The following is a 70,838-nucleotide window of genomic DNA, read 5'->3' as shown; positions in this document are numbered from 1 at the left end:
TCATTACAAGTCAGCCTTGCCTCCAGGCCGGTGGGCAGAGCTACCGAACCCGTTCGTAGTGCTGCAGGATTCAGCTCCTCACCTGCGAGCCACGTTCATTCTCCAGCATCTGTTGCTCTTGTTATACCCTTTCCAGGGACCAGGCTTACTCAGCTGGAAAGCCATGTCTCTACTGGCTTTGCACAAGCTTCTCCGTTTGGGTTGTAGAGCAGGTAGCAAGTGTAATCTTATATGCTGGCAACTGAACGGTATGCCGGGTTAACAGGTAGCCTGAATCAAAGAACATGAGCATACCACGGTGCTGTGGTTACATATTGCACTATTTTACTGTCAGCTCAACTGGTTAAGTACTTCATCCAGACCCTCTTAAGCTCCTGGTGTTCGGTTCTAGCTATAGATCTGTTAACACGATATATCCATATACTTCCCAGCTTACACCGTGTCCTAGCACACAGTGCTGCTTCTTGAGCAGACCGTTGCTAGTCCTTTGTGCTGTGCAGACCTCCTGTGTATGCCATCTGTCAGTCGTACTCCAGCTCTCCTGCTGCTGGAGAGGCATAGCTGCAATATCAGGCTGCAGAGACTTCCCAGGCTGGCATTTTGGCATTGCCTTGTTTTAGCTCATGACAGCACTCTGGCCGAGTAGCAATAGAGCAGGAGGATGCTGTGTGTGTGTGTGCGCGTACGGCAGTATTGCCTTGTCTGCCTTCCCACACCCCATAGATGGGCTATGAGCAGGCACAAGGGTGTTGCTAAAGGTTCTCTGCATCCGTTTAGGCACTCCTGGGAGAAAGTGGGAGTCAGAGTTGGAGCTCTGGACCTGACAAATACAGCCGTCTGGACCGGGACCTGCAATTAGCAAATTCACACTTCATCGAGGAGCAGCAAGCTCAGCAACAGGTAAGGCAGCTGGCACCATGCGGACTAAATAGCTTAGCTTGCCAAATGTGTGCCAGGGGGATGAGGCTGCAAAAGACTCCAAAAAATCCAGTCCTTGGCTGATCTGGGTCCAGCAGCCTGACAGCCCTCCTCTTTGCTTGCAGCATATACCTGTGCATGTGTTTCATGGACAGCACGGCTTCAGATGCATCTTGGCCCAGAGCTCTTAACCCTTGAGGCTTGGGTCTTCTGCTCTGTACAGAAGGCAAACAACATGATCTGGAAGATGTAGCATGCTAAGCTTTAATACTACAAGGATTGCTGAAATCCTTGGAAGAGTAGAAACGTTGCAAAACAGAAAAGAGCCTGTTTCTCTTATGCAACTTCCCCTGGTTAAAAAAGGAGCTGCTCTTTGCTGTTGTTTGTGTGCATCTTCATCAGAACAGGCTAGGAGCAGGAGCACATGCCTGTTTCCTTTTCCTGCCTTTGTCAACATGAGAGTCGTGAGAAAGCCTGCGCGAGGGCTTTGCAAGAACCCCTGGCGAGGTGCTTCCCCGCTGCTGGGGAGTTCGTCTGGAGTGCCCGGGCAGCGCGCAGACCCTCGTGCAGCAGCCCACCCAAACACCGGCCTTTAAACAGGCAGCAAACTCTGCTAAAGCTCCTGACCCACACCGCTGCCCTGGCTTTCAGACAGGTTTTACCTAGTGACTCCAGGAAGATAAATAGATTCAGAAGTAGGTAACTAGGGTAAACCTAATCCTTAGTGTGACTGTGCCCTGAAAATGACTTAAAACATCAGCAGACCTATTCCTTTGGCACATTCAGAGCCAGGCTTGCTATTTTTAGCTATAGAAGCTGCAACAGCCTTTTACTCACATTAACCCCTTGCTAGCTGCAGCGTGTTCCAGGCACAGCGTCAGGGTGGCTCTCTGGTGCCCACTGCCCTACCTGCTGTGGGCAGGGGGGCTTGCGGAGGTTTTGATGACCAGCCCCTGTGCCTTTCAAGAGTCGTTTTAGCAGTGGATGCAGCAGGGAAAGGAGGGGGCATGGCTGAGCTGAATTTGCAGGGATGTCGGGACACTGCTGTGCCGTGGGGATGCCATGCCAGGGAGGCTTTCCTGTGGCTGTCATTTCTCCAGCATTTCTTAGGAATGTGGTCTTCATCTTGGTGGCTTAGGACTGTGCCCAGGCCCCGCAGCTGATGTTGGCTGAGCAGCGTGTGTCTGTCCGTGGGATTGGCTGGCTCAAACCCAGCTGGAGGAGGCGGCAGACCTGTAATTGCCCGTTTCCCTTCTCTTTGGCCCCAGTTGATTGTGGAGCAGCAAGATGAGCAGTTGGAGCTGGTCTCTGGCAGCATCGGGGTGCTGAAGAACATGTCCCAGCGCATTGGCGGGGAGCTGGAGGAGCAAGCAGTGTAAGTGTGAGACGTGGCGCCGAAAACCCAGTATGGGGCTGGCTGCAACACAGCTGGAGGTCCTCACACAGATATCTCTGCCCCTGTCAGACGGGCCTTGAATTTACTAGTCCCTCAGGCAGCCTCTCCTAGTCAGCCTTTGATTTTAGGCAGTTGGAAAGCATTTCTTACTGCAGCCTACTGCAGTCTCGTTCATTTGAAAGCCTGCACCTAGGGCAGGCTTAGCTGCCAGTTTACCTTCTCTGTCCTTTTTACACACTCACCCTAAGGCACACAGCTAGCTCCTTGGCTTCAGGCAGCCAGCAGTGCCACACAGATGAGGTGCTTTCCCATTCCACAGGGTTTTGTGCTGCTTCTGGATAACTGCTTGACCCAGGAGTTCTCAGCTCAGCCTTGCTGCTCTGAAACACACAGCACAGAGCTGCTATTCATAGTTAAAGCTAAAAATAACGCTCACCCACGCAAAGGGTTAAAGGTTAGCTCACAAAGTAATTTGCATCCATCATTTACATATAAATTAGATTTCTCTCCCAGTTTTTGCCCTTTGCAAACAAGTGTATAAAGTTTCCAGTTATGCAGGCTCACAGCCACCACTTCCAGAGACGCTTGAAGGGTTCGTGCCTAAAAACCCTCCTTGTTTGGCCAACGGGAGTCTGGAGGGCTATGTCCCCTGTGAAGTGATGTCATCTTTGATGGAGAGGAGGAACTTTAAACTCACCTCCTGTATAAAGTCTTGCAGCATGAGAGTCTTCTGCTCCCAAGAAGCAGATTAGCATGGTGTGTCTGTTTCCAGACCATCACGTAAGCCATCAGTGCTTGCTAGACAGTAGCAGATAACTACTGCAGTGAGTTTTTTACAGCTCCTTCCCCATTGAATGAAGGTTTTACAAGTGCCCTAGAACTCCAAATGAAGGCAGCTGTCCTTTTAAACGTATTAAACTTTAAATTCCTGCTGGCTGGAGGCGATTGGATTGGTACCTTGATTCTGGATGTGCTCATTTCTCTTCAAATGGGTTCTTGGCACTGACAAAGCACAGCTTCAGGAAAGCTTTTAGATTCATTACAGTCACTGTGTGGAGGAAGTAGAGGGGTAACTTCCATGCAGAGCTTAAAAAGCACCTTAAAAGCAATTGCAAATCTCATTCCTGCTTGATACATGACTGGAACAAGATTTTAGCTTCAAGTGCAAGCTTTGAACAAGAAAAGAGATTTAAAGTCCAAGCTGGCACCTAGATCTATCTAACCAGTCTCTGCTAATCACAGGTTATAAATAGACTTTCCTCTTAAAAGAAGGAACACCCCCACTCCTCAGCTTGCAAGGGGTGCGTAGAGCTCAGCTGCGAACACGCAGAGGAGGCCAGTCTGGCTGGAGTCCCAAAGGACTTCCCACTTTCCACCAAAGCAGAGCTGCTGCTTCAGCAGGTTGTTCTTTTTTCCCCCTTGGGTGCTTTCAGGAGACCGGGCCGTGTTCGTTTTCTCTGCCAAGGTGTGATACACCGATCACGTCAGTGTTTTGATCAGTGTATGAGAGCGCGCTGAGAAATCCCGAAGGGACGTGCCACTTGCTGATGAGTGCCGTGCTTCTCTGTCCCCAGGATGCTGGACGACTTCTCCCATGAGTTAGACAGCACTCAGTCACGGCTCGATAATGTCATGAAGAAGCTCGCCAAAGTGTCTCACATGACAAGTGGTAAGTCCTGGGAAGTGGGATCCAGTCCTGGAAAGGGAGAGAGAAGCCCTCAGATCTTTGGGCTGGGATGCAACATGCTCCCACCCATCAACAGCCATCCCAGACCTGAGCAGAGGGGAGGGAGCAGCTCTCGGTGGTTGAAGGAGGGGGAAGACTTCCAAGCCCTGCAGCAGCTCCTGCCCAGACACTGCTCTGCAGCCCGTCCTTTGCCTTTGTTTTATTTACAGATGCCTTTCTATTTATGCTGCTATTGCTGTGGTGGGAAAATCCCCTTCTAGATGGTAGGAGGAGAAGCTCTGCAGCCTCTTGCTCTGCTGCAGTTTCCTGGGCTGCCTGCAGAACAAAAGCTTTCAAGGTGCCATAAAACACTTGCTACCGTGTGTGGCTTCCCCTGCACCAAACGCTTGCCCGTGGCAAGGCTGTTCCCAAATCCCACCTGCCCTCGGGTAGCTGGCGCCTGCCGGCCTGTTGTCAGTCTGATATATCTCTCAGCTGATGGAGGAAAGAGGTGATTTCTGTGCTGGGGGAGAGGCTGAACCCAGGAGAAAAGTCCTTATAAGGCTGTGCCTGAAGCTGGTGGGCTGGCGAGGCGCCGCGGGCACAGCAAACAGGAAGCCCGGCGTGCCTGCCGGGAAGTCCCCCGCCGCCGGCTCGCCTCTCCGAGCGCTGGCGGTGCGGCCAGCGGTCGCCTCCTCCGTTACCCCTCTCCTGTGGGTGCTCGGGTAGCTTGTGGAAGCACCAGCAAGTCGGGAGGAGAAGCGTCCCCGCTCTGCAGGATTAGGCTGGCCGGGGGATTTATGAGGTTGTGGAAGTACGGCCCTAGAGAGACCATCTGGAGTGCTGACAGTGCACTGTGGGTCACCAGTAGCCCAGTGGCAGCACGACCGCTGGCAAACCTTGCGTGTCTCTCCTTTCCTCTGGGAAAAATGCCTTGATCCTTGCAGAGTGCTGCTCAGAGTTGTGAAGGAGCATTTTCTGTTATCCCTGGCATCGCAGGCACCGGGGGGTAGACTGGGAGGTCTCTTCCCAGGGTAGCTGCGGTGCCCAGAATTTGGGGGGTGCCAGAGGCCCTGTCCCTGCTGCTGCACCATCACCTCACAGGGATTTTCTCTGTGCCATCGCAGCGGACAGCAAGCAGCTCTCTGAGGTGATGCAGCACTGAGCTTCTGCAGAGCGTGCACGGGGCCAGTGATGTGTAAAGATGTCCCAGTCTTCTACAGGGAGCTGCCACAAGCTCTTCCTCACAGAGCTCTTTCAGGCAGCTTTCACCAGACCCCTTCTTGTTCCTCTTGCAAACAGGTTACTCCACAAATGAGCAGCAACACACAGCAGCTCTCTGCTGCTTCCTCCCAGTTGCTTTTGAACTGGCTTATCAAATCTGTTTGAACTTGGTTGGGGAGAAGCCTCGAAATTCCCACAGCTGTCCCCAAAACCAGCTATATCCTGGAGGAGAAACACTGTCACCCCATGGGCTGCAGTGGGGCATGCTGCCAAAGGAACTGCTGCTTTGGCTTTTTATGGCTTCTTTAAGCTTAAATTTGGCTCCTAGCAGTACGGTGATGAAAAGCTCTCCCCTGATTTTCCTTCCTTGTTAAAGCAGGAAGACTGACGCTTCCTTTTCCTTTCAGATCGACGGCAGTGGTGTGCAATTATTGTCCTCTTTGTCATCTTGCTGGTGGTGCTCATCCTGTTTTTTGTCCTGTGACGGACTGAACTTCCTCGGAGACCCCCTCCCCACCCCCTCGCCCCCGTAGCACGGGGAAATGAAACTCTCACCATTTCCGTCCGCCCACAAAGATCCCCGGCAAGAAAACCCGCACCCAGCTCTCACCATGCTCCTGTGAGGACCGCGGCTCGGCTCTGCCAGCATCTCATCTGGCCCCGGGGAGAGGGGCTGGAGGAGTAGGAGCTGCCTCCTCCCCCGGTGCGGTGCAATCTGGACCTGGGCAGCTGGAGGGGGACTTGACCCCCGTGTTTCCACCCTCTGCAGGTAGGATTTGTTGCAGCGGTCCTGAGCCACCTGCGGTCGGATGCGGACACAGAGCGGCGAGCCCTGGGGAGGATGGGATGGGGTGGGGAGGAATGAATTAATTCACTGAGCATTACAAACCGCATCGCCAGCCCGTGGGTGCTTGCCAGCCAAAACCAATTACCGGGAGGAGCGGTGGCGTGAAACCCCACGCGGCCACGGCGAGGGAGGGGAGCCCCGGCCGAGCTCCCCCCGCCCCACGCTGCCTTCCTCCCACGGGCCCGCTCCTTGCCACCGACTTACCGCCGAGGTACCAGGGTGAGTCTGCGGCAGAGCATTCACATCCACCACCCCTTGGCAGAAGCTTACACGCGGGTGAGCTGTAGGGTGTACCGTCCTGCCAGCAGCCGTCCGGGTGCGATTAGAAGCCCCAGAGCTTTACGCTTGGGTTGATGCACGCTGAAAGCTGGCAGACAACCGTTAGCTGGAGAGTGAGTTTCTTAAAGCTTTTAAAATTGCCTCCTTCGTTATACAAGCCTCTAAAGCTCATTGACTGATGCTTTCTTTGCCCTTGTATAACTTGAGTAACTGCTTCTGTTTAACAGCTGCTTCCCTTTGGCAAGTGATTTGTCAGGTCTAAAATAACTTATTTTTTTTAAGGAAAAAAAAAAACACTTTAAAGATTTTTTTGATGACCGTTCAAGCCACGTTCTCTCTGTGGGTGCACAACATGCATTATCAGAGGAATAGGGCTCAAATACGTATTTTAAGTGCATATGAACTTGTAAATAGGATGTCTTAATTTTTCCCAGCCGATATTTTTTTGGACACCTCTGTTGTAAGCAACCAAAAGGCAGGAGATTCAAAGTTAGGTCATGTTTCTGTATTACTTCCCCGTCCTTTTGTTACCTTTGGGTTGTTTGTCACTCGAGTTGTCTCAGCAGCGTGGGATAGCCTAGTTGTCTCCCTCGTACAGTGAATTAGGAGTTAGCCAGGTGGTCCACACCAAAATGTGGTGAAGAAAGCTCACCCTGGCACTGTCACTGGGGAGAAACACAGACAGGGTGGTTTGTACTGCAAACACCGATTGCAGGATATGGGGTGACTCTTCACGAAAGCAAAACTGATTTCTTACTAAAGTCTGCTCCCATGTTTAAGTTGCAAACACCAAAAGACTTGGGACAGGCTGGCTTAATGCCTCCCATCTGGGTCTCAGATGGGGTTGGGGGCGGAAGTTAATTGGTGCTGACGCTAAGGCTTCTGCTGAAATTGCAAATCGCCCCTGAAAATCATCCTCCCCGAGCGGGAAGCTCGCCACCAGACGACTTTACCTCCGGGATGCTTACGCCAGACTGAACGTTCCTCCCCACCAGGGCTGTGGCTCCCTTCAAAAGGCTGTGTGACCCCTCTGTCCCCGCCGCAGGCGCCACGCGCTGACAGCTGGCAGCGCCGTGCCTTCCGCAGCCGGGCGCCGGATGGCCGGGGCGAGACTGAGCTGCCCTGCCATGCCTGGGCGGGAGCTCTCGTCATGAACGCACACGGGCCCTCAGCACCAGCCCGCACCCATTATTTCAGCAGTTGCTCTTTATCCTTACAGAGCACCTCGTTTCTTTTGGTTACGCCGCAAGAAATATGTGGCGTCTCCTATCCAAGGCTGGCTGTCGCAGTGTCTGCGCACCTCCTTGGGTTTAATACCTCTCCAGGAGCAGGTTCCTGGGGAGCGGGGCTCGCCGTTGGCCGGTATTTGCGCACCTCTGATCCCTGCGTTATTTTCGGTGTGGTTGTGCATCCTCCGGGAACGACTCCTGGCGCTCCGTTGCGGGACTCCTCCTTCGTTAGTCCGGCATGCTGCCGGAGGGTGGCCCAGCTGCTGGCATCACCGCAAGCCACCAAACTCTCTTTGGTCCCTTTTCCTGTGTACATTTGCTTTTTCTGTTGTTGGTGGTTCCCCTCCCTTCAACACTAAATAAACGCATTGCTGCTGCTGCCCAGCGCGGCGCAGCGGAGATCACGGGTCGTTCTCGCAGTGACCCTTGCTGGGGGACAAGCTGGGGGTCTTCTGGCACTGGGTAGCAGGAAGAGCTCCTGCCAGCATCTGCCGGGCATCTCCCTCCTGGCTTTTAAGGTATAAAGTGGCATCTGTGGTTTCTGGGGTCCCCTCTGCGCCACGGGCGGCTGCTGCCCAGATGTGGGGGACGCTGCAGGCAGCTGCTGCCCAGATGTGGGGGACGCTGCAGGCAGCTGCTGCCCAGATTGCGGGCGCCGCCACGCAGACGGCAGCCATTGCTGCCGTGCCTCCGCCGCGTGCCAGCCTCGGCGCCTGCCGGGGAGGCTTGTCCTGGTGCCGCGGCACAAGTTTCCCTTTCCGTGGCTGGAAGAAAGAAAACCCCCAAACCAGCAGGAGCACAGACCCTTCCAATTAGCGACGGATACTTGCAGGCGCAGCCCCCCCGCTGTCCCGGCAGCACTCGCAGGAGGAGAGCAGCCCCATCACCCCACGCTCCCCCCAGCCCACCACGCCGCTCACCAGAGCGGGGAAGGGGGATTCTGCTCTTGGAGGGCGACTGCCCGCTGTGGTTACATTGGCCTCAGGGGGCCTCAGCCCCATGTGAAGGCACCCCACACGCTCCTCAGCACCCAAACCCTGCTCCCACACCCACAGCAGCCCTACAACCCTGGGACTAGGGCACGTCCTCTGCCCTTGGCCAGCCCATGGCAGCAAGCATCACCCCAGCCCCTCCGTGCCACCTGCAAGCCACGGGCACTGTGTTTCCTTTTTCTTTCTTTTTTTTTTTTTTTTCCCAGTTTGAAATAATTTAAGAAGAAACCCACCAGCCCACGGGTGCAGGTTTCCAGTGCTGTCGGGGAGGCCCCCGTCTCGTGCGGTCACGGAGACAGGGCGGCCCCACACTGGCCACCCCACTGCCAAGCAGAACACACCCACCCTGGGTCAATGGCAGGGCTGGGCTCTCCCCTGTCCCCACACTTGGGGCAGCTCCTGGAGATGCCAGACACAGTCTGGGGGGGGTCCTTGGTCCCACTCTGCCTCCCGGGAGGCCGGGAACCCGCCTGCCCCCACCACAGCGTGAAGCCGAGCATCGCACCGGAGCAGGGCAGGTCCCGGCACTGTGGGGCAGCTTGGTCCACGCTGCGCCGTCCTGCAGCATCCCGGGACGGCGGTGGGACATCGTTCTCCTCCCGCCGGGCTTCCCGGGAGCCATGCCAGGGTTACCGGGGTGCCGGGCGGTGCCTGAGCACACGGAGGGACAGGGTGTCTGCCCGGAGCAGCAGCTCACGGATGCGGGCCAGCCCCAGCCCCGAGACGGCCGCCCCGTTGACCTGCAGGATCTCGTCCCCCACGCCCAGGAGCCCCGCGTACAGCTTGGCCGTGCCGGCGTCCGCCATCTCCTGCACGTAGACACCTGCGGAGAGGGATGGGGGTGGGTGAGCCCCCCACCCTGCACCCCGTGGCGGGGGCTGGGCCCCCCAGGGGTGCCCGGGGGCTGCACGTGGAGCCCATGCACAGCAACAAACTGACTATCAATGGCCTTTGGGCTGGGCTGCGTGTCCCAAGCCAAAGGGCTGATGGACACACTGGACAGTCCGTGGCCAGAGCCACGCGTGGCGGCATCCCCCCACCCACTGTCACCCCTTCGGGGCTCTGCAGCGACGGAGCAGCCCACTCCCACCCCTCCCCAAGCTCACGCCTGGGGAAGGGCGAGAGGCACCACGGAGGGGCTGGGCCGTCCTGTGCCTCCCCGGAGGTTCGTGTGACGCTTTGGGACGACCCCACCGTACCTGTGTCGGGCCGGCCGTGCCCAGAGGTGACAGAAAACCCAAAGCTGCCGTGGGGGGGTCGCTGCAGCTCCAGCTGGCTGGTGCCGTCGGGGAAGACCTCCACCACGCGCCCCACCGCGCGCAGCCGGCCGGGCACCCCGATGTCCTCCACGCTCAGCGAGTGCCGCGGCCCCGGGCCCCCCTTCCTGCGGGGAAAGGGGCTGAGCAGGGACCCTGGGAAGGGGATGGGGCCCCCGGCTGCACTGAGCGCCCCAAAACAGCCTTCTCGGGCACGGTGGGGACGTGCCGGGCCCCGTCCTACCTGTCGGCCGCGGTCTGGGGCAGGAGGTAGGCGCTGGCACGGGGTGCCTTGCCCAGGAGGGGGTGCAGGCTCTGGATGGAGGCGGCTTTTCGGGGCTGGCAGAACGATGACACCTGGGGAAAGGCACCCGGCTGAGATGGGGACTACTGTGAACACCACGCGGCACCGCAGCCCTTCACATACCAACGTGCCCAGGGAGCGGGGGCCAGCCCCCAGCCGCTGTCCCCCCGCCAGAGCCCTCCCCAAACCCCCCCACTCCGGGCCCAGACACCCACCCAAGGAGCTGGGTTTCTTGGGGAGGCACCTCGCTGCTCAGCTGGCTGGGACACACAAGCCATGACCCCAAGCCAAATTACCCCATCTCCCCTCCCCATATCTGCTCTTCCACCCCTCTCCCCCTTGCTCCCTCCTTCCACTCCCCATTTGGCTCTGGGCTTTTCGAACCCAGCAGGTTTGGGAGGGCACGTGTCCCCACACCCCCCCGGGGCCACGACGCGATGCTCAGGAACGCTTCCCCCCAGCACCCCTCCTCCTGTGGGACCCCCGCCCCGGCTCCCCACGGACACTCCCCGCGTGGGGTGACGTTTCAAAGCTCACCAGCCGCAGGGACTGCAAGGAGGGAGACTTCTTCATGCCGGGGCTGCCCGGGGGGGTGCCACCGGCGGCCGGGAGCTGCTCCATGCTGTAGCAGCGGAAGCGGCCCAGGCGCTGCTTGGTGCTCTGGCTCAGGCTGCACAGGAGCTTCTTCAGCCCCGACGCCGAAGCGCTGCTGGCCTTGCGGCTCGCCGGCCGCCCCGGCTCCCTGGGTGGAGAAGGATGATGGTCACCCACCGAGTGCCTCGGGGGGGTCTATCCTGCACCCACCTTCGCAGCCTTGGGAGCTGCAGCAGGGTGAGATCGGGGTGCAGCCGCCTCCCCGCAGCAGTAGCCCAGCATGTGCAAGGGACGGCTTCAAGAGCCAAAGGGACCTGAAGGGCTCCCTACCCATTTTCCCTATAATTCCAGGGGTTTTTGAACACCTTTCGGACTCCCCCTGCTCTTTGCCTGAAGGGATCGCATCCTGCCAAGCGGTTTGAAACACCCGGCGCCGCCTCCGAACCCCCCTGCCAGGCTGAGACACGCTGCGCCCGGGCGCAGGCCCAGCGGGTTTGCGTTCCGTGAGCCCCAAGGCAGCGCCGGGGCTGGCAGCATTTAGCAGCTGGTTTTCCCCAAAAGGGAGCTAAACCCCTCTGAGGTCACCCACCGTTTGCGGCAACATCCCCCACGGAACCAGATGCGGGGCGAGACGCAGCTCCCCAAAACCCACTTGAACGCACGTGCAAAATTGTCACCCCCATATTGTGGCTTCTGGGAGCTTTTTTTGGTGCCGAAAGCCGGAGTCCCACCAGGAAGCCTCATGGGGCTTGGCCCGGCAGCATCCTGCCGCGCCACAGAGGGATGCTCAGGGGTGCTCAGGGATGCAGCACCTGCGGTGCAGGGTGCCGGCGGCCCCTCGCTCTCACTCACCCCTGTGCCGTGCTCCCGGCCGGGTGCCGCTGCTGCTGCGCTCCGGGCGCCCCGGCAGCCTCCCGGGGCACGGGGGTGACGGGGCCGGCGGCGGGCTGCAACGGTGCCCCTGTAAGCGCAGTGAGACAGTCACACACCCGCCTCCGTGGGGACCCCCCGGGCACCCCTGCACACAGGTGTCTTACCTCTGCCCGTCCCCGGGGGGTCCTGCCCGTCGGTGGCGTTTGTGGACAAGGCACGGAGGGGGCTCCCTGGGAGCCACCTGGGGCTGCAGGGACTCCGCTGCTCCCTCGGCCCCGCCGTGTCCCCAGGCTGGGGGGGCCCAGCGCTCCCGGCGTCAGGCTCCGGGCCCCGGGCTCCTTGGCTCGACGCCCGGCGGCTGCCAGCGGAGAAGAGGGCTTTCCTGCAAGGCACCTGGGAGCAGGCCTTCTTGGTGGGGGGGGGAGCGGGGAGGTGGGTGCCCGGCGTTGGGGTGCCAGTCCCCACCTGCGAGGAGGGGTCCCAGGGCTCATTGGGCTGCTGTGGGGGACAAGGGGTGTTTCCCACCACCTCCTTGCTGCTCCCCAGATGCTGGCGGGGGTCCTCCTCCTGGCTGCCAGCTCTCCCCAGCGGCGGGGGGCTAACAGCCGCCGGCCGGCTTGCCGTGCCACCTGAGCCCCCGTCCCCTGCGTGGGGGCCACCGCCGGCCGCACAGGTCTCCTTCCCAGCCCTCGCCTCCAGCTGCGGCACGGCACGGGGGGCCCTGTGCCCACGAGCCCGGGGGTCCCGGTGCCCCCGCGGGTGGGGGCTGCGGGGTCCTGCCTCCTCGCTGTCGGTCCGGCAGCCGTCGGAGGTGTCGGTGCTCTCCAGGGCCGAGTCCACCTCATCGATGTAGGTGACGTCCCCGATGTACGTCTCCTTGATCTTCTCAGTGTGGATGCGCTGCCGGGAGGGGAGGATCCACAGCGGGGACCCCCGAGGACCCAGAGCCCTGGTTTTGGGCTCCAGCTGGGCAGCGCTTGTCCCCCCGCTCTCCCCTGGGATGCTTCCTCTTGCCGCAGGGCTGCTTTCGGCCGTGTTGGTGGCTGTTGGCGTATCCACACCCCGGACAGCGGCGGCACCGAGGAAGGAGCCACAGGTGCTGCACTTGCCCCCGGCCATCAGGTCGACGCTCCGGTCTTTGGGCTGGCCGGCACCGTGCCCCGGCTGCCCACCGCTGGCCGGCTCCGGTGAGGAGAGCACCGAGCCCAGCGCCCGCCGGTGCCGCAGCTGCAGCCGCTCCAGGTACCGCACCTCGGCGTCGCGGGCCGACTCGTCCTCGAAGCGGACGCGGGACGGGGAAGGTCCCCGGGGCCGCCGCGGCCGCCCGCAGCTCGACTCCCCGCTCGACGAGTCGCTCAGGCTCTCGCCATGCCGGGGGGCGACGCTCGGCCTCCCGCCGGGCTCCCTGGCGTGGGGACAGACGGGCGGACGGACGAGCTGCAAGGGCTGCCCGGTTCCCTTAGCCGGGAGGGGGAACACCCGGCGCAAGGAGAGGCGGGACGGGCAGTAGGGAAGCCCACCCCACGCTCCACGCAGCCCCCCGCTCCCCTCCAGCTCTGCCCGGGCTGCCCGAAGCCGGAACGGTGAGAAGCTGCGGCAAAGCCACCGCCCCACCTCCCATCCTCCCGGCCGGCCGCGGCCGCGCCGCCATCGAGCGCAATTAAACACCCCCCCCAAATTTTTCCGCTGCACAGACCCGACGCCCGCCCGGGCAGGGGCCGCTCCTGCGAGCGCAGAGCTGCTCAGCGAGGGTGCGAGGCCGCGCGGCGCGGCGGGCCCCGGCTCCGCACCCGCACGCTCTACGCACGTGCGCGCTCGCCAAACCCGCACGCACCCCCCAGAGAGCGCCGGGGGCGGCGCGGGGGGAGGCCCGCGGGGCCGGCACTGACCTGGGGCGCGGGGCGGCGGGGAGGAGGAGGATGTCGTGGCTGGCGCGCAGCGGGTTCGTCCGCGCCTTCATGCGGGCGCGCTGCAGCAGCTGCTTGGCCTGCTCGTGCCGCGGGCTCAGCGCGAGCGGCTGCCCGGGGACAAAGGCCCTGCGGCCCCGCAGCGGGACGGGGATTAGGAAAAAATAACAGGGATTAGACGCGCTTTAGCAGTGACGACGAGGCCGCGCTGCCCAGGGAAAGCGGGGCCCGGCCTCCGTTCGCGGGCGGGCTGGCTGCCGCGCTGGGGGAGAGCCGGGCGCGAACCCCCGTGGCCCCCGGTGCCAGGCGGGAGGGAGGGGGTCGCGCCCCGCACCGGTGATGCTTTGGGGGAGGCTCAGCGCCCGCACGGCTCAGGGACCGGCTCAGCCGAGGCAGCGCTTTGCACCACGGGCCCCCCGGAGGTGGATGAGGAAACTGAGGCAGGCGCTGCCCCCGATCCCCGCCGGCGCAAATCCCGCAGCGATGCCAGCGCGGGGAGGTTTGGGATGATCCCCCCAAGCCGGCTGCCCGGCTGCCTTCCCTCCCTTGCAGGGGTTTTCCCCACCCCGGCCCCGCCGGCTGCGGGGTAGGGGATCCGTCGGCTACGGGAGAGCACAGCCCTGCTCCGGCGCTGCCTTCACCGCCGGCCGTGGCCCTAATCCCCCTGATTAAAATAATCAGCTCAGGCAGTCACTTCGGGGAGCCCGGCCTTAACCTCTTCACGGCAGGAGGGTGGGCGCCCGCCGGCCCCCTGCGCAGCGCCATGGAGGGTCCAGGCTTCCCCCCAGGTTTTGGCTGCTCACGGGGAGCACAGCACCCCCGGCTCAGCCTTGCACCCGGCCGTCACCGATCAGCCCCGGCCGCCGGAGGGGAACCGGTAACCGCAATACAGGTGGGTCTCCCCCACTCACCTGCTTCCCCCGCGCCGCGCTGCTTCCCCTTCACCCCCCCAGCCCATCCGCCCCTCCCGCCTCCCTATTTTTAGTCCGTACCTCTAAGGTTTATCGTTAGGCCAACGAGATTACACGCACCTGCCGCCTCCATCCTCTTAAGCACCTGGAGGAAATTTCTGTCCCGTCCTCTTCCCCAGCTCCCTTTCCACCCGGGGTCCCAGCGGGGACCCCTCATGCCCAGGCACCACCCAGACACCCACCTCGGCCTGACCCTCCTGCCCCGCTCGCACCGAAGCGTCCGCCGGAGCCTGTCCACGCGCCCCCCGCCGGCTGCCACGCTTGAGGGGGCTGGACCCACAGCCCCCCCCAGAGCCCGGCCGACCCCCAGCAGGGCTTCACGGGTGCATTCCTAACACAACACCGGGCAGGGGAAAGAGGGAAATGTTCCCCGCCCCCCTCACCACGCCGGGACAGACCTACCTGCAGCCCTCGGCGTCCTGCAGCGAGACCCCCGAGTCCCAGTCCCCGTCACTCGCTGGCACCTCTGAAACGCAGGACAGGGGAAAGCATCAGCCTGGCTGGGCTGCGGCCCCCACCCCGGCCCCCTCACTAGCACCCCCATACCCCAGCCCCGTGGCTCAGCTCCTCCTAACAAACACCTCTTTGGGGGCTAATGCCTTACAGGGCATCCCAGAGAGACCCCAGAGGAGCGGGACGTGGGGTAACACCCCCTGGCGTGGGGTGCGCCCGCGGGGATGGGGACCGTGGGGTCATTAGAGCAGATGCTTCCAAAGGAGAAATTAATTCCCTTTTCTGGTGGCAGCTTGCAAAGGGAAGATGATGCCCGGGGACCTCGAGTGACCCCGAAAGTGTATTTCCTGCTCTTGCTTTTAGCAGCAAAATTCCCTACCAGGACGCTGGAAGGGACCGGCGGCACCCGGAGCACCCCGGTGAAGCAGCACCCCATTTTGTTTGTGGGCAGCTCCTACAGCTGCCGGTGAAGGGGGTGCAACCCCCGCGGGGACGGGGCAGCCCCGGGGTGTGAACCAGCGCGGAGCTGCGCCCGCAGCCTGGGAGGATGGAGGACGGGACCCAGGAACCCCCTTCACCCCAAAGCTTTTCCTTCCCGCAACCCTGGCTCCACCAAAACAGCCGCCCCCCACCCAAAATACACACCGGGCGGGGCGAGGCCCAGCACCTCCTGCAGCAGCCGCCGGTTCCTCTCCACCCGCTCAGCCAGCGAGAGCCTCTCCCAGCCCTCCGCCATGGTGGGGGACACGGGGGGACCCCCCATGTCCCGCAGCGGGGTTCGCGCCTCCTCTTCCAGGGGGAGTGTCTCATGGGGGGAGGCAGAGCCCCAGGACCCGCCGCCCTCGTCCCGGGGGAGCTCGGTGCCTGCCGGCACCCGCCAGAGCCCTGGGGTGCCGGCGCGGGGTGCCGGGGTGCCGCCGGCCGCAGGCTCCCCGCTGTCCAGCAGCCCGTCCGTCAGGTAGGTGCGGAGCTGAGCCCGCGGCTCCGCCGCCGCCGCATCCACGTCCACCCCTGGCCTCCCCCGCCGGGGCCGGGGCTTCTTGGGCGAGGGCGCTCGGGGGCAGCTGTGGGGGTCCCCGGCCGGCCGGCCCCCCGCTTCTCCTTCAGCGCCTTCACCTTGCTCTCCAGGATGGCGTAAGGGCCGCGGGCGGCCTCGGGGCGCTCCGGCGGGGCAGGGGCTCGGCCGTGCTGCTTTGGGGCCCGCGGCGCCCGCCGTGTCTCAGCGGGAGAGCCCCCCTCCATGCGCCCTGTGGGGAGAAAACCTAAGGGAGAGTGGGCAAGCCCCCACGCAGCCACCCTCCTGCTCCCCAGCACCCACCTTGGCACCTCCTGCAAGCAGCATCCCCCACCCCACGCCTGCCCCCGGCTCTGCAGACAGCAGCAGCGGGGATGCCCGGGGCGGGGGGCAAGGGGATGCGGTGCCACTGCGGCGCACGGCCTGGCGGGGAAGGGGACAGGGACGTGGCACAGCACGGGGCCACCCACCCACAGCACCGACACAGTGCCAGCATCGCTCTGGGGCGGGCGGGACGGGGCAGCGGTGGTTCCCCAAAGTGGGTGGCCAGGGGCTGAGCAGGAGCACGGGTGCCTGCCCCTGCCATTTTCGGTGCCCTGGGGCACCCAGCAAGATGCTCCAGGGGGAACCGGCGCTCTCTGAGCCAAATCAGGGCCCCCAAACTTCCCAGAAACGCCAGAGATGCCACCAGACAGACACCACCCCCCCTGCTCCACCCCGGCCCCCAGGGTCACACGTGTCACCCGTCCTGCACCGGCCTCGTGGTCCCGGTGGCACCCGGCTGCTGCCGCCCCCCTGCACCCCGCCGGGAGCATCCTGTACCCCCGGTACCCTCGGAGCAGCCTCCCCCGTGGCATCCACCCTGGGCCCCGTGTCCCTCCCGGGTGACCACAGCCCCTCGCTGCCCTGGGGCAGAGCGGCGGCAGGATGGGACCGCGGCGCGGGAGGCGAGGGCTGTCCTTACCCCCGGAGCAGCATTGGGAGAGGGCTGGGAAGAGGGAGAAGAAGGCGGAAGAAGGGAAGGAAGCAGGGGAGGGGAAAAAAAAAAAAAAAAAAATTAAAAAAAAAGAGGACAAACCAGCAAAACCCAGCCCCTTCAGCCGAGGCTGAGCTCAGCCGCTTGGCTGGGCTGCGTGGCCACGGCCAGCCCTGCCTCCCGCCCGGGCCTCCTCCTCCTCCTCCTCCTCCTCCTCCTCCGCGCGCCCCCGAAGCGCGCACCCCACGCCGGGACACGCGGCCAAATCCTGCCCTAGCCCCCAAGCCAAACCGCTTGCCCCGGCGCTGGCTGGTGGGTGGCCCCAAAGGGCGACGCCACGGCAGCCACACGAGGGGACCCCGCGGGAGGGGGAACCCAGCACCCTGCGCCGGGACGGAGGGAAGCCCGGCTGCCTTGGCCGGCTCTCAGGAATGTCCTTTGTCTGGGCTGCGGGTTTGGGAGGCGAGCGGGGAGCGAAGCCAGCCCACCTCCCCAGGCCTGCCGGGGGGAGCACCGCACCCCGGGGTGCTGGGCGCCGGAGGGTCTGCCCCACACCAGTGGCTGGGGCTCCAGGAGGGCAAAAAGGATGGAGAGGGTGGTCCTGCCGGTGTGGGGGTGTTTCCTCCAACAGCCTTCAGAAGGGGAGCGAAGCCTGCCGGCTCCAGGCACCCTCCCGCGAGCATCACACGTTGGCAGACGTGCTAAATTTTCCTGCTTTCCCAGAGGCCAGATCCTGCCTGGACCCCACGGCAAGCCGAAGCCAACGGCTCCAGACCAAGCATCCTCAGGCGGGAGGCTGGTGGGAGCTGAGCTTGGTGCGTCCATGTATCATCATCCCTAAAAGCAGCGTGCAACATGCACCCCGCAGAGCCACCCACACGGAAACCACCTCCCCTGCCCTCCTCCCCCGAGACCCCACAAAACTCATCACACGCAGGAGGAGGGTCCCGGGTGGGCAACCGCTCACCTGGAGGCGCAGGGGCCGCCGTCCCCGGGGGGCAGGAGGGGTGCTGCGGGGGCCATGGGCATCCCGACTCCGCTCCGGCTGCCGCTTTAAGCCGTGGCTTTTGATATTTGTGATTGGTTTCATAATCCCGATCAAAAGGAAATCACCAGGATTATGAAATTGTTTTAATCCTCCCGGCTCCGGCCGCGCTGGGCCCCGCCAGCAGGAGCAGCAAGGCATCCCTTTTTTCTTCTTAAAGCATCCACCACCAACCCCGGCGGCCCCGGGACCCCCATCACAGCCAAAACGTGCCTTCGGGAGACGCCGTCCCCGTCAAGCTGGGGACAAACCGCCCGGCGAGGGGCCAAGGCACGGGCAGCCAGGCAGGGAGCGGCGGGCAGGGAGCCACGGCCGGCAGCACCCGGGCTGCGGGGATTAAACCTCCGGGAAGCGGCTGGCGTGAGCAGCAACGGGCTTAGAGTAATTTCAAGGCGCCGGGCTCTCTTCTGGAGGAAGACCGATTGCGAGAGACGATGAAGGGATTTAAGAGAGCAAAATGAAAGCCCAGACCCCAGACAACCCAGGGCTGGGCTGCTCAGCCTCCGGTCACCCGCTGTGCAGGCAAGACGACTCCTCGGACCAGAGACAGGCTGGAGAGAGGCAACCAAAGGCTCCCAGAAGGGCCACGAGCCTTTGGCCGGTACGGCAGGGCCCGTGCAGAAGCCTCCTCCAGCATCACCTCCTGCGCGTTGGGTTTGCCCCTCCTGCCCGCCTCCAACCCCTTCTCCAACAGCTCCCTCCTCTCCAAGCACCTCCGTCGCCTCCGGGGACACGGATGTCCCCCGCCGGCGGCCACGGCTGCCGGCCCGCGGCTCCCGAGGCTGCCAGAGCAGCGTCTTTTGACGGACCGGAGGAAGCAAACGCTTCGTGGGTGGATGTGGCAGCAGGGCTGGGACGTGGGAAGAAAGACACGCAGACCGGGGACAAAAGAGCCATCAGATCATTGGAAAACAAAGAGCTTGTAATAATGAAAAAAGGACAGATTTCGTAACCAATCACTTTTTCCTTTGAAAAACACAATCACAAGTAACTTTGCTTTATACAACCACCTAGAAACTAGGAAACAGTATCACATTGTGCATTTTTTTTTTTTTTTTTTTTAAAACCTACTTATCGAGAAGGGTATTCCACACTTCAAAAATTATATCCATTCGGGGAGGGAAGAGGAGACAGCTAACAGCGCAGTCACAGATACATCATGAGTCCAAGCAAGCGGCAAATTCTTTGTCCTCACCTTTTCCACTTAGCCAAACAAGAAGAGTGGAGAAGGGGATAGCGAAAGAGAAAGGAGGAGGAAAGAAAGAAAGAAAGCACCCACAGAGGACTAATCACACTCCATAATTACTTTTGACATCTACAGGGCTTCATAGAAAGATCATTTAGACCAACACAGCGGGGAGGGGAGAGGAAGGCGGCAGCGGGACCCGGGAGGAAACTTTGGCATTTCCAGCCCGAGCCCCCCCCACACGCCGATCCTTGGCCGGGAGGGCGGCACGAGTTCTCCAGGCTGCCCGATTTCTCCTCTGGAGCAAAGAGTTTGCAATTTGGTTTCTAGAGCTTGAGGGACCGTCAGGCCATGGAGCGTCTTCCCAGGCAGGGTCCGGCGCCGGTCGCCCACCGCGGCACGGCTGCGCCGGGGCCGGAGCAGCCTCCGGCTCCCACCGGGACGCCCGGCGTTACCACCCCTTTCCTCTCCTCCCCTGCAAAACCCGCGTCTCTCTTGCGGCCGGGGCCTGGCAGCAGGGAGCGCAGCCCCCGAGACGTGCCGACGCAGCAGGTTAAAGCCACGGTGGCGGCGGGGCGACAGCTCGGCCCCCGGTGCGGTATTTGGGACGGCATCCCGGCAGGGAGGCAAGGTTTGAGGAGGTGACAGCCACCGAGCCCAACCCTGGCTGCGCCAGTTACCGTAGGGAGTTTCCACTCTTCCCCCGGGAGCCCCAGCCCCTCTTTTCCAAGGAGACAAAACGACCCAATTGCCTTCTGGAATAAAAATGTAAATTAAACCCGATAAAATTAAAAAAAGAGAAAGGGGAAGGCAGAAGGTCGTCTTGCCCCTGCGAGTGCAAAGCAGAACGGCGGAGGAGCGGAGGGAGGACGCGGGGATGCAGCGCGTGAGCAAAGGGGCTTTTGTGTTCCCAACGGGAGCCGCGTCCGAGTCCCAGGGCACTTCCCACCGCGACGGCCCGATACGGGGGCCACGTACCCCCCCCCCAAAACCCGGGGCGCGCGTCAGGGTCACGGCAAGCAGCGCGCAGCAGGACCCTTGCAGGATGAGGCCAGATTCACTCGGCTGTTCAAAACGCAGGCAAAGCTCAAAGGCTTCACACCGTCCCCCTCGCCCCTTGGAAAATCCGCACGAAAACCCCCGGCACCGCTACCTCCCGAGGCGGGACCGCGCTCTCCCTCCCCGCCGCGCGCCGCCGAGGAAGCGGGACGAGAGAAGTTTTTCGGGAAGGAAGAGCAGCGGGATCCAGCTCTGCTCCGCAGGAGACCTCCCTCCCCAGCCTCTCCCCAAGGTTTTCACGCCGAAGGCTGCTGCCGGCCGCCCCCGAAGTCACGGAGCGAAGGAGAAGGGCCGGGAGCGGGGCAGGGCCGGGCAAAGGACAAGCAACAGCTGACTTTGGGAACGCGCCTGGATTTGGGAGGTAGGAGCTTATTCGATACGTATAGGCCACGGCCACGAGAGCCGCAAAAGTATTTCTCTTAAAACGTGGTGGGACAGCATCGGTTCCCCGCGACGGGGCAGCTCCCGCTCGCCGAGCCGGCGAAGCCAAACCCGCCCCACCGCTCCCGGGGAGCGCGCACCCACGGCGCTGCCCTCCCCAGGCGCGGGCACCCGGCCTTCCTGGTGACACCGTCCCAAAGCCGCGCAGGGAAGAAACTCTGCGTGCCGCAAATCCTAACCCTTTGCAACCCGAAAAGTCCCTGGGAGAGCAGGAAGGATGGAAAGCAGCAGGGAATCGGCACGGAGAAGCGAGTTCAAAGAGAAGCTCCAAAATTCATCGGCCACACTGTGGCACCTCCTCCCCTTAGACGGGACCATCTGCAAGGGTTTCGGCCGGGCAAACGCGGCTTCCACGCCGTCCTCGGCGCCGCGCACAACCGCAGCCCGGGACAACCTGCACCGAGTCGCATGGAGAGGGAGAGCTCAACACCCGAAAGCTCGCGGTGCTTCACGGTAGCCAGAGCACAGACCTGCCTCGGCTTCCACTTTCTGTCCAGATACAGCCCAACCACTGAAGCTCTGGATAAAAACCAAACCAACCCAGAAAACAGCTCCTTTTAACTCTGCTCTCCGTACTCCTGGATTGCCACCCTGCTAATTCTCCCTCCAGGCGTATTTCCAAGCAGCCATCAGGCAAAGCCCGCTCACGAAACGCAGCCACCCCGGGACTGTCGCCGTTGCCCTCGCTCCCGCTGCGCAGGCTGCTCACGAGGAGCGACGGGGTTATTTTCTCTCACCATCTGCTCCGCTTCGTTAGGTCTCCCTTTATTGGCCAGATGTTCTCGTAGATGTGGAGCCATCCCGGGTTTAGCGCTTGCTCTCAGGAGGAATCTGCACGCCTGATTTCTCAGAAATCCCTGGGAGGGAGGGAACAGGCAGAAGCAGCGCCAGGGAGCCGGGAGCCTTAAAAAGCCATGCCTCCAGGAATTCGGGCTCCTTTCCCCAGAGAGAGTATCTTCACTGCCAAAAGGGACGATGTTTTATTTTAGGAGATAGTTCGTTAGCTCTAGCACGCCACCTCCTCTTTTTTTTCTTATTTCTCCTGCCAGCAAAGACAGAGAAAAAGGGAAGGGAAAGAGCAGAGCAGGGAGCAGAGCAGGCAGACAAGACCGAATTCTTGCTTCCCGCAAGGATTTGGTAAACTACAGAATAAGAACTTAATTACTCGCAACCTGACCGTCCCCGTCAGGTGTGGGATGGTTAGACGGTGCAGCCGCAGGCAGGACCAGGCAACGCGGCCATGCCCCGCTCTCCCCAGCCCAGCGGAGGCAGGCCGAGTGCTCCCAGGGGACTGGCATCCCTTCAAAACGTCTCTCTGTATTTTTCCTTCCCTCGGAAAGGAAGGATCACCAGCAAACGCTGTTTTTTTGTAAAGAACCACTTGCCTAAGCTAACGCCACCGGTTTATTTTGGATTGCCCCCAACCCTGGCGCAGCTGCCCTCCGCTAAACCAGCCCGAGGTAGGTACGGCTTCCCACCGCGCTCCTGGAAACACCAGCGCCAGGTTTGGACACGGCAACGACCGCTGCAACGCCGAAGAGGAAACGGAAATGTTGTAAGGGGCTTTGCATCTCAGACTCCACTTCCATGCGAACAGGAACCCTCCGTTTAAGTACGAACAACAGACCCAAGGGAGTTAAATACGGGAAAACAGGCTCCTGGGCACCAAAGGGGTGACCACCGCGACGCCTGCTGCCCTCCCGCCGCAGCCGACCGACGCGGTAGGAGATGCGGAGCACCGCGCCGGCTCTTCCACCACGCACACCGACCCAGCAGATCGCTGGCAGAGCAGGGGCATCTCCCGGCAGATCCACCCGCGTTCCTGTGTAAGCCGAGGGCACAGCGCAGGAGCGTAGGTAGTTACGGGTATGCGGCGTCGCCCTTGGCCTGGCGCGGGTTCGCCGCCGCTGAATTTTAATCTATTTCAAATTAAATGAAGAGAACTAAGTTTCCTTCTTCAGTTCCTCTGGGCAAGAGGCACGGCAGGCAAACTGAGAGAATGCAACACACCGGTCGTGTGAGAAACCATGCTATGAGCTAATTAAAACAACCCCACAAACCAATAATCACCGAACAGCAGCTGAGCAGGGGTTCCTGCAATTCCATCGCCCAAAGCAGCGGCAAGTCACCGAACAGCCATCAGCGCGAGGATTCAAGAGCTTCGCCCTGCCCTTGCAGTCCTGGCCGTGCGCCACGGCCGCCCCGCAGCCGGGCGGCGGGGGAGGCGGCAGTCCCGGGGACCCCGGCCATGCCACCCGACCCAGCGGCGGCCGTCCCGCCTGCGAGGTTCCGCTCCAGCCCCCCTCGCCCAGCGGCACCGCTGCGGGGAGCACACGGCGCACCGGGGGAAGCACAGCGGGACTCCGCGGGCCCCCGCCTTTCCCACGGGAGGAGAGACCAACGAGGCCACCGAGGTAACATCGCTCGTCCGACTTAATTTGCTCTTGGCTGCCCTTTACCCGAGTCTGCTTAACAGTACCGCGCTTCCCGAACGGGGTTCGTGAGACGAGGCGAGCGGCACGAGTAACAGCCGAGCCGCAGGGCCGCGTGCCGGGATAGCGCCCGACAGAGGCTTTTTGCCAAAACCGAAGCCACGAGGAGGCTTGTGGGCACAAAACAGGCCGTTCCGCGCTCCCCGACAGCTCTCCAACGCACAACCGCTCCCGAACGCTCTCCGCCCAGGGGAGCCAGCACCAAGCCTTGTCCCGCTTCACTTCTGCTGTGCTGGGCTGCAGGAGAACACCAGGAAAGCTCCCTGCTCGGTACGGGATGCCCTCACGCCATCTAAGGATTATTAAGGCTTTGAAAAATACTTTTTGCTCTGGAGAAGGAAGTTCTGAAGCCTTTGTTCGCCTAGCTTTTTGCATTGTTGGTAGGACCCAACTGTCCTTTCAAAAGGGCCTTAGGATCATCACCTGCACTACTTTCATAGAGCTGCATGGAAAGTTGGCGTTGAACCAGCACAAGAGACATGCCCAGAAGCAGTAGCAGCAACTAAAAAAATCAGAAAGAGAAACTTTGGTTTAAAATAAAATAAAATTGAAAAGAAAGAAAGAGAGAAAAGGTAAACACAGGTGCAAGTTGTCTCACGAGAGGGGTATTTGCAGGGCATAACCCCACAACCCTGGAGATCTTAGATCTACATTCCCGGCTTTGTTTTACCGTTACAACCTTCATTGCACAGGACTCAAAATCACTCTCATATGGTTAAGTTTCATAAATAATGTGAAAACTATATGCAACAGATACATCATATTTCCAAAAAATTATAAGAAAAGTTACATCAAATTAAAAAGTAGCTTCGTGAATGAAGATACTGCTCTAAGTGCACTTTCCCTGCAAGTGCAGCCAGTGCCTCAGCGCTGGATATGAAGACAAAAAAAAAAAAAAAACCCAAAAAAATCAGATTTAAAAACTTAAGTCCGGTTTCAACCAGTCAAAACCGGGCCAAGCAGAAACTGAGTGTGCTCTCGGCACCATCCCATGAGGGAGTCCCTATGATGCTTCGTTATCCAGATAGGTTTGTATGTCCTTGTTGAGACTGTAAACAATCCTTCTTTCCTGAACTGTCCTCTTTATTGGCAAAACAAAGTAAAATATTTTATTATTTTTTTTTTTTTTTAAAATAGAACATTAAAATTAACCCAGAAGAAAAGAAACGAAACACAGTGAGCTTGTTGGAGTCCATAGGATCTGGTCTGGAAGAGCTCAGAAAACATGTTCAGTGTTTTCTCCTGTTTTCAGCTGGAACTGTACCAGAGATCGGGTTACTTGGGGAAGAGGGGAACAGAACGAGAAAACAAAGGATGCGGAATAAGAGACCGTGGCCATCTCATGTGTTCACTTCATTCGCTAGGTCCTCTATCAATACCTTAGTGTCACAAGCCTTGGACCTGGAAAAAAAAAAAAAACACAAACAGAAAACACTCACTGGGGAGAAGAAATTCCCATTACTACATGCAGACAGTAAAACCACAGCACATTTGGAAAAAAAAAAAAAAAAAAAAAAATCTTTCTTACACGGAGAGGGAATAAGGAGGCTACGGGGATCATTTCACACTCTCTCACTCTCAGTGGGAATCGCAGAACCTGATAAATATGCCCCAGCTGTCCCTCAGCATCCTCCTTCCACAGCTCTGCCCATGCCACACCGCGCCAGCCACCTCCTGCGTATGGCCAATGTCCTCTGCCGCGCTGCGCCGACCAACGGCCGGGGACCGCTGCGGCACTGCTGGGCGCGGCGCATCCAGCCACCCTCCGCACAAAAATCCATCAAACCTTTGCAGCGGGCGCTGCACATCCGAAGGAGTGTTCCTGCTCAACCTGTCACCGGGCTGCACAAAGGGACAGCAGCTTGTTTTGGAACATGCTCGACACGTCTCAGTTCGCTGCACGTCCAAGGGGTAAGCGGACGTGGTTGTAGGGAATTCGACCAGGCTTTGACCCACATCCCCCCTGTGTAAAGTTCTTCAGTCTCTAGCAGCCACACGAAGACTGTTGGTCTCGGTCTCAGCCGCGTACTCTGAGCCAACACAGATATGAGGGGCCGCGGCACAGGCCAGAGCACACCCGTTGCGTGACAGCCACGGCCTCCTTTTCCTCCCATCCACCCTCTCCCACGCCACGACGCAACGGGGGGATGTGCTGCAGGGGTTGCACAACAGTCCTGACGTGCGTCAGCGTCCCCAGGGAGCCCGAGCTCGCCTCCTGGCCAAAGGGCCGGGCTCCGCAGCTGCGCTGCTGGGGCGGGAGCGACGCCCGGACACCGGAGCGGCCCGTGATGCTCAGAGCACGGGCACCGCAGCGGGGGTAAGCAGTCAACAGATTCAGGGCTGGGGTGCAAGGTGGGGAAACGTCTAGACAGTAAGGAAGAGGGGTGGAAAGAAAAAAATGCATGGGTTTATATTTGGGAGAGGAAGGGGTCTGAGACCCCACATAGGAAATCTTAAGCAAATGATAACTGAGATCTTGGAGTGGTCTGAAGCCTGGGAACGGCTGGTTGATGGGAATCCCTCTGCCAGGTTCAGATTTACAACCTCTGGCAACTGCTACGGGCTATTTTTTGCAGGAGGGGAGTTTTGTAAAGGGAATTCCCTTTTCCAGTGGTTTACCAGAACTCCAAGATGATGAAAGGGATGGATCAATCCTCCAGCAGAGAAATATTCATTTACTAACTGGACCTGTCCCCCGTTTGAATGACTATTTGGCCGATATCTTCACACAATTACCCAGTCCATAAATGGCCACCAAGCATTAACAACATCTCTAACACACAATTCTGTTTCTTTCACTAGAAGAGAGGCAGAACATACTGTGAAGCAAGACGAGGTCTGCGCAAGGACACGCTCTGGCTGCGCTTCCACTGTTTGTTCTTGCGGCGGTTTCGTACACCATCTTCCTGGTCCATCATCTGATCCAAAAGCGTCAGGTCATCGGCGTTGAGCGGTGCCACAGAGATGTCCCTCACGGCACGGAACTCACCACAGTTGTTCAGGTGCTCGTTCTCCAGACGGAAGAAGTTCCACACAAACCGCCTGGGTGGAGAAAAGTGAAAATTTGTTTTTTGTGAACCAATTTGGTTGCGCTTTTACAGGCGTTGCCCATGTGTGGCAAAGCATTGGCACGTGTACCTAGATACCACTGAGCAAAGTGCCTCTGGGAACACGGTGGGAGTATGAAGAAACAGCAAATGACTGTAACAGCAGCGCCTACTACAACATCTTCCCAACCCACTGGAGAAGAACAGATTTGTCAGGCTCCATTCATCGTCCTAATGACAGCCCTAGTCTGGACAGCGTGGAGGCAAGCAGGCGTTACGAGTGAAACGCAACCTCCGTCATCTACATGAGTGAGGTTCAGCTTCAAGGGTTTTTACTCATCTTGAGAAGTTGTGGGGGTAGGTCTCCAGCTAGAGTACAAGCGTGTTGAGAGCCCTGAAACCTTGCAGGATCCAAATTAGTGTTTGGAAAAGCAGCAGAGATTTGAGAATAGTTGTAAACCTGAAAATGAAGTGAAATTTCACCTGGCAATTTCAGCAAGGTAATTTTAAGGAGAAATTTAGTAATAACAAAGCTCTCAAGATTAGGTATAGGTTCAGAAGAAACTGCAAATGCAGCATGAAGGACCCAGCCTCGCATTGCTGCAGAGCCCTCTACAGCTTTCTTCACTCAGCACCATTTTTCGGATTAAATGTTCCTGTTAGACCTAGTCTTCCATTTCAAGGACTGGTACCTTCCATGTCTGAGGAGCAAGGCACTTCCCACCGCGCTGACGTTATAGAAGTAATAAAAATGTAAAAGAGAAATTAACTGTTCAGTCAAGCAGCCTTACCGGAATACCTCAAGTGGGGCAAATACAGTAGAAATGATGTCCCCAGCGTACGGAAAGATTTGCATGGAAGTGAGGGAGATCTGGATGGTCCATGCAAAACGCAGGATCACATCTTCTACGATGGCACAATAGTAGTATGCCTGAAGAACAAGACAGACAAACAGGACAGCTCATCATACATGTTCTGCACAGAAGACAGACCTCTTCAGGCCTTCAGGAAGATACAGAATTTGCTACTCAACCACGAGAAAAGGGAACAGTACGAAATGATCTCTTAGAAACAAATGAACTCTACAACCAGAAAATCCCAGCACAAAGCATTCCAGTGCCCAACTATAGCATGCTCTAAAATCAACAAATTTTGTTAAAATATTAAAAACCTTCACTAATATAAGAGCACGTTGTATACACACTTTCTGTGGGTAGACGATTCCTTCTCGAAGAAAGGTATTTTCACCAGCGTTTTTGTCAAAGAGACCCCAGTCCATCTTCAGGTCCCAAATAAGAGTATAGCAAGAGCTGATGAAATAGAAGATAATCCACAGGTAGAAGAACACTTGGGTGTCACTGTGGTTTTTAGCTGCAAAAGAGAAGAACAGCATACTTCTGTATAACTTAAAGCTGATTGCTTCTTAAAACAGCTACAAATTGGCTGCCTTGACCAATGGAAATAACACCCCTTCTATTCAAGTGCTTCGGAAAATCAGGCTAGCTAGTCTGAACTAAACCAAAAGCCTTATCAGGACCAGCTTTATATTATCATTTAAATTCAATTTTCATCTCGTTCAACGTTTCGCACTTGGGATTGAAATTTGCACCAATGTTTTTATTTTTTGCAACTTGTGGTAGACCTGCCATTCTAACTCTGAACAGCAGATGGAAGCTGAGGGCCATAGTTCACAAAAGACACCGGCTGGTACAAAGGAAAAAGCAATGAGGCAGTGCTCAGTTAACAGGGTTTCGTAAGAGAATATTTTAGTTTGAAACAACTGTGAATTAGTGCACTAAAGGCCCAAAAGAGGATGGGCGGTACAGGAATTTCCACTAGCCATTTCAGAGGTTGTGGTGGCAGGGCAAAACAAGTGAAAAGAAGGCAATACATTAACAAGTGTGTACAAATGCTGAAGAAGGCTCAGTACAGAGCTTTAAATGCCCTTACAGAGCTCCTCTTTGTGAAACACAGGACTGTGGGACCAAAGTCTGCTCGCTTGCGGATATGTTTTTGCAACTAAGTTGTTTCCCATTCTCCCCCGAAGAGGTTACGCTGCTCTCTGAAATCAGCTAAATTCCCCCACATCAGTCAGCCGCGTAAAAACAAACGGATCTGATAATTCTGTTTGCTTTCAATTAGCAAATCTGGGTCATAAAGTTCATAAAAATAACACAGATCATAATGCTTTGCAAGGCTGAGACACTTCGCATCTCCCTGCTGTCAGGAGTCTTTCCTCCCTCTGGGCAGCCACTGTAATTGCTCATTCACTGATTCTTTCTAACAAAGCCAATAACACTTTAGTACAAAAAAGCCATAATGTTTCCAGTCCAAACCTGATGCCACGCTAAGTGACAGCACTGTTTTCCATATATGTGGCTTTAAAACAACAGAATCCCCGAAGCTGATCACAGAGGGAGCAACAAGGCAATTTGTTCTCTCCTTCCCTTTTTGTTTATAACGTTTACGATATAAATGCAATGCAGCAATCCAATAAAATTAATGGAGGTGAAAATGAGAGGCATCGTGTAAGGGTACATCCCTCCCATTACGCCTTTCAGGCTTCCTGGACATGATGTGCAGGATATAGGTCAAACACACACACTCATTCTCCTTTCAAAACACCCCCCCCCCGGCAAACCTATTAAAGGCACTTATGCAGCAAAGCTATCTGCAGCGAAGCTTCACGTCGGCGGAGGGAAAGGACACGAGATCTGCGGCAGCTCTCAGGTTTGCCTAGCTTCCCCGCTCTTGGGCAAGGTTAGAAGCCGTTGAGCAGTAACGCGCATCCTCCTGAGGCTTGGTCCTACGCGGGGACAGGTCTAGCATCGCATCACCCGCCGCCGCAGAGAGCCATGACGTCACCCGGCAGCAGGCACAGAAGTCCTGCAGAATACAGGCTCTGCTGCCCAGGTGCCTTAATCCTGCTGCTTTCAAACCACCTCTCCCATCCATTTTTCAAGTGCAGCTGCCCACAAAACAGGACACAGGTGAGGTTTTTGGAGCTTAGCAATTAGGGCTCTACTGCAAGATTTCACTCTCCCCCACCAGCTCCCCTGAAGCCTCCACTACATTATTTCAGGAAGAAAAGGCAGATGCTGACACTCAGTGACTCAGAGACACTAAGCCTGTTCTTTCCAACATTATTTTTAGCTCATTAGATCTCCATATTTAGTTCCCACTACCAGATCCTAAACAATAATTCAGAGGTAGTTAATGGCTTAAGTGCTTTCAAAGCACCTAAAATGCTCCGAACTACCCTGTGAGGCTGCACGCTTCCTATCGGTAGCTTAGGCTTGAAGGTTAGGTCATGCTGCTTTTTTTTTTTTCTCCCCCTTAAGGGTAGAATTCTAAATAAACTGAGTCTTACTTCACATCTTCATGGAGCAGACACGGAGAAGGCGGCACGGACAGTACCATCCATTCTTATGCCTTCGGCCACGTCCCTGGTATGAGCCATGCCCTGCAGGTACAGGGCTGAAGAGCAGCAAAGTGACATTGCTGCCCGCTCCTTTGGAGTTCTCCGGTCACGGAGGGGACAGTCTGGCCTCAGACTATCATCTCAAACTATGTAAGGGGCTAACAAAACTGTATCCTAAGTTGGCAATTACATAGGAAGGTGATTTCACAGGTTCACGCTGCTTAAACCTCAATCGCCTTAAAGGTTATTGTGTGCAATTACGGAAAGGCGTACCGAGAAGAAAAAGGCCCAAGTAAGAGATCTTGTGGCAATTAACCTCATCAACCTCAAAAAGATGTGCTTGCTTCTAGCTAGGTTATTGTGGCCTCAGCTCCCTTTCCCTGCCCCTATCTTTGCAGCCGTCTTCAGTGGCACCTGGGGTCACGCTGCTTGCCCCTTGCTCCTGCTCGCTTTCTCACCGACCGGCTCTGTAATGCATCCAGCTCCTGAAAAAATTCATTTAAAAAAACAGCAAGTCACTTCCTGCTAAAATGCTCTAATCAGAACTAGCCTATTGTCTTCAGCCTCAGCCTTTGAGTCCCTTCCTTTCATCACTTCTCCTCCTTTTCCTCCTGCCTGCAATTCTGTTCGATACCTTCCTTCCTTCTGCCCTCATTGGTATTCAGCTGGCGTACAGAAATATGGTACTGCTCTAGGCAAGCAATTATATCTCAATCTCCACTGGCTGGTCCTAGTGGCCCTCTTCCCCGCTGCTCAGGGGGCTAGAAAACCGAGGCATTCATATTCCGCCCAGAGGCTCCATCTACTCCTCACCTGCCAGTTTTTCAGTAGCAATGCATAGCTGTGCATATGCATGATGATGTCAGCGCCTATTGAAGCAGGAACTGTTTCATCCTGGGTTATTTCTTTGTTTAACGATGTGCTAGAAACCACCAAAAACCATTAGAAAGAGATAGTCTCAGGAGGAGAGAAACTCTCCCGACACTTGGTAGATCTCAACCTCTCCAAGACCAAGTCTTCAACATCCCACGGAGTGCAGCAACCCTTTGGAGCACAACTGCCAGTCCACCCAGCAAGAGGTGGATGAAGGACCTTTCTACTCGATGCTCCAAACGGCTCCACCACGTAGCAACTTCCTAAGCTACAGTTATTCAAAGCAGCACGTGCAGGACAAAACACCGTCAGCCCAAAACTCGACATGTAAAGTTGCAGGTGCAGCTTTACTCTCCCGGCCGATGGGCAGATTTCAATACGCGTTCACATTAGCACGCTTGCAACGTGGAGGTGTTCAGCTACGTCAGAGGCTATTCAAGTTTGCAGTGCTCTGCCACCTCCACTTTCTGCAACGCCGATGGGAAGCAGGCGTACCACAAGGGCTATGTGCAACCTTCACCACAGAATTTCCATTAGCATCCTCAGTTTACCCTATAAAAGGCAACTCCAGTAGATACTCTGCACAAAGGCATCTACAAATTGCCCCAGAAGGTCAGCTAGATAAATCATGGAAGGTTTCCACCTTTGAGCTGAAGCTGTGAATGGCCACAGTCCCAGAAACCAGCCAAAGGCACTTGCACGAGCAGAATTTACTGCCTGCAAAAATTGCTGATAGACAATATCTTGGGTCCCAAACCCAGCCCTGGGGGACACAGTATCTGGCTAGCATGCTGCGAGAGTAATACTCTGCAGAAATTATAGCCCCTCCTAAACACAGGCAAGAGAAAGGTTGCTTTCCATCAAAGACAGACAGCAAATACTATCCTGAACGCTGATAATATTGACTTTACTTCCAAAGAATACTATCTGTTTACCCTGCTGAATTATTCTGGGGAATGTAAACACTATATAGTATTCAACACAGCAAAAATCAATGCCATGTATTATTGAAGATCTGGATAAGAGCACAATGGCCCTCGATAAGCACTCCTGGCGTGTCAGCCACTGCAGCTGGCTGTGGTTTCTGCTGATGGTGAAAGCTGTGATAAAAGCTGTAAGAAGCATGAGGTTATCAGGAAACACAGTCAGGTAAGCCCTGCTACGAGACAAAACCGACCCAGCCAGAGCAGTTCTGCCTCCAGCATCAATTAAAAACCTCTTGGTCAGGGCGTGCCAAATTCAGTCGTCTTTGATGACCAGCCTTTCAATCACAGATTTAAGCAGAACCAAACCAAAAATATATGCATTTACAGCGTCCTAGTTAAGCAGAGACACTACAGAGTACCAAGCATGCGCCTTCTGCCAGCCCAGGTTAGCCTGGGGATGACACGTGCCCATTAACTCCATCCCAGCACACAATGGGAGGGGGGTGACAGCCAGAAGTGACTTATCTACACAAGAACTGCCATCACGAATGACATCCCAAAGCATCTGTCTAACACCTTACCGCCTGAAGTGCAGGATCGCCGCTCCCTCAGTAATGATGCATCTTGCTGAGGGAATAGCAGCAGCATTGCCTTTCCGCCCAGCCAGCACGTACCACTATTTAATACCGATCAATGGCAGAGCCATGACATGACAGTGGACTTAACGCAGTAAGAAGGCAAATAACCCGGAGGAGCACATGGAGGACTCGCCATCGTGCACTGATGGGCTTTGTCAAATACCAACCATTTCATATGAACAACCTTCCTGTTCGATTCCGCAAACCTCTGCTATAGCCTCCGGGCACAATTTAAAGCAAAGCAACAAGATATAGCTCAGTGAAGAACTGTCAGCAGGCAACATCTCCTTTCTTCTTCTAGTTAGATTCTACATTTGTACAGCAGGGAAATCCCCAAATCGTGTTTTGACTAAAAATACTTCGCGGGTTTGTATTGAGTTTGTAGGACGATATGGCTGTGTTTAATTTCAAGACATTGCAGCAATCTCATTGCTTGTATCTCACAAACAGAAGAATGGGATTTAATTGCAAACAGGAGGAAGCACATCAGTCACAACTGAAATTGGATCTGATTCTTCTGGTGAAGAACCTTCTCTAGCATTTGAGAAGTGTTCTTGGGGGATGTTTAACTGCTACCTTGAGAAGGACAGGATTTTCAATCTAAGTGTTTGCCAGCAGTCTCACTAATAAGAACATCTGGATGCACAATCAGAAATAAATGGCATGGTAGTCAGGGCCTTCGTTGGAGATTTAGGGATTGGGACACAATGTCATCTGCTACCTCTATAGTGCTTTGAGATTCCAAAGCAGATTCCTTCAAAATATAATAGCAACCAAGAAAATCAAAATAAATTAAAAAAAATTGTTGGATGATTGCACCTCCTCGATTTCTGCAGGAGCAGAAAGCTCCAGAGCTGCGTACATTTGAAAGGAAAATCACTTGTGATGTAGTCAGTTGCTTTTCTTAAAATGTTCCATTAAAAAAAGGTCTGGCTTACCCCTCTTAAGTGCCGATGAAATGAGGTATCAGTAGGCCACCGTTTTTACTTACACCTTATTCATGAGTGTTCCAGCCTCACCCGTCACCTTTAACACAAAAGCGTATGAAGTGATACGAACGGTACCATTAGTCCACTTTGCAAATCCCAGCTATTAAAATCCATCTCTCAGCTGCAATCTTGAGAAGCGAACGCATTAATCGCTCAGCGGCAGGGTGCCGAGGCTGCCTCTCCCCCACGGCGTAGCTGCCAGCACCGGGAATGTCCCGCTTGACATTTGTAGACCTACAAAGCATGGGAAGACTTCCCCGTGGGATTTTATGCCTCGTCTGTGCTGACGTTCAGGGTGTGCTGGCAGTTCCCGAAACCGCTCTGCTGAACGTCCCCACCTCGCAGGCTCCCCGCCGAGCACCGGCTGCCGCCTCGTCTCGCCTTCCCCGCTCACCTACCGCAGGCTGCCGGCAAGCGAGCTCCTGCCGGCACCTCCACCCGGCCAGGGTGGTCCTGCCGCAGCCCTGCTGGGGTGCTCCTCACCCTTCCCGGCTCCACCCCAAAGCCTCTTCACCAGGACGGGTGTCTAAGCAATCAGAGGAGCTAACAAGCCGGCGTGGAGAAGCCGGGCTCGCTCAGGGTGCCGCAGAGACCCACGCCAAAGCTGGGAAGAGGTCAGAGGCCGGGATGGAAATGTTTGCCTACGGCAATGCCGCCAATTCTTCACTAATGACACTGCTGTTGCTCTGATGGAAAGGATCAGAAAGACTGGCTAATGAACACAACTCGTTACTGAAGGCCTTCTGGGCACAGAATGACAGGGTTTCAGAAAAAAATTCATCCTAGCTTACAGCAACGTGACAGACATTGCATGTTTTGGCTCCAAATAATCATCCTGATAGAGTTGCCAGTACGCTTGCTAAGGCAAGCCGAGTGAAAACTGCAGGTATTAAGAAGGAAGCCAGTTAATCCCATTACAAAGTTTGTTTTACTTCAAGAGGTCAATCCAAGTACTCTATAAGGCGCTTGTGACACCTAAATCAAACGCTCCGGCTTGCCGCAGCGCTGACAGCTCTTCTAGCACTGAGCAAGAAGGGGAGAGCTGGGAGATCTGTACCTAGACATAAGGGATAAACCAGGGAACGGGATCTCATGAATGCTACTTGCTTCATCCTTTAATTTTTTTTTTTAAAGTTTTGTACTTTAAAAAAAAAGAAAAAAAGATTTGTACTTGAATTCTGTATGTCCACTTGTTTTGCCTTGCCCCACGCCCCACTCCCTAGAAATTAAATGACATTTCTCAGTTGAGGTATCGTAAGCTGCTGCACCACCGTCTGATTTCTGCGCAAGTCATTCTAGTCCCAGTTCTCACGTCACCTTGTCCTTGCCTCCAGCTGTAACCATTTCGGACCACAGTTCATTTTGTTCCACCTACCAGCAAATCCACTCCAGAGGGGCTGCACCCTGCCATTTCGAACAAGGCGGCAACCAGGGCTACGTGACACAACCCGCTGCCCAGCGCTTCAGTCGGCAGAGAAGAGCAGAGCCGAGATTTCCTCCTGCAGCTCCCGGTGCAACAGCCTGAGGTTACCACCACCCTCTCCTCCTTCCTGCCGCGCGTCGTTATCCTCCGCCTGGAAGCTGTACCGCTCCGCAGCAGAGCTGCGGTGGGACAGACCGTGGGAAAACCAGCGATCCGTTCCGGCGCGAAGTTGGCTACGCCAGCCGCTATCGCCGCCGGTAACAGCTTAGGCCATCGTGATTAATGAGGAGTGGGCAGCAGTTATGAGACCTGGGAATCTTCCACTATTTTTTTCAAAAAGCAGCACATTTCCCATTCATCTTCATCTGGTCAGACCTGGTCAAACCTCTCGAAGGGGTGGTCCAACACCTTCCTGCAAAAGCCCATTAACCAAAGAACGACTCCTGCCTTGACACTACACGTCTCTATTCCTTGGCAAGGCAAGGAGTTTCACAGTTTTCTCAGGTTTAAAAAAAAAACAAAACCAAAAACAAATTACGCATCACTTCATGAGGAGAAGCCTGTTTCGGAAGCGAGGGTGAAAACACGGGCAGAGGCACTACTCTTCAGAGACAGCCCTATTTAGTTAACTTCTCTATTTTTAATTACTGCCAATTTCCTGGGCTGGTTAATGAGAAAGTACGTGGCAGTTACATTATCTTAGACCGACCTAGGGCTCTCCTCGGCACTTCCACGCTGATGACAGCTAGTGTTCAGCAGTCTATTGGGAGTACCTGGAAAGGGCGTGGGAGCTCTATGGAAGAAGAGGCGCCTACTCAAGTTCCCAGGCCACGTGGATTAACTTTGGAATAATTCAGAGGTTAATAAATAGCTGGATACTACCCAGACCACAATGATTTCCTTGAATAAGGTGCATAAATCAGACAATGAAAACTTGCATAAAGTTTGCATCTTTCCTTTCAGTTAAAGGATAAAATCCCACATAGCCAATTTTAACGCAGTACTTTGTGCTTAAGCTCAGTAACGCATTCCTGAAAAAAAACAAGATAAACACACAAATGCTCAGGCTGAAACAGCAAGTCCCATAAAGCAAGCAAATGACGGAAGAGTACAAAGCATTCGAGAAGTCCTGTTCTTCAAGTACAGAAGTCAAATCTATGTTCTGTGCGAGCCAGGTATTTCTGACGACACCATAGGAGCAAAAGGCGTCAAGGTAAGAGAAAATTGAGCGACGGTAGCAAAACCAAGACGCATCTTATCTTACAAAGGTTAAAGTTGGAGCATAAATCATGCATAAAGCTTAAGAAGCAACTGGCATGCTTGGAGTAGTACAACACAACTCCACTTGCACTGTTTCTCATAAAAGCCGAGCGCCTAAATATAACAATCCTATCTTACAAAGGCTGAAGCGGGTCTGAGTGAGGACGAAACCAAGGCTGGCTATTCTAGGTATGTCAGCGTACCCTTTTAAATGCAAGTACACTTTATACAAGGAGAGATCCCCGTGGAATGCTACGGTAAGCTGGACTGAAGTGGAAGCAGCTATACTGGTGCATTTGTCAAGGAAAGCCCATCTTCTTTTGGCAGTGAAAACACTGCAAAAAGTAGTTGTGGGTCAAAATAACTGCAGCTGGGGTAAATAGTCTACTGCAGACTGAGGCTTAATCATTTGTTCCTCCACCACCACACAGGTTTCCGTAGGGATTAAGTAAGGCAATATAATATTCCGTTGGCTAGCTCGGGGGGAAGGCTGCTCAGCACTGCCAGGGAAATGAAAGGAAGGGCAGGGAAGAGCCGGGGGCAGCGGCTTCTGCTCAGCCGCACTGCGAGCGGGCAGGGACCGGCGGCACGCGCTCCAGTTGCTAGGTAGCTTAGAGTTACAGATATGCCTCATTTGCCTGTGCAAACATACCCCGCAGGACTATATTTACAGAACACGGCCTTTGCTTCCCATTCCTGTGAGCGATATAAAAATACTGAGAATTCTTCCTCTGGAAGCTCAGCAACAGTTGCCCTTGGGTTGCTGCTGTCGTCCCTGAAACACGGCCGTGGTGAAGCAGGCAGCTTGAGTCGGCACTCGTCCACGCAACCACTGCCTGCTGCGGTCTTATGTTAAGGGGTGGCATCTCCCACGTCAGCTTCACGAATTCAGGAGATGATAGTTTGGTCTTAATTCTGTAAAACTGGGCTAGTCCCAGGACAACAGGACTGCCGGTTCGGCAGAGAAAATCTAACAGATCTTACCAGTCCAACATCCCAACTGCAATTAGCAGAGAAAATTGTATTCTGTGTCGAAATCAAAAGGAAGAAAAATAAACAAACAGCTTCTCTAAGGGAAGAAAGAATCAGAATTATGCACTGCCCAAGCAATACATATTACTAAACAGTGGTATCTGAGGGAAATTGAGATACTAGTCAAGAGCCCACAGTAGACTCTGTTACTGGGGGGGATCCTTTGCTTTGGAGAAGGGAGTACCACGTATGACTAGAAGCAGCATACATCACTCAAACTTAGTAAGGCAGCACTTGAACGAGTTGTTTTCCAACAAGCGTAGGAAAGCACAGCACAACGATGCCGTAAGCGCACTCTGTGTGACTTTCGCCACCAGAGCAGACCCTCCTTCACGCAGCTGGCAGGCACAAGGTAAAAGCCTACAGAGCAGCTACAAATTATTCCATGTTCAAACCAGGGGAGGAAGATAAGTCTTTCCAGAGGGCTGTGACATCCCCAGGACTCCCAAGTGGAGAACGGGCACTGGTGTACGTTACCTGACCTCCCAAGAAAAGGCCACCAACTACCCTCTCGTCCTGGCAGCCAAAAGCTGTCGTTCCAGAGGTGTAAGTCATAGGCTTGCAAACACAGGCATGAAAGACTGTATAAATAAAACTCTTGTTACCACAGCAATTAACGGGTCCGTTACTTACTGCAGTTTAGGGTTTAAGTCGCAAGGATCTTTACCAATTTGACACTTGTTTTGGGCAGCGCTCGCTTTCTTAATAGCGAGCAGCTAGCCCCCGACAGAGGTTTCGTAGGTAAGGGGTCGGCATTTGTCTCTGCCATCCTTCGGCAGACACAGAGAAGGTGTGGGTGAGCAGTGCATCTATTTTCAACAGCAACATCATAACAACTTGCTGATAGACCATCTGATTCCAAGTTCAAAAAGAACTGGGAATCTATGCAAAGCACACAGATAAAATTGCAGTTTTAATGGGTACAGCATATTACAAAGTGCGTTTAAGTCAGGATGGGAATAGGCCTTCAAGGCTGAGAAGACATGGCAAGGTCTTTACGCAGTCCTCAAAAATCTCTACAAGCCCAGGCACCGTGACATTTACAAAATCTGTTTTAACGTGTAATTTCCAAACGCCATGAAGCTTCCAATTTTTATTTTTTTGTATGATACCAACAACTACGTGCTATTGACTCCCACTAACAAAACCGGACAGACAAAAGCTGGGAGTCACGAACATCTCTCAGCATTTGGAACAAGCCCCACGCCTGGCTCGTAAACACCTCATTACAGCCCACTCCCTGCCAGGCTTGACGAGCAGACAACAGTTATGCACGGCAGCGAGGAGAACAAGGGTCAGCGGTACTGGCGCGGGTGTAGACTTCAAGGGGAGTAGGAAGAGATCAAATTCTTTAACAGGACACTTCGACGGATGCTGATTTTCCTCTTGGTTCCAAGCCTACCCCAACCTTCCTGCAGAAGGCTCTGCCAGAGTGTCACCCCCCGGGGAAGGGGAAGCATTAGTCAGCCTCCCCAGAGCAGGCACCGTATATAAAAGCATATAAGCAGTGACTATAGCCAGGCAATCTGTATTTGTCTCATCTCGGGGTTTGGCAGCGGTGACTAACTGGACTGCAGGGCTGGAACTGAATTGCTGCAGAATGTCACTGAGCAAACGAGTTAAAACGGGAACAAGCTCCGGGGCCACGGCAGCGGGGAGGAGATGCACGGGGGGCCCAGGCGCTGCACCCGCTGCCGATGCTCCCACGCCAGGTTTGCGTGTACGCTGGGACACGGAGCGCCCGGTTCCAACCTTCGGCCAGCTTGCGCCAGCGCACTTCTCTGCTGTTAAACTGCGAGGCTTGACAAACGTCATCGGTGTGACTTCAGGCCCAGCTACGTCAAAACAGCCATTTCTGGGCCACTGGGAGGTTTCTAACAACCCTGCCATTCCTCCAAAAAACCAGCATGTTAACTAGAAGTATGCCTTGAACACTGCTCCCTGCCCCACCACAGTCATATTTCAGGATAAGTAATTGCTCATGAGCAAGGGCGGCTGCTAATTCCTGGAGATACAGAAGACATATATTTTCAAATAAAAGAATACAGCTTTTAGGACTTCAGAACAATGAAAGGCAGGGCGACTGCCTAAAGTGCAGAAATGAAAAGCTTTTTCCTTCAGAACAAGAGCAGAATCGAGTAATTGTCGTTTCCAGGGAGATGGGGAACTTGAGGGATCAGAGCTCAATCTGCAGTTAAATGGATTGGAAACAACTCCCTACCAGCCGCAGAAAAAACATGGATACAAACACAGAGGAAAATCCAGAGAGGGCATTTTCCCAGCACTGTGCACACCTCCCCATGTTCAGGAACGATGGACCGACTTCATTCAGATGGTCCAGGTTAGCTACTCACGAATGCCAAGGGAGAAGTATTTCCTATGTTATCCCTTTCCTTATACATCTCACATTCAACCTCCCTTCACAGCAAAAACTGCCAGGTATTTCAGTTTTCTCCTTTCGAGAGAGAAACCTGAGAATTCTCTCTCATGCTCCTGAAGTGCAGTTCTAAGCAGACCAGGTATACAAAAAACATCTGAAAGATCTCAAAACAAAGCTAGGCAGGCCTTTGCCTTTCCACTGTTTCACATGGGCCAAAAGACAGGAGTTCATGCTTCAATGGGATGCCAAATTCTGAGCTTCTCCCATGTAAAAGGCAAATCCCATGACTTGCATTCCTTCTAGAGGGTGTCCTGAAATCGCATCTGGGCAGCAGAGACCAACAGGCAAAGGATTTTCCAAAATAACCAATACCTTTGTGAGTGCTGTAGAGGGCTGCAAATGTCACCACGAAGAAGGTGGTGGAATATTTTCCAGCGTTAACCAGATGAAAGGCCCGTTTGTTATCACGGTAACGGCGCAGGCACTGGATGAATCGCAACCAAGCTGGGATGCACTGGACAACTGCTCTCACTCCGTAGGAGTAGCTGTAACAAATCTGATTATCTGCAAGAAAAAAAGTTTCAGGGACACAGAGTCAGCAAGTTTAAGAACTCCTATCGTCTTCCTTTCTGTAAGAGTAATATCACTTGACATGAGAGCAATTTCCCAACACTGTCTCCGTACTTAGGCACACCTCCCCGCAGACCAGTGAGAAGCTCATCACCCCAGTTGAGCTTCATCCCTGAAGAAAAGAGAGAAAAGAGTTTCACCCCTGAAGCCCTTTACTCCACCTCGGGAGGTATTCAGGTGACACGACATCAGTAACACATCCAGACAGATCATCATCTAACTCTTTCACTGCGCCAGCATAATTAACATGCGGAAGAAGATTAGAAATAATCTTTTTAAATGTATTTTGTGCTGTTGGCAGTACTGTGAATAATCAAATTAGGGATGGAATTACAAAAGGCCTTCGACATTGAAATTTTGTGCTTACATGGGAGAGCATTTTCAAACTCTGCAGGACAGCTGAAAAAGGCTACTTTGCCTAAGATGTCCTTGACCCATTTTTCTTGTATATTGTAATAGGAAAAAACATGTTTCAGTATGTATTTGGGTTTTTTTTTGTTGGTGGTGGTTTGGTTTTGTTTGTTTCTTTGATTTTTTTAAAGCAACTGGGGTGAGAGGCAACTACACCAGCACGACACTGTGTCACACCCCTGATGTTCGAAAGCCGACTTTTTATTGAGGAAATGACCAGGAAAACCCCAGCTTTGCCTGGAACCCCCAAGCATGCCATATTCTTATGCTGTCTTGCTCAGCATAACTAAACCAAACACCCCACTGACTAACAAACATTTGCTTCTTATTCAGACTAACGGAGACAAGTTATTAGCTGATAGTTATCCCAAAGCACTGTGCTATCTTTTCACTGTTTGGACTGGAAAAGGACAAGTTGTTATCCAATCAGTTACTTTATTTTTATTTTTGATAAATAAATATTTAGTTACTTGCAACACTGCCTTAAAGGGAAGAGAGAGATCAGACAGATTGGAAGAACAAAGTGAACCCTGATGCTTATTGAAGCATACTGCAAATTCTTTCAGCAAGTGTCAAAACCATCAGACAACACGATTTGCCAGCAGTCACTGCTTAAAATGGGAAGACAACAGCCCAATCCGGGAGGAGACAGGTATGATTTTGCCACTGGGAAGGTCAAAGTCAAAATTCATATGCCAACGTTGTGGCTCTTCTGGCTAGGAAGGAGAGCAGAGGCAGAGCACACACAACCCTGGCGTCACAGCATCAACTCGAATTGAATACAGGGTGGCACTAACTAAGCTCTGAGGAAGCCTCTCCATCCTCATGCTTTAGGGTACTGCGATAGAGGCTGTAAGAAGCAGGCTACAGCACAGAAAACTGTGGTTAACAAGCTCATGCAACTCGTTTTCACGCTGAGCAACAAAGGGCTAAAAGCAAATACATGGATAAACCACTATGAAATAAGAAAACAATCGCCAGGAAAACGGATTTCTTTCCCATCAAGACGTGCTGTTTCTAAATTCTTTAATGAATATACACATCAGGCCAAAAAGCTGGATTAGGAAATGAACATGGATGTGAAATTCCATTTCTCCGGATGGAAGTAAGGAAGGGCAGGATCCCTCTAATCCTGTGTTTACAAGAAACACCAGTTATTTAATTTCCAACGTCATTGGTAGCCCTCTTCAAAACAGATAGGTGATTATGAAGTTGCCTTGCTCGGTGTTTTTTCAGGGCATTTTGACCCCATTTGCATGGGTTGCCAGCATTACTTTACCTGTATTTGCCAGAAGTCCAGCATTGTCCTCCCACTGAACCTCAAAGCTGTAGAAGCAGATCATGTATTCCAGATCCATGAGTATCACGACCAGACTGTTGAGCTGATCAGCCAGCCAGAAATCTGCGAAGCCTACTTTGTGGAAGGGAGCAGTGAACACTCGAAACTGTCGGGGAGAGGGGGGGGGGAAAAAAAAAAAAAGGAGTAATTCATGACACAGAGTCAAAGACATGTAAATGCAGCGGCAGGACATCACAGCATTGAACAAATATGGAAATAACAGAAACGCTTGAAGATTTATTGCTGACCTTTTGCTCCTGCTGACAAAAAAAGATAACTGTCTCCTCACTTTTAGTACAAATAACATTCCTGCTTTCCTCCTCCTGTATGCAACTATTCCTGTCCACGCTCACCTTTTTGGGGGGGGGGTTTTTGTGGGTTTTTTTGTGGTGTTTTTTTTTTTTTTTACTGGCAGAAGAGCCCAGTCTCCTCCGACCAAGCTCCTTCCCAGAAACTCCCAGTCTCCGTGTAAGAGCACTACACAGCTCCGTTCCTCCTGCTGCTCCTCATTTTGATCAGTGCTTTCTTTCAGGCGTTTATTTCATGTCTACTGACATCTCCCACACTTACCTTCTCCCTCACCCAATGTCAGTCAGGTTACAGGCCCCCAGCATAGCCATTAGTCTGATCCCGGCTCCGTTTACTTAACACGTTAGTTGCTCTTTAGTGTTAGAAGTTGTAAGGGTGACGATTGTTACTGCTGGATGTCCCAAAGCCTCGAGCAGGGAAAGACTTAAAGAAAGGGCAGAGGAAACCCTGCTGACTGTCAGTCAGACTCCCTCTCAATCCCAGTCCACTTTCCCTCTAAGTCTTAACAGCAGTTTTGCTACTTCCAAACCAGACAGTTTTCATGGTCCATTACCTTTGATTACAACCCTCTCTACCCGGTTATAGTTACTAACGATCAGTTTCTCAAAGAGACAGCACCATCCGGTAGCTCAGAGATTTATGAACCTTTAAATTAATGAAAGCACAGGCTAACACTGATCTTTTATATCTCCTCATTAACCTAAAGGGTACACAGTCACAGAAACCCGGGAAAGGACTGACACATTCCCATCAGCTTGTAAGGCCAATTTAAGGCTCTGGTCCTAAATTTCAAAGCCAAATAGGGGATTGAGACTTAGTGGCATAAAGCAGATCCGGATGTTGACCCAGACAGCGCTGTGCTCATGTAGGATGGCACCTCCTCAAAGGCTCAAACAGGGCCAGACGTTAGGGTGGTCTCTACTCCAAGCAGTCTGGTTGCAGAACAGCTTCTGCAGAGCTCAGCGAAGCCACGCCAGCCCTCCTTTTCAAAAGGTCCTTCCTCCGTTATACCAACACTCCCTTTACTCCTTCTTTACCTCTTTCATCACAGACCTTTTTTTCTTCCCCAGGAAACAAAGACCAGCTAAAGCAAATGAAACATGAACACAGCTTTACAGATAGATCTCCCTGAAAAAAGAAGAAATTAATAAAAATCCATATTGTTATTTAACTTAGTGTCCTGGTTTCAGCCAGGATAGAGCTGGTTTTCTCCACAGAAGCTAACGTGAGGATATGTTTTGGATTTGGGATGAGAAAACGTTGATAAGGTGCTGATGTTTTGAGTTGTTACTAAGCAGTCAAGGACAGTCCAGCTTCTCGTGCTGGCCTGCTATGGGAAGCTGGAGGGGACACAGCCAGGACAGCTGACCCAGGCTGGGCAAAGAGATACTCCCTACCATACAACGTCATGCCCAGTACATAAACTGGAGTTGGCCGGGGGGCGGGAATTGCTGCTCAGGGATGGGCTGTCGATCGCCAGGTGGTGAGCAATTGCTGTGCTGGGCATCACTCGTTCTTGTACATTCCTTTGTTGGTATTATTATTGTTCATTATTGTTACTATTATTATTATTGGTGCGTGGTGCTTAGTTGCCAGCTGGGGCTAAACCACTTAGGGAGAGGCACTTCGGCACTGCCAGATGTCATAAAAAAGCATAAAAGCATAAAACTTTTAAAAGAGTAGAGTAGAAGAGAGTAGAGTAGAGGAGAGGAGAGGAGAGTAGAGTAGAGTAGAAGCTTTTCACCTAAAGGTTACAGCAGATGAGGAGTCAACAGGTATGTCCAGGACCTAGCTAAGGCACCGGTATCTCAGTCAACTATCCTCAAGCCCCTGAGCTGCCGTCTGAACCCTCCCAAGGCCGTGCGTCAGGTGCTGTAGTTTCTCACTGCTGCCGCACGCTGCCCGGCACGGCGGGAGCTGCAGCCCAGCTACCAGAGGGTGCCGGCAGCGGAGGAGACTGCCTGCTGGCAGGTACCGCTGGCAACTCCTAACTTCCCAGCTGAGAAGCATCTGCAACAACCTCCAGAGAAGATGGGCCACAAGAAGAAAAAAAAAAAAAAAAAAAGACATAAAATACCAAAAGCTGGAGGTGAACCTCAGTTTCAAGTAATCGGTTGCAATTATATATCAATGGTTCCACAATCCAAGCACAGGCTTCCTGGTGCTGATCGCTGCAGTTTTAATAAGTGCTGAGGCAGTAGATATTTGAGCTGGAGCTAAACGCTTCCTAGATTTTCACCTCTCACGGACAGGCTCCCTGCAGTTGTTTTGCCATTTCGGCACCCTGCAGAGAGCGTGGGCATGCAGACACTGTGCCATCCTCTGTGCTCGGGTCTGATTCCTCCCGGAGAGCCGCTCTCCTCAGCCTACTTAAGTACACTCGTGGGCTTCTCATCTGGCAGCCAAGGGGCAAAGAACGCTCACCTAAGCACGTAGGCGAGAAAAAAGAGCCTGGCATCGGAATTAAACTTACTGCGGGCTAAATAACTTCTTTCACTCAGAGGAAGATCGATTCAGGGGCAACTTGCAGTCCATCAGGGATGATCAAAACAGATCCCTCTCATAAGCACCAAGAAGCAGTTGTTGGTGATCACAGGTGGATGCAGTAAGCCCCCTAAGATCCATCACAAAATACTACAACACACTAAAGCAAGCTCCTGATTTGGTTCTAAAAAAATTGAAGGTGCCAGTAATGCTCTGCTACACCTGGTATGTCAGACTTCATTTTGGCTGGAAATGAAACCTATCAAGCGTGTGAAGAAAAACATTCACCAAACCAAAATTTGTGTGAACAGCACGGTTCTAAAAATTGTGCTGTTTAAACCTCCTTTCACCCAGATAGCTGCTGGCGACTGCGGGGAGAAATAAAGTATACCCAGCTGGCCAATTATACACAATAAAAATTAGAAAAGCCTAACAGCTACTCTTTATATGGTTTGACCAGCCTCCTTTTTCCCCTTCCCCCTTCTGCATAATATACAGTTAGAAGCACTGTGTCATTTTCCACCATTAAGGTGATCTTGCATTTTGATGGAGGTTTTTTCCCCAGGAGACTGTGGGATGAATCGGCCTGTGCACGCTCGAAGATACGTCTGTACCGCAGACTGCAGCATAGTCTAGAGATAGCTGGGATAGAGCAGGTACTGGAAGCTAAGAGGTCTGTGAAGACTGAGAACCTTACCCTGTTAAGACATTAAGGTAAATTAGCACAGATACTGCTCATATGGGCAGAGCACTTCCAGCGCTTCCCCTAGCACCAAGGGACAGCAGTAAGACTAATGAGGCTTGGGACTAAAGGTACATCTATGAGAGACGGCTGAATGCTGGAAGGCAAAAAAGGAAGAAACCAAAATAGTAGTAAGCTAGCAAATCAAATAACAGAGGTAAACGCAGAGAGGTTAACTAGTCGTGTGTACACCTGCATGGGCACGCTTGAAGCATGATTCTACGTTTCATCTTTGTCACATTCCAGATAAAGTTAATTGTTTTAATTGACATTAAAATGACTCTACGAGTAACATCAGCCAGCCAAAACCCTCTCCCGCCCGACGTTCTCAGAGCAGTTCCAGCAAGAATAAGGTATCGAGGGAATGAACTTGATTAAAGTCAATTTAAAAGGGCATACAGGGTGGGGATGAACGTGAGAAACAGCCATTTGGGAAGAAACTGATGAGCCATCCAACAAGTTTGAGAACTGTTCTTTCGGAGCTCCCATCTATAACTGGAACACTGAAGTAGCACGCATCTTTACATTCAATTTACCAGATTTATCTTACCTGGAAAATAGGAGCTGGGCCTAAAATAAATAGTTTAAGACCACAAACAGATTTGCTGAAAAATGCCCCACCCATGAACATAATTTTAGAAGCAGTAATCTTTGCAAAGGTTCCCTCTCCACCAGTGAACCCTCTCAGTGTTGTCCCCCAGACAGTTGGGGCTGAGAAGCATCCATGCAGCCCAGCCTTAGAGCACTGTAACCCTAATTAAACTGTTTTACTACATTAAGGAGCAAACAAGCAAAAGATATCTCAGTGTTTCTATATGTGGAAAAAGTATCTATGCAGCTGTCTATAGGAAGATTAACAAGTAGCTACCTGCAATACAAAGAGAACGATAGACTGGTACAGACCAGCAGAAGTTGCTTCTGTAAACCCACGGTCAACAACCATTTGCAGTCTATACCTTATCAGGTCTGCTCTGTGAATACAGAGTGGTACATGCATCCCTCTTTCCTGAAGATTAGTGATGTTTATATACTTAACTGCTACTGATCAGTTACAGCATTATTTTTTTAAAAAGTTATTTATTTAAAATAGGTTTGAGACTTACCAATAGTTTGAGCAGCCAAAAACGGGACTTGTAATATAAGGTTTTGGTAGGGTTGATAAGAAAAAGCAACATGAAGCCGTATAAGATGAGTGGATTCACCTGCATAGGGATGTAGGTGAATTTACCATATATACATGCCAGCAGGCTCAGGCACCACAAAACCCCCAGGAAGCCAGCAATCTACAGAAAGATAGAAAAAACACATAGATACCTTGTGAAAATATAGCTCTGAAACCTACAATGAATTCTCATTATAAGAAAAGGGAGCGCAGTGCTCAATCCCATAACCTAATCAGACTTTGCAACTTCCTCTTCTAATTGTGTTAGAACTCCTTGCCAGGAAACGGTGCAGGATCTACCCTCCCGATATGCCGCACAGCTCAACCACTCCTACAATCTATTCTGTTTACCTCAAAGAGATGTTGATGGGACAAGTTGCTGCGGGGATTGAGTTCAAAAATGAGGACGTGATTCACTCCAGCCTGTCTCCAGCCATACGTGTTGATACCCAGGAGAAAGAGGAATTCTATCAGGAGAAAGCCACCTCGATAGATTCTCACCAGTGGCCACACATTTGGTCCATCTATAAAAGCCACACCTGGAAAAGGCAATAACGAAACGACGTCAGTGATAGCACAAGTCACGCCACGAAGCAAAGCTGCGCTCCCCTGCTTTACGCTGGCTCTCAGATGCTCGGCTGTACCCCGTGAAAACGGGGTACGCTCGCTCGCACGCACCTGCATATTGCAGCAAGCGAAGGGCGCTTTGCCTAACCTGTCGGAGCATTTAGGAGTATTCTGCGGCAAATTCTCTCTCCAGCTGGTTAAGACGCTGCTAATGACCCGACCGAAGTCCCCTGTCTCACACTACAGGCACGAGGAACAGCACGAGCATAAATTGTGACTATGTGCACTTAAATGTTCTGGTTTAATGGAGGTGAAATCCCAACAGGCAGATACACGCATACTTCAGCTCCCCACAAAACCAAGCAGCACCATTTACAGCATTTAAAACAACGCTAAAATGCGCCTAATCACCAGACTCAATACAACTGTAACGTAATACATATTCATAACTAGCAATATAATTTCTAGCCGCACCCAAACAGAAAACCCAACATAAGGCAGCAATACTGGAAAGCCTGTTGCTTCCTTTGTTCTGTCCTTAGGGTTTTGGAAACAAATTTGCCTAATTTCAAACAATGAGCAGCCGTGTAGAGCAAGCAGCTTTCTCTAGCACAAGCCCCTTTGCAAAATACTGTCGCCCAGTTGCCCGATATGGGTTTTACGAGCAAAGCACAAATAAAATACAGTTGTTGAATCCTCAATTTCTATTTCACAGAGTGTGTCTCACCCACATGCTTTTTAAGAACATGCAGTTTTACAGAATCGATGCTGAGAATTTATTCTCACAAACCCTCCTGTCTAAATTACAGCACCAAGTTTTTGAAACTTTTCTTCAGAGGACGCGTATCTGTAAGAAGTTTCATGAGTTCAGCATCTGTCCTTTACATCACATGAAATTATGGAGGAAAATCATGCAAGAAACAATGACTCAAGAACCGTTGCTTTGAATTTAAAACTTAGAATACTGGATTCAGGCAAGAGAAAGTCAAATTTTGGACAGAAATGACAGACACCCTGAAGAAGCCAAAAGAAATGAGTCTTACACGTGGAATTACAAAAGCACGCATTTCAAATTTTAATCTGAAATGCCTGAAGACAAAACCAACTGAGGTGCTTCCACACAGGACAGAGTAGCCCCCAAAATATTGAATAAAAAATACGGAATAGGACAGACGTGCTATGCGCTATTTGAAACAGAACACCCAAAGGTTTATCCTGAGGTGAACACAGTCCAGTATGACAGTACAGCATACGACTTCCACAGTTGGTGCCTGCTAATCTTATTTCTGGCCTCTCAGGGTGGTAGAGGCCCATAATTGCAGTGTGGAACAGGAGCTGGTTCTGGAGAAAATGCAGATACTGAACAATACAAGGAGCTGGGATACTAACACACAGAAGCTGAGAGTATTTCTGTATATTCTCTCCTCTGATACTACGACCCAATCCAGGTTAGCTTGCGCAGTACAAAGGCTAGATTTGATTTCCTTTCATGTTTCCTAACCGAACCATTTTCTTCACTACAGCTGAGCAGTTTGACGGCAGATCCTCAAGGACCTCGCTTGCAGAGAAGTGCCCAGCAAAGGTGTACAAGGTCTCAAACTGGTATGACCCCGGCCAGGGTTCTGTACTATAACCCCGAAACAAAGAAAATGAAAAAGATTTCTCATTCATATACTGTTTCCACTTAAATCCAACACCGCAAGCGAAGTCGCCTCCTAAAGTCAGCAGGTATGTGACACTCAACCAACTCATCCCTTCGGCACGCGCGGGCTCCGAACACCACGCTCAGAGAGGAAGATGTCCCTGGTGACAAGCCCAACGGCATCGCAGCCTAAGCCCCAAACGAGAGACAGGGCACTTGCTGCAGCAAGTCTTGAGATTTTGCATGAAGTCTTACAGGTTTTTGGTTAACAAGACATCTGCCCATTTCCATGAGCTTTCAACCTCAATTACACAGTAGCCCGGCACCTAGGAAATACACTTTAGGGTGACACTCTCCTGGGATCCACCTGTAGCCGTTGCAGCCTTTAATGGACCCCAAGCTACTGTGAACTCATCTCTGTAAAATGTTGCTGCTCTACTTTTAAAATCAGGCAATACAGAAGTGACCTACCACTAGAAGTCATGTTTTAATGCTGTTCCACAGATTCTACGCATACAATGCTGAAATCCTATCTTAGTCAGTCAAACCATAAACCAATTTGTCAAAAATAGCAGAGAGGATAGCAAAGCAACATCCAGTTAAAAACAAACACTCTGCAGTTAGAATACAGTTTTTGACCAATACCTGAAGTAACTTATAGATATCAGATCATGTCTGCTGATACAAACATACCTGTCATTCACACTAGGTTAGGAATATTTGCTTTAGAGATACCATCATTTTTATTAATTCGTTCTCACAACTGTGTCACTTTTTAATTCTTAATACTGAGAGAGAAAGCAAACACAACTGGCTTCAATTATATTTGCATCTCATAAAAAGATCAAACACGTAAGTTACAGGAATAAAAAGACAGGATGAATAAAGAACAGCTTACACACATTAAACAGACCCTTCACACAGATGGGTCAACTTTCAGCCTCTACCACAGCAAGACCAAAAGGGAAACACTGCAAACAGATTCTCAAACTGAGGAATTTTATCCCAGGAGATGACTGGATCCAATTACAGAAACATCTGATTAAAAATTCTTTTAAATCAAAAACACAGACATAGGCTTTCCCTAATGCAAAAGCAAAAGCCTCTTCCTTTGTACTGCTTAAGCAAGTTACAACACTACTGAAATCACACAGACAATTAGTAAAGCCACTTGTGATTAAGCGCTGTATCTGCACCTACAGTACTAACATGGTTGTTAGTCTAATCAGAGTCTAAACGCAGAAGGCAGAGAGCAGAATAAAACCAAGGCCTGAGAGACGCAATAATTTATTGTAGCTTTTAAACAATCTTGCCAAAATCTGCCAACAAGAAAAATTCAATTAGTTCCATTAATGGGCACCAGGCACTGAAACCCTAGAAATTTCTACATGAAAATGCCCCGAGTGACATAGTGCTCACATGGCTCTACGTCTGATCTCATTCTCTGTAGGGAGTCAGTACCATGCAAAACTTCAGTTGTACGAGCACCTGGCTCAAGGTGGGAGAGGGCTGTGCGTTCACAGAACGGTGACAGAAATCTGTCTTTAAACATGGATGTTGCACCTCCAGAATATGCCTCCGGGAGTAAGGAGGAAACCAGTAGAGCAAACCATAATACCTTCAAAGTCCGAAATCCGTGTACAGAGCATGAGAAAAACCAGAACCTGTTACTGAGTAGAACTAATAATTCACAACAGCGTGATCCAGAACATCCTGACCAACCCAGTTCAGGTCCAGGCCCTCGCTAAGTGACGAGAACATATCCAAACCGAGGTCCAGCAGCCAGCCAGGTCCAGCCAAGGATACCCACCTGAAAGTATGACAGTGACGTTCAGTGCAATGAACAACCCACAGAACAAGCCAACCCTGAATGTAGTCCAGGCTGGTACAGGCTGTGAACAAAGCAATGGTAGAATTAAGGGGTGGTAAATAGGTTATCAGCAAAGTCAAATTAATTTGCAGAGTAAATTTAAAATCAGGGATACAATGTCCTGATCTCTGATTGCACTCTTGCTCTTGAAGTGAGCCATTTTAAACTGAAAATGCTGCATAATATTCTTGCCTATGTTGTTGCTGTGTTGAAACAGAGCTTGGGCATCTCAATGCCCTTTGAAAAATATTGCCGACCACACAAACACTAAGTATATGTTATTATTAGCACAAATTTCCTTTTACTATTTATCTCATCCCTTCATTACCTTGTCTGCATGCATTAGGCATAGTAAGCAAGCTACTTCCAAATCTTCCGGAACTAAAGCAGATTATGGTTTAGTGGCGGACTTGGCAGTGCTGGGTTAACGGTTGGACTTGATGATCTTAAAGGTTTTTTCCAACCTAAACGATTCTATGATTCTCGACCATGCCTCCGTCACAATTTGTGAAGCATGGTTACGGGAGCATCCAATTATTTCCACTACTTTGTTGAGATGTTGAATCTAATTTGGCACCTTGACAAGTTGGAGAAGCAGCTTTGCTACACAACTCCATCTCTCACCTGAGCTGCTCCTAAGGGTGGAACACGCAAACGTTTCATAGCTTTCTGTCTGTCTCCATCTTCTAACTCGTTGGTCACCACTTCCTAAGGAGATAAAGATACACATCACAGAAGTTCATTCTAATAATAAGCACACAGTACTGCATTAAAACAAAAAATAACAGTTGATTTCCCAGTTACATTTGAGCCCTGGCCCAATATTCTTTTAACACACGGTAACAAAGATGTGAAAAACTCACCATGCTGCATCAAGTTATTACACAAGACAAGCTAACACTGCACTAGGTTTTCAGAGTGAAAAGTTACCAGCTGAAGAAAACATACCCAAACTTATGTAAGCAGTGCCAGAAATCAGTGGCATTTCAAAATCAATTAATAGCTGTCTTGGTGGTGAGTACAAGCAAAACATTATAGGAATCAGTAGTGAACAAGAAAACAAGAAACTGTTTTCTAGTTAGAAGAGGAGCAGTGCCCAGACTAGCATCTTTACCTCTGTTTCGGAGATAAGCTGGTTGATCTTTTTGCAGGTGTAGAAGGGTGCCACCTCCACCTCGGCCACCCGCCATTCTGCCCCCCGTGCCGTCTCCAGGTTCTTGTCATGCTTCTTTAAGATCTTGCGGAAGCCGGTGAAGTTCAGGTTCTGCAGAGGAGGGAAAACAGTTGACGGCTTTTAACCTCAGTCACCTCCCAAGAAAGTGAAATGCTTATATTTCCAGCACTAGCAAAAAAGGAATAGTTAATAAGAAAAATCAAAATTATTGCATCTATTGTCAGGAAGTTTTTGAGTTATTACGTTATTAGAAGCAATACCTATCCCTTGCAAATAACAAAAAAAATATGAGACTCAAGGGCATAAAAAGAGGCAAACTTATTTGCAGGGAACTACCTAAACCTCATATTCCCCGAAAAGCCAAATCACTGCCACTTTCCTCCTTAATGGACGAAGCAACGACATTCCTGATGAAACCTCACTGAAGATGAAGGACCTTTGGACTTACTCAAAACTTGTATGCTTAAAGTTATTTCAAGGCATATTCCCTCTGTCTAGATACGTCTTACCGCATATGTCCCAGGTACTGGGACGTCCATCCCAACTGGTCTCTGCATTAGCAGTAGTTGTAATGAGCTCCTAACAAAAATATAAAGCTGCAGAAGAACTATGTTTTGTCCCAACTCCCACAGTCATTGATTGCCAATCCTTCAAGACGTTTTCCCTTCTGAAACGAGGCTACCGATTTCCAGTTTCTTTAAACTTTACGTTGGTTTCAAATCAAGTTCTCCAGCTAAGCGCATTATAGAAGGGAAATCCTTGTACAACAGAAGACTTGTGAAAGTTTTAAATGCTGCAGATTAAATCCAGACAAGGGCATCCCCATAACAGCATCCTTTTCCACAGCGTACGTTGCACGACAACTGCAAAAACAGTTTAGGCTTGCAGACGTGGGAGATATAACACTCTAGTCTGTCGAGATAAGCGCACAGTGCTGCATCAAGACACAAAATAACGGTTGACTTCCAAGTTATATATGAGCCCTGACCCAATGCTCTTCTAATGCACAGTAACTAAGACAGGCAAAACTCATCACACTGCAGGCAACTGCTGTGACAAGATGCATCTGAAATCCTGCAGTTCATTATACAGAAAATGCCACCCAAAAGACTCAATGTTTCATTCGAGCACTGGCAAGAACGGAGACAGACCACGGCAAGATTCCCTTCTAAAAAAGCTTAGGAAGTAGCTTGGAAAGAAAAACCAGAGAAAACGGTTAAGTCCAGTGCCCTGGGGAGAGGCACCAGCTACTCACTGAAATTATTTTCAATCTAATTATGCTTAGAGTGATTTAATACCAGACCCCCACCATTTAGGTGGGGAAATGAGGCTAGGGAGACAGGAGCAGGAAGCCAATGCATTAACGATCTGCATTATTGCAGACAAGAGACTCTAATTACTTTCTATTGGAAAAGCCAGCATTCCACCCCGGGGAGAGCAGATGACTATTTCAGAAATTTGAAATTAAAAAGATGCAATGAAATGATGATACCGGTCAGAGATTTTTCTGTAGTCTGAACTAACATTATTTTACGCGCCATGTGTGCAATCACAGCCCAACTCTGGTGTGCCTGGGCCGGTCGGGGCATGGCTACATCAGGCACCCTAGAACCTCTCCAGCGGCGTTTCATCCTTTGGCTGCAAAAATTCTGCAACCTCAAAGTGCAGGATAAAAACACTGTTGGTTACCGTGGTACTTCTGACAAGGAACATGCAGTGATGGAACAGTGAAACAGAACAGTCAAACATCATTTACACAGTCAGGCGTTCTGCTATTCTTGCTATTCGTGATGCTTTGATTTGGCAAGGGGCTTTCTGCAAGCCTGCCTTCCATTTCTGCTGGATACTAACCAAATCCATTGAAGTGAATCAATTAATGGTATGTTTTGTCACTAAAAGTGAAAAAAAACCCCGAACACAACCAGTGCAATTTACTCAATAATATAACACAAGACCAAGTAGAATCAAACGGTGGACTCAAAAACCTTTGCTCATGTACAAGCGTATTAGGAAAGGCACCAGCAAGGCAAATGCACAGCAGTTTAATAAGACTGATTCAGCCACCGTTATCTGCCCAATGAATGCACTATATTATATACAGTATATGTAAGTAAATACTATATACTTAATTTCTCAAGATTTGTTCGTTCTAAAACGCAGTATTTCAAAAAAATGGATCTATTTATGTATGTACACACTCTAGAATGATATATTACTCCTAACAATAAATTAATTTTATCAGAAGTTTAATCATTGGTCAGTTATACAAGTAACAGCTACCCTGGAGACAAGTTACAGTTTCACTTGATATTTGGTCGGCGTACATTACGAATGAACGCATGCAACTCTTGCCCTTGCTTCAGTCTGAACAGACTGAGGACTTTGCTTCACGTGGATTTTTCTTTCTTAGTAACTCAACTCAAGACCTCAGCATTTCATCAAAGCCATGGTTTGATACGTATAATGCCGCTGTTGACTTCACGTTACCTCCTACATGAAGGCCTCACCTATGTCATCTTCCTGCCAGATTCTTGTTCTTCCTCTCCAAAACTGCAAAAGCTTGGATATTCCTAGTTCTTATATGCTGAGCTCAAAAGTGATTAAGAGTAGTATTCTGGGATTTTGTTTTATGTCTGTTCTAGTACTTGTATTCCTTGTCCTCAACTTCAAGACCAATTTAAACTAATGTTTCTCATTCTCTCTTTGAAGATATGTTGTAGAAAGAAGCTCAGCTCCTTTTGGAAACTGGGAAAGCTATCAAATCCAGAATGGGGTTTACCTCACTATTTAGTATACATACAGTGGACCTGGACTCATATCTAAGTGTGCAAGATGCCTTTCTTCATTGAAGAATAGCAGGAAAAATTTTTCCAAAGGAATGACCTATGTCATCTTCTATTTAAACTCTTCATCAAGCCTCAGAAGTGATTTTTTGTAACCAGAGGGGGGTTTTTGTTTGTTTGTTTTAAAAAGTGAAGAAATCACACCAGGTAATACTGCTTCACTCCATTCCTGAAAAGCTACAGATACTATACTTTTCCCAGGATTTTGAACTAGAAACTATCTCTAGTAGTTAAAGGACTTTATTGAGAAACTCATAAATAGTTTCTGGACATATGCTCAAAGACATAACATCCCTTTAGGAGAGGTACGAACATTGAGAATTTTGGAAGAATTAAGTTTTGTCCATACTGCAGAGTGGTACTAATTCTTATGGTGAATTTTGTTTAGTAATATTCTCCAGTACAACACTGGTAAAGATCTAAATACAGGTGTAGTGAATTTAAGTTCAAACATTCTTACTTAACAAGCTAAAAACCCTCACAGTAAGATACTTAAAAGCATTTCAGAGTATTTAACACCAAAAGCTCAACAAAAAAGATCAGTTTCAGATTTTTTGTTTCAAGATTTTTGGAACAAAATCAGCATCTGCAATATTTACCATGTCTTTTCATGCCAGAAATCCAAATAGAACTAAAGATTTTTTTCATACTTGAAGGCAAACGAGCCTTAACCCTACAGAATTAAAAACATTTTTTTTAAATGGATGTTTTAACAAGAAATTCTGATATACCAAGGTCACACGGTAACGCCAAGAGGAAACAGTACTTTAGCATTTCAAGTTTCATCACAAATATTAGATAAAAGAACTTCTTCCCCAACTTGCCAGCTCCAGCCCTGCACAGAACAACACACTACAGGAGAAGGAGGTCCTGATGTGACTTTGTGTTCTGGCCATGCCTGGGCCAAGGGTGCTGGGGTCAGGCAGCCCAGAAAAGGAAGGAGGAAGGTCAGCTTAGCTTTTCTAGCTCAACAAAAAGCAACAAGACATATGCTGCTAGCTGTTAGGCAGCTGCCTTTTCTTTAAAAATGTATAGGGACCTCCCTCAAAAAAAAAAAGAAATTAAAAAATGGCTTGAATGAGGCAATTCAAGGATACACAAAGCAGAGACATGTACACACAGGGCTTTGTAGAACCACCTCTTTTTGCAGGTACCTGATAGTTCTGTAGTAAGATGAGGCTGAGGTAGAGCTCGCTGAAGGCCAATTTCAGATCTTTGATATTCCTATGCTGGACACGCTCTTCGTGGGACAGGTGGAAGACCGGCTTTCTGCGCCGCTGCAGCGTGGAAGCCCCACTGGCTTCTTTCTGTGCATCCAAAGTTGACTGTAACTCAGTCCGAAGAGTAGTAAACCGGCGTTGAGCTTCTGCAAGCTTTTCTGTTAGCAAGGGAAGGGAAAAGTCAGATGAGAGGATAGCAACTTGCCTACCGAGCCCATAAAGAGCAGTACACCTTTTCCTCAAATCACATGCCTGTAGGAGAAAAGCACTGCACTGAATAGCTTACTGCATGGCCTTCCGCCCCTAAGCATTAAATTCAACAGCTCTTTTTTATGAAGCTCCTTCTCGTTAGAGGTTTTAGCGCACTCCTACGTAAAACACACACATTCTCCAAAAAAAAGTCATCATGTCAGACAGGTCTTAATTAATATAGTCAAAACCAAGGGCCTGTCCCTTCAGCGCAGACTAAAGCGGCATCAGACGTGAACTCAGACCTCTTGACTTCCACCCCAGATCTGACTTCCGGAGGACGCTTGTCCCAGTACCCTACGAATAGCTGTTGCGGCTGCAAGAAGCCCAACCTGCGCGGCCACTGCCTGTACCTTGGGGCTAGGAGCCAGCCCAGGGACCCGGCAGGGTCCGGCCCCCCCACGCCGGCAGAGCCGTAGCTGGAGGCAGCCCGGCAGATGGGGGCTCATCCAAATACCAAAGCGACCACGCGTCTACTCCGAGTGCAAGGGGAAGCTGCTCGCCTTTCTCAAATAAAGCAAACGCACAAAAAGCATCAGAACAAAAACCCAACTGTTAGGCAACATTATGAAACTTGACAGCAAGCAAAGCACTTCTCAGATCTGTGCACCCAGTGCTGACTACCTGTTTACTATCTTTTTACATGACGGTTACGAAATCAAAGAGGAAAAAACACAACCACACTTCAAAGGGGACGCTGAATTTTGTTGCTCAGAGCGCAACGCAACCCCTCCGCCGAGCTCCTGGTGACAAACGCAGCTTCTGCTTTGATCAGGAGCTACGCCGCTACTTGCTGCTGTACATGATCCGCTGTAATAATTTATCCCTCTTTTCTTCAATTTAGGCTCACGCAGGTTAGAAGCATCGTCTCATTATTTACTGATTAAAGGGACAGTCAGCCTGAACTGAAATATCATTTTGATGTGTTTTCAGGACAAGTCAGTCTCTCTTCCTCACATCTCAAGTATGAAAAAGGTGTTTCCTTTACACATGCCGCTTGATGCGCTTTCAGAAAATAATCTTTTTTGGCTAAATAACAATCTTTTAACGCTAAAAACAGCATAACTGACACCATTATCTCTCTCTCTGTTCTGTACAACTAGTTCCTTCCAGGCTTTTTTCCCCGCTACGCTTCAGTCACAGCTTTGGCATCTCTGTTGATAAGCTCCATCGCAGACCCCGGGCGCTGGCCTGGAAGATGCCGAGCAGGTTCGCGGTGTCGGAGCAGAGTGCTGGGAGCTGGAGCCACCTCCGCCCGGCGGGACACACACCACCGCACCAGAAACCACGGAGCCCCAAGGTCCCACCACGACCCAAAGCTCTGCCCGACACTCTCCTGGCTGTCAATTTAATTCTCTTCGTTAGTAGCTTACATAACAACTTCATGGTAATTCACAATCGCTCCCCCGCTAGAAGTAATATTTACTCTTATGGGAGCAATTCTGACCTTTTCCTCAGTCTTACTCAACTCTGATTAATTTTAAGAGTAAAACTCCTCTGTAAATAATTTTGCAGTGCTCTGCATAAGATATTTTCCAGAAGGAGAATGCCTTTCTGAACAGAAAATGGGGATCAATATAGAAAAATCAAGTACGGAAGAGCCTGCAACTCTCCATAAATAAAGTTCATAACCAAGAAAGTTAAGTAAGAGGTTTTAAAACAACAGGAAAGACAACTCCTCTCTGACAACTTCTACAGCTGCAAGGACTCCGCCGAACAGAAGCAACGCAGCACACAGTGAGAAGTGTCCAAATTATTAAATATGGAGGTGTTTAAAATTACATCTCTCAATTGAAAGCCCTGTTCCATTGTCCCTACGTCCAGAAAAATCTTAAAATCCATCAGCCTAATAACACAACGTTTAAAGACAAGACAATGCTTTGAAATAATTCTAAACCTGCTGCTGCAATTTCCCTGTTTGCAAAGCAGCATCCATAAAAAAGCATCATGTCCAAACACAAGCATTCTTCTTAATTATGCACCGCTGAAAAGAGTCGTGTGCTATCTTCTATACAGCCCCCTCCACCCATAGGGGATGACCGCAGCCCCCTGAGGATGAGGCTTCAAAGGCAACTGAACCAGCCCAATAAAGACCTGCCACTCCTGAGAAACAGCAGCCCTGCCACCTCCTCCCTCCCACTGACTCCAGTAATCTGGTCTATAAATCGTTTCATCTTGTTAAGGTACGATTTTATCATCAAGATTCATTGCAGAAGCAAAATAAGACAAAACGTGTGCTGCTATTCTTAAAATCTGCCAGGGAAATGGCAAAACGGAGAGGAAATTAATTTCTCAGTTTGCAACATACTCCAAAATATTTGAAAAGACATCCACCACTATCACTAATTTAGCACTCGGAAAAGTGACTTTTAAAAAAATATGCCACTCAAAGGAGTTGGAAAAAAGCAGCACACACTTAGAAACTGGAACCACTCTTGTGTTGCAGCATTTTGTGTGGTCTGATGCCCACTGAGCCCTCAGTTCAAGTGTACTCTCGCAGCAAAGACTAAGGAAAAAAATCGAAAACCAACAGAGGTAGACCTCAACAAAAGTGCTTGCAATAAAGAAGCACCTTTGCCCAAAAAATCCTTCTAGATCTTGACTAAAAACCACTGTCTGAAGTTATCACCTCAACTGTGCAATTCCAAGTTGTTTAACTTGACTCTGTTTTCGAAGTTTAAAGAAAAGTTCACATGTAAGGATCGGGGGGGGGGGGGGGAACCCGCCCATCACACCAAGGAGCTAGTAAAATTTTCTCCCAAATTCCAGTTTCCATGGTCGTGGTTGTGATCAAAACCTGCTTCACCAGACAGGAGGTAACGGAAGAGTGCATACCTGCTCGCAGCTACCTGGCTCAGGGCTCTGGGCATTTCAGGCAGGCTCTTTTAGCACTCTTTCCTTTCCCTGCTTGTACAGATCATGTTCAATATTTTGCTTACCAAGTTAAAGCCTTCCTACAAACAATAAAGCCAGCTCCTGAATTAACCACAAAAATGTCAGTAGCTAAACAGTAGCCCAAGCAGCTCCTGATGATGCTAATTTAAAATATAACAAACTTCCCCTCTAGAAAATCCCCAACACAAACCAAAACTGGCCACAAATAAAACCGTAGCACTTGAACAGGCATTCCTCCACTGGAACCATCTGGAAATTTTTTCTTTCAATCGAGTATAGATTTTCTTGAGCGTAGTCCAAATAATCACAAACTGTTTATCGAGTCAGATTTAGTTAATGGCAGTTCTCCTTCCTACCGAGCCGGGGTAACGGTCTGGGGAATTAAGGCTGCGTTTGATGAGAGCTGACAATCTGAGCAACGCAGCGAAAGGCGAAGGCATTTTGCGGCAGGGGCTCCAGCCCCGAGGGGTCGGGGCTGTCCCTGCTGTGGCAATCCCTGGCAAGGCTCACTGAGGATCCCTCAGCGCAGGGGAAGACGATGAGGAAATGAAGCGGAGATCAATAGAAAGCTCAGCCTTCTTGAAAATGGACTATATTTATTGTCGTAAAGACAAGCGTGTAACAAGCCGTATAATAAGCCTATAGTAAATAGGATGTACCGGGTCAGAACCCAAGCCAACACACGCCCGGAGTTGCAACAGGGTCCGACGTTGCACATTTCTGACATGATCAAGAAAAGGAACCACAGATGGAAGATTTCTTGATGTGGCTTAATGTTAATAACCCTAATAAAGGGTTTCCATACTATTAAAGTCACGTCACTTCTGCAAACAAAAGACTTATTTTAATCTTATCACAAGAGATTTTCAAATTACATGTATTGTCTCCTATAACTTTTTGAAATGACAGCAAGCTGAAAAAACCCTACCCTGTATTATTAATGCCATTTTAAACAATGCTGGAAGGGGCGCGTATATGTGGGTGCACGTGTGCTAGCAGGTCCTCATTAGGGAAAATTATAATCTGTATTGTGCATCTAAATTGACAGAACTTCCTCCATAGAGTCTAGCTCGTAGTACACAAGATCTGACATAACTAGAAAAGTAAGACAAATTTCTGAGCATAAAAGCCTTACCTCAGACCTGGGAGAGAAACAGAAGATCTCACAGGGCCACAACACAGAACAAGCGTTCTGAGTCAGGTTACGTACGAATTGCGCCTAGAAAAATGCCTATAAAGTGTAAAACCCAGCTGGCCTGATAAAACATATCACTTCTACCTACGAACTGCCCCTTGTCCTGACACCCACTGTGGCCACAGCAAAACACCGCTGGTCCAGAGAGCCAGGAGAGCTGGCCCAGCCAGCCCAAAAGAGTGCTACTTCCCCAGACGGCTGCTGAAGAGGGGCGAGCCGTGGGGCCCGGTTACTGCAGCTATCATGCTTTTAGTTATTCTCGTGCTCACAACCCAGATTCTGCTAGCAATAAAGTCATCGCCTGAGGGTTATTAAAACATTTTGCCCAATTCAACTTTGTCTTTGTAACCAGATTAAAACCAGAAATAGAAAAGGCTACCATATTGTGCGGCACAAGCCCCTGTATAGCACCAAGTTAATAAATCAACATGTTAAGAGAAAGTATAGCAGAAGTCAACGCATCATTGTATCCATATTTAAACACTTTTCCAGTTGAAAACCCATTTTAAACCTTACCAGAAGAGGCTGAAAACCATCTGAAGTGTAATGGTGGGTGGAACTGGAACACACAATTGCTAACCCTTTTGTAGCGATATTACAGGGTGAATTTCCGATTATCCCATTCTAAAGTTTATTTTCAAAACACAGGGTGGGAAAGCAAACTTTCTCAGGGAAAACAAACAATAGCACTTTGAAATATGACCCCTAGGAATCCCTACTCTTACCACCATTACATTTTTAGTCAATTTACTAAACAGGATTTTATACACAGCTAGTGACAAATTGCTACTGGCTGATTTATTTCAGAAAGTTGCAAGAGTTTAAGTGAGAGTTAAGTGTTTAAAAACTTGTTGGACACATCAAGATGGTCAAGTTACCACACACAGGCAAGTCCATGATAGCTAGTCCTGCACAAGCTCAGGAAACACCAGCTAGGGAGCTTAGCACGCCTAAAACACGCACAGGAGACTGTCACCATGGATAAGCTGAGAAACTGTGCCCTATATGTAAGCTACCACTTAAGTTTAAGAGCATCTTCATAAAGTTCAGTAGGATGCTATTGCAAAGCAAGGAAATCACCTGTCCTCCATTCAAATACCATGGTTTAGCTCCACATGTGTGATTAAACCAGAGCAGTTTCCCATATAAACTTGCCCTATAATTACCTGATGGTAGACCTGCATGACCACTGTGGTCATTCTGAAAGTTTGGGAGCTTCAGACTCTTTCTGTGTTGCTGTATTTTCCACAAATATACACAAATAAGCACATTACCTGAATAGAAGATGTTGATTTTGGCAAGTTCTTTCTCACAGGTCTGGAAGAACTTCTCTTCAAATGTGGCAAAACACCTTTTCACCGTGTCCTCATCTGTGTCTAGAAAACAAAATAGAAAAAAACCAGTTGTAACAGAAGAACGTAGGAACAATTTTCTAAGTGGCTGCCACAGAACTATTTCTTCAGAGTAAATCCACCTTCTTCGCCATGCAGAGGAAGAACAACAACTCGGTCCTCCAAGCTCTGAAGGAACAACATATTTGGCTGTAAAAGGAATTGCGCCATGACAGAGAAGGAAAAACCCGTGTGAGTAGAACTGCACCTTGACCAAAGTTCCCATCATCTTTTTTTGATCCTTCAAGTGCTAGTGCAGATCTCACATGCTTCATTTCCACTTCCTAACCCAGCTTGTGTGACCGTGCCTGTAGGGCTATCCTGGATCAAGATGGCTCTTTATACCTACAGGAATCTTTTTTAAAAGGCGTCTCACCTACCATCAGAAAGTCACCCACCCTAAAGCTGGCACCAGTGGAAAGGGAAGACCGTGCCCCACGCCCACGCTGCTGCCTCCAGCATCCTGAAGCCACCTCTCTGCTGCCAGGTCAACCCAGCACAAACCCAGAGCCACTGCAGGGCTCCGTGCGGTGAGCCAGAGCCAGGACAGTGTTCATCCCAGATTAGCAGAGAATTGTATTTAGAAGGAAAGCGCCAAGCTTTTAACTGAAGGCTTCATTTGACCTTCCAGGAGGACCCACCGGCTTCAGCCATCATTCCCACCTTCTCACCACTATAATCCTCCAAGCACAAGCGTAGCACCACAGCAAACTAAAATCCGCCCCGCGAGGAAATCCGAAACGGTGTGGAAACTACCTTCTTCCTTCCTGGAAAATAAAAACTCTCTCTCTCATCAAGCAAAGTTTAAAGGCAGAGGCCTAAATTATGGTGACTGCGATCAGATTCGCACTTCTCCCTCGCTGCGCTGGGACTGTTTTAACTCTTTTGGAAGAGCTAAGTACAATTCAGTAATTCCAGTCAAATTTTGTAATTACAGCAGCAATTTGGTCACTTTGTTGTTATAAGGAATATAGCGCAGCATCTCCAGAAGTGCAGAATTTCAAAGACAGAATCAATTTCCTAATAATTAAGAAATGAGTTTAATGAGTAAAAGTTAAAGATTCCACACTATAATTACAAATTTTAGCACTGTCAATCATCTGCCCCAAATGCTGAAATAAAGCAGACTTCACACACCCCCAAAACTACAGTTTCTGAATTCTCATGAAGTCTTACAGACTAAAAAAGGTTAGGATTACTACAAAGAGGAAAAATTAAAATTTTATTATGGCTTGACAAGGTCAAGAAATAGATTTTTAAACACATGTTATTAAATTGAGATGATGAGTGTCTACAGAAAAGTTTCACCCACTAGTTATACATTCTGGACTGTCATAACAAAAACAGTCCTTTTTCTTTTAGCATTAATTTCTAGGTTAAAACAACCTCAAAGGCGTATTAATATATCTTGAATATAAACTTGTAACATTTAGAATTTCCTGATTTTTATGTTTGTGGCACTGATATTAAACACTATAAACCTACAGATACTATATGAATGTTTTTGGAGGGGGTATAGAAAGAGTAAATAACACAAAGCAAGTCTGCAGGGACAACGTTGGAAGAAATCTGCCTTCTTTTGAAGTTTGACGATGCTTTAAAGAGTAAAACAGAGGAAAAAAAAATAAAAACGTAGTCCTGCACAGATGACTGGTATTTACAACTCCACCATCCAAGGGCTTGTAGAAAAGAATTCGCAAGGACTCCAAAGGCTGTTCCAAACTCCAAGTTTTGGATCCCGGGGTCCCTTCATCATCTGACGATTATTCTTGCGGATCCGTGGCTGCTCCCAAGGGCGCAGGCTCCCTCCCCTCATGCAAACAAGCCCTGAAATGAGAAGGCTCGGGCTCCTCTTCGCTGCAGCAAAGCTGCAGCAGCCCCGAGGTGTCACTACACCCCTGCTCGAGGTCACCGGCCCGGCGCCGGCTTTGCAGAAGGCAACGTCGCCGCCGCCCCTGCTCGGCTTGGTGCCTCACCACAGATGCCTCTTTGCCGGCAGCCTCGAACACCAGAAGGACAGAAAATAACTCTTGCTTTGGGGCTGGTAATTTCTAACAGCGGAGTCACAGCAGTTGCAACATCCCACCCCGGGGCCCCACCAGCAAGGCCAATCTGAATTTGCCCGCAAGAGCCCTAATCCTCAACACAACGGCCGCGAGCGCGGGCGGACAAAACGCGAACGGGCGGGTGAAGCAACAGAAATTATGATGTGATACTTAATATGCAGAGATTTTATTCATTAGCTGCCTGGAACCTTTCAGATAACAATAATCAGGCAGTATCAAAACAGAGCTGACTCTTAAGGGAGGACCTGAGGGGCAAATTCTTCAGCCCAAAGGGTTTACTCATCTCTAGCAGAAGAGCTTCACCTTACAGACGCTTTCTGACATGGGGTAACCATCCTCTCCTGCCTTAAAAAGAAGCCACGTGGAAATAAAAGCACAGAGGTTCACTGCTTTCCTGCTTCGGAAACACCGAATGACTTCTATCATCACTTGTTTCTAGGTTTCAGTAAGTTCACAAGGTAAAAGTAAAAGCAAGGAAGTTTTTAAACTTTAGTCACTGGAACTATCCAAGAAAAAAAAAAAAAATCGCATCAGGCAGTGGAGTATACTTTTCGTCCACAAAGTCAAGAGTGAATATTTCTACGCAATCGAAATACCACCTTTTAAGATAGCAAAAAGGTCAGCAAAGCAACACAGCGTTGGACTAGCATAATCAATGCCAAATAAATTAATAAATATCTTGTTTTTTACATCACTGACCACTTCAGAAAATGATAAATAAGTGTGTTAAACTCTTTGACTATACCTGAAGTTCAGAAGAAGGAAATGAGCTCTAAAACACAAGCAAACCACTACTGGAAGACCTTCCAAAAACCTTGAGATTAGGAATTCAGGTCTCTCTCTCAACCTCAAAACATGGCTGACTCAAAGGAAAGGAAGTTCTATATAAACTATTTAAAATCCTTCTCCAAATGTCCAACACCTTCTTAGAAAAGACATTTTACAGACCACGGTGGATGCCAGCTTAAAAAAAAAAACAAAAAACAAAAAACAAAAACCCAGGATTCTCTGTGAAGAAAAGGTTTCCCTTTGGTCCTGTTCCCACTGCAGTTCAGTCACTTAGCTGCAATAATAGACAAGGGCTGCCGAGGCTATTGCCTTTATTTATTTATTTTCCCCCCAAGGTTAGGGCAGGACAACGGTTTTTGCCATGAGAAAAATCACAGTGCCAGAAACCGGCCTTGGATTCAGAAGCTCCAGGACAACAGAAGTTGTTTTTAAAAGGCATCCAGCTATTGCTGCCAAGAAGAGCCAGCAGTAACCTTCCCTTTGTTCTTTTTTTCTATAGCCCTAATACTCCATTTACCCTAAGCTCCACGAAGTTGCCACGAACAAGGTTGCCAAGCGGATAGTCTGATCAATATTGCAGCTTCCCGACCTCATCTTCCCATGCAATCACCTGCTGTGAATAAAAAAAAACACAGTAAGCCTGAAAGGCTCTTGCTTTTTCCCTTGCAAAAGCCAAGCGGTAAAGCAGCAGCGACCTGGATGTACTCCCCTCTCGCCACGCTTTCTAGTTTGTGGAACGTTCAGACACCGGCACACCTAAAATAGGACCTGAAGTTGAAAAATTAACCTGCAAGTTACATTCCTGCACCATTCCAAGCACTCGTTTCTCAGTGCATCTGTCAACTGTTCGCTTAATTTCTCATTTTCTGCAGCTGCAGTATATGAAGAAATGATCAGCATCCCGGGTGGCTCTGCTTACTCGCTTCCATGCAAGAAAACAGACGGTGAAAGTTTTCTTTGTTAGAGCAGTGCCCTCTAAAAGTAATCATTAAAAAAATAGTCCTTCAGTCTTTATCATGCTGAATTTTAAGGGACATTTAATTAAAAAAAGATTAATTAGGTTTGCTATGAGATCAGCACAGGTCTAGTTCTCTGAATTGCCTTCTGTTTGCCACAACGCTCATGAGTAAGGTTATTTCAACACTTCAGCGAGAGAGGAGGCAATTTTATTTATTACAAGGACTCTGCCTTCTATTCAACACACAAAAGAAAAGTCAAACTCAACATTGGCATTAAACACACCAAATCATACTGAGCAGGTGAGCACGAGTTCAACATCAGCACCACTTTGAATACACTAAACTTTTAATGTTTTCCATAGCCTGTCCTTGGCCTCTCGGTAACTAAAAGCCCTGTACACAGGGCTCAAACAGGTCTACAACAACAGAACTGTGTGCTGAAAAATTAACAAGGTTTAAAAGACAGTTTTCTTGTTCCCAGGCCTATGAAGACGGTAACTGCTTATACTTCTAGGCTCAGTGGCACATTAGGAAAAAAAGAAGAAAGCCCACTATCATTACCGCGCTCAGAATTTTAAAAAAGTTGGTGTCTGTAATGAAAACAGGGATCTGCCCCGAACCCCCCCCATCCGCTTTGTCCATCTACTCAACCATCACAATTCTCCAATTCCCATGACAGTTCTACAGCACCAAGATCGTACAGTTTCACAGTCTTTTACACAGTACGTGGAAAAATGTTACAGCTAAAAATCAAACTGTGTAGTTCATAAATGCAAGGATGAAGATTACCTTTACGCCCCTAATGAATCATCCTCATGTTTATTGGGGTATTTTCCCAAAGAAAAGGTTCTTCCTTGAGGCCACTCCCTTCCTCACAAGAGAAAGCTACGCTTGGGTCAGCTGCAAATTGTATCACTCACTGAAAGTTTCCAATAAATTAATTACTTACTATGTATTTTCACGTCCAATCCTGTGGCAAATAAAATTTTGTATGAGAAAAATTTTAAGTGCTTAAAGTACAGGTATAGAAATTTCTTCCTAAGACATATTCTTGCTATAGGAAGAGGAAGGAAGCCAACTCTGCTTGCAAATAAGGAACGCTTGCATTCATATTACTCCACCTTAACTTCCAAGTTGCAAATTGTACATACACGTCTAATGGTGTGCATCTCTCTTGGAATTTATTCCATCAACAAAAAGTGGACCTCAATTTAAAATCAGGAAGAAGGAAGCTTCATGCACTAGTTAATATTTAAAAACAACAGAACACTAAGAAAACTCATAGCAGGCTATACCTACTTTTCTAAACCATTGGGGATGAGCTGGTCAGCTCTCCACTTAATGAATGCTTTAGCCCAAATTAGATTTGGTTATTAAATTATTTCCCTCAATCTAGTAATAAAAAATGACCACTCAGGTAGCAAATGAGGTTGGTACTGCCTGCACACGCAGTGTTTGTGTGGGCAGGGGAAGGAGGAGGCGAGAACTGCTGCAGGTCACCAACACAAGTTCTCTCAGGTTTTGGTTCACCATTTTTTTGTTTTTAACCATTAACCCAGAACAAATGGAATCTATTATGAAAGACCTTTTGAATTTACAATTTTCAGGTTGGGAAAAATTCTGCTTCCTGATTTTTAGCTTGTATCACTGAAATCTTACAAGGAAACCAGCCAGATTCTTGTAGACGATTTATTTAGCTGGAAAGAAGCAGCAGCGTCTACAACATGCCTACAAGCTAGATATCCAACCAAGTGTCTACTGTAAATTATTTATATTTCTGACTTTGTAAACATAGATTTTAAAGCAATGACAGCATCCTGGTATGAGCTTCAGGTGCAGAAAAAACAGGCAATGCAGTAGCCAGATGTGAGAAGACAGCTGTTGCCCAGCTGGTTGGCTATGAGCTTTGTAGCTCAAAGAGTGTCAGGTTTTGCAGTCTACAGGGTGGCTGCGCAGCTGTTCTACAGGTTCACTTCTTTAAACAACTATCTAGCAGTCATAAGAAGTCATCTCGCAAAGAAAGAAGGCGGCACTAGTCTTTGTCGGCTATTCCAGGGACGCCGGGAAGGCGAAAGCCGGATTGTCCCGGTACAAGCGCCTCTACGTGCGCATTACTGTGACGACAGCTCCGCAAAGCCATCTGTGCAATGATGCTTCAAAACTGACCTTTTTCAAATTCTCTTATTTCAGTGGGAAAAGATCGTAACCCTTCAGCAGATATGTAAAAAACACGGCTAGTTTAACCCCCTGTGCCTGGAAGAGGATCGAAACGACTATCTTCCATGTGGCTGGGGTGGGGGGAGGCAAGAGGGGTGCAAAAAATCCAACTAGCTTGGCACAGCTTTGAAGCAGAGAAGACCCCAAGGCTCTGTAAGCTTACATCTCAGCTGTCCCTCATTTTGCTGGTTATAACCCTACAAACTGTTATAATTGACCATTACAAGGTTGTTGTCTGAATTTGCAAACTGCCAGCGCCGTCTCAGCTTTGGGATTATACCTCCATCCGCCCTCCGTCCTTATACATGACCACGTGACAGAAAAGCAGCACAAATGCCTAATAATATTTCAAAACCTACCGTAAAAATATTGTTAATACAGTATGACAGAGCTGGATGCCAGGAGGTGTCATACAGTGACAGGACTCTCAATACCTGCCTTCCCCGGTTAAGAACAATCTTTAAATTCTTACTCTTTTCATGAAGGAAAGTAAAGATTCACTATGTGTTTTTGCAAAAGTTTCCCAATAAGCTAGACCAGAAATATTGTCACACACTTAAGAGTCAAGAAAAGACAAGAGCTAAGACTCCAGATGAAATTTCCCGTTGGCCATTACCAGCCTCCAGGACAAAGAATGGAGAAACCCAGGGCTGAGTTACTCAGTCGGTGCACACTAGAACCTGTCCAGACATAATGGTCCCGTACGCTCAGTTTGGGCAAGTAACCGGTGATGCAAGGGGAGATACCGCAGTTTTGTGGAATTAGCAGGATCACACCGGGACGATCCCTGGTTACGCAACACACTTGCACGATCCTCAAGCTACCGATCTGCTGCCTTGAGTTCTGGCTTTCATTTAAACAAGACAAGACAGCGGCAGTTACAGTTGCACAGAAAACCGTATCACAGTTTACACATTTGAGGTTAAGTAATGCAGAGATACTCCAGCCTCTTACGGAGAAGAGGCCTGAACTAGCCCGTATACCTCTGACAGATGCTACGTGAGACAAGAGTTCAGCGCTGCCATCCATTCCTCTGCAAAGAGAGATGTTCATTAGCCTTTAATTGGAGCAACATTGCATCCCAGATGGTATTTTTTCTCCCTCCTCGATGACAGGGCCACTAAAGTAAAAGATTAGCAGTATCTCCTCACATTTTTAAGATCCACTTAATGGACTTCAAGTAAATAAGCGCAGCTACATAACAGTCTGAAAAACCTTCTTTCTGCTAACTCACGTGGATGGAAATAAGGATACTTCCCTAAGTTGCCCAACTTGGTCCTTAACCCAAACAGGCAAGCACAAAACAAAAGGAGTCACAAGAGCACACAGCAGCACGGAAAACCAAGACCAGAACTGTTGATTTAAAATCAGGTGCTCAGAGTTCACATTGAAGTTTTTCCTTACATTCACCTACCCCACATTTCCCTTCAGCCTCACGAAACTCAATGAGTGCAGCAAACCCTCTGCTGGTATCAGTACAAGTGCCAGAGCTCCTGACCTTTTAGCCAAGTGACATTTAAACAAATATATATATAGGCTCCAGAAAAGGAAGGGGAAAATCATCCCAGTTGTATAGATTTGGACCTTGGGGCCAGCTCCCAAATCAGTGATGGAAGAAATTACCGTGGGGACTGGAAACACGGCAGCAAGGGGCAATTAAAGGAAACTCAAATACTCCAGTGCTGAATATAGTAGAGATTCCTCACCCTAAAAGCCACAAATACTCTTTCCCTGCTCTGCCTCCTGAATGAAGGTCATACTTCATGGCAGGGAAAGAGAAATAGGAGGAAGCTTTCCAGTCTTTTTTAATGTGCATTCATATCTATCATGAAAGATGTAAATCTAATCTTGTGAATGTTTTAATCAAGAAAAAAAGGTTTCTGTCAGGAGATAAAGCTTCATAATAAAGTGACTGTTTATGCTCCTTTTATCGAGCCTCCAGTTTTAAGTCTTCTCTCCAGAATTATACTGAGCAATAACAATTACCTTCTCATTAAAACTGCACGAAAACCTTCAGAACATCTGACATAACCAAAAACACAAGACAGGGATTAAAACAAAACTCAGCAATTACAGCCAGTTAAAGGAACTGTGATAAAGTGCACTTCTAAAGTCTTGTATTATTAGATAAAGTTTTCCCCTCCCACGAAAATCACATGTAGGTGGAGTGGTGGGGAATTTCGAGGCAGTTCAGGCTGCCCTTTACATCCTCTCCTAAACACGCACCCGATGCCCCTTTCCTTGCCCCGGTACTGCTGCTCATCCGAGCCCACAGTGAACTAAGAAGCATTAAAAACCTAACTGATCAATAAACTAGCTTCTTGTGGTTTAGTTCTCTGAAACAGCCCATTGCAGGTAGCGAGGAAGCAGTGAGAAGGAGATTACCCCTCTGGCAGCAGCTACCAGTTAGACTCATTTAACTGGACTATCAAATCACCCCCCTTCAACTCATGTCTATCTTGTGACGAGAGATGACTAAAAGCGTGACCCCACAGCTCAGCTGACAAGTAGACGTTGGTAAAGCCAACACAATTCACTGGAGTTGAAATCACACGCCCATACCCTTGACACGAACACAGCAAACATCTTGATTATTAGTTAAACAGACTGAACACGTTCAAGCTGTGGTCTTTTTCTCAACAGCACCTAACCTCCTGCCCACGCTCCAGCGGCACGCGTGCCTCTAGTCTTCCCTTCTTCTCAAACTCTGTACGAGGCATTTATGAGGAAAAGCCTTCCTTCCCTTGGATACAAACTGGCTAGTTCTATGGACTCCCGCACAACGGACGTGAAAACGCTTTTGAGAGATTTTAGTATAGTTTATCTTAACTATTTTGAATAGAAATAAAAATAGTTATTTGACTGTAAATGGCAAAATGCTTAAAGAGAAATAAGTTGGAAAACAAAGTAACATGAGAATTCACCGTGACGTGGTGTTACACAAGTGACTGCAGCAACATTTTCCTATGCAAAGCTGTACTGGAACCCTTGAAAGAGGCAATGCCTTGATCAAAGTACTCTTGGGCACGATGGCCAGTCATTGTCCCCTCCACCTGCATCCTTACAGGGATGTCTTCTGCTGGGGCCGATGAGCCTTCCCAAGACACTTGTGCTCACAAATCTTATCGGTACCAAAGATGCTCTGCACATGACTGGCTATGCAATGAGTTCCAAGTTTCCATATGTTTCCTTGCAGATATTTTCCTTTGTCCATAGCCCCCACAGTGCAGGGGACATTTGGTATGACAGTGATGTACAAACCAGGAAGAAAATCTCCCCAGAATCACCTTTAAATGTAATTTAAGTCTTGTTACTTAAGCACTTTCTCTCCCACTTTTTTCTCCTTCCCCCCACCAAATATCAGTTTCTACAGTGTATTTGTCCTTTTTTTTTTTTTTAATTGCTGGCTAAAATCAGGTTGTACATGAGCAATTCTTACAAGAAAAGTGCTAATTTATGCTGAAATAAGAGGCCCAGACACTATCGACATTTTCAGTGCTAAAAGCCATGACTGCAAAGGCAGCCTGGCAAGCAGATCGCCTGTGCGGCGCTGCCAGCCAGCGCATCCTTAC

At 50.2% G+C, this 70,838-nt stretch overlaps 3 protein-coding genes across 3 annotated transcripts in view; 1 reads left to right on the top strand and 2 right to left on the bottom strand.

Annotated features, from left to right (window-relative positions):
- STX6 (syntaxin 6) overlaps nt 1–5,688 on the top strand; it is a gene marked incomplete at both ends in the record, with an annotated part of 12,225 nt that extends 6,537 nt beyond the window's left edge. The window contains 4 exons of the mRNA XM_082002803.1: nt 778–900; nt 2,187–2,293; nt 3,889–3,983; nt 5,612–5,688. Of these exons, the coding sequence (XP_081858929.1) occupies nt 778–900; nt 2,187–2,293; nt 3,889–3,983; nt 5,612–5,688 (402 nt within the window). The remainder of the gene's footprint in view (nt 1–777; nt 901–2,186; nt 2,294–3,888; nt 3,984–5,611) is intronic.
- Nucleotides 5,689–8,133: 2,445 nt separating this feature from the next.
- KIAA1614 lies at nt 8,134–16,151 on the bottom strand (the record flags this gene model as incomplete). The annotated part of the gene is given in 10 exon segments (XM_082003298.1): nt 8,134–9,374; nt 9,751–9,935; nt 10,052–10,164; nt 10,649–10,853; nt 11,558–11,666; nt 11,743–12,983; nt 13,468–13,614; nt 14,859–14,922; nt 15,555–15,956; nt 15,959–16,151. Coding segments are annotated over 10 exon segments (2,853 nt in total). The 3' UTR covers nt 8,134–9,180.
- Nucleotides 16,152–22,679: 6,528 nt separating this feature from the next.
- Nucleotides 22,680–61,889, bottom strand: XPR1 (xenotropic and polytropic retrovirus receptor 1; the record flags this gene model as incomplete). Its single annotated transcript, XM_082002731.1, has 14 exons — nt 22,680–24,524; nt 25,944–26,165; nt 26,962–27,101; nt 27,375–27,541; nt 39,485–39,676; nt 41,433–41,598; nt 46,131–46,310; nt 46,541–46,728; nt 50,209–50,290; nt 50,893–50,976; nt 51,383–51,532; nt 55,440–55,663; nt 61,119–61,385; nt 61,877–61,889. The coding sequence occupies 14 exons, from the start codon at nt 61,887–61,889 to the stop codon at nt 24,464–24,466; spliced, it is 2,136 nt and encodes a 711-aa protein (XP_081858857.1). The 3' UTR covers nt 22,680–24,463.
- Nucleotides 61,890–70,838: the final 8,949 nt, after the last annotated feature.

This window comes from Phaethon aethereus, assembly GCF_964289735.1.
Source record: "Phaethon aethereus genome assembly, chromosome: 8".
Taxonomy (NCBI): domain Eukaryota; kingdom Metazoa; phylum Chordata; class Aves; order Phaethontiformes; family Phaethontidae; genus Phaethon; species Phaethon aethereus.
Note: the sequence above shows the minus strand (reverse complement) of the source record. Positions and strands in the feature narration are given on the sequence as shown.